Source organism: Diuraphis noxia, unplaced genomic scaffold, assembly GCF_037042655.1.
Source record: "Diuraphis noxia isolate RWA-SAM2 unplaced genomic scaffold, SU_Dnox_SAM2 contig0001, whole genome shotgun sequence".
NCBI classification, from domain to species: domain Eukaryota; kingdom Metazoa; phylum Arthropoda; class Insecta; order Hemiptera; family Aphididae; genus Diuraphis; species Diuraphis noxia.
In genome coordinates, this window is record NW_028301711.1 from 630,447 (window position 1) to 702,535 (window position 72,089).

The 72,089-nt window shown below is 27.5% G+C and overlaps 5 protein-coding genes across 5 annotated transcripts in view; 3 read left to right on the forward strand and 2 right to left on the reverse strand.

The window, feature by feature from the left end:
* LOC149059126 (zinc finger MYM-type protein 1-like) overlaps positions 1 to 449 on the reverse strand; it is a 1,026-nt gene extending 577 nt beyond the window's left edge. Inside the window, exon 1 of the mRNA XM_089222849.1 lies at positions 1 to 449. This exon is cut by the window's left edge and continues 577 nt beyond it. Within this exon, the coding sequence (XP_089078975.1) occupies positions 1 to 449 (449 nt within the window).
* A 3,470-nt stretch (positions 450 to 3,919) lies between these two features.
* LOC149059127 (uncharacterized) lies at positions 3,920 to 5,689 on the reverse strand. The gene is made up of 3 exons (XM_089222856.1): positions 4,886 to 5,689; positions 4,528 to 4,612; positions 3,920 to 3,984 (listed from the first exon to the last, which is right to left on the reverse strand). Exons 1-3 carry the CDS (start codon positions 5,687 to 5,689, stop codon positions 3,920 to 3,922), a joined length of 954 nt encoding a protein of 317 aa, XP_089078982.1.
* Positions 5,690 to 33,406: 27,717 nt separating this feature from the next.
* On the forward strand, positions 33,407 to 35,225 carry LOC149059128 (uncharacterized). The gene is made up of 2 exons (XM_089215788.1): positions 33,407 to 33,509; positions 33,748 to 35,225. The coding sequence occupies exons 1-2, from the start codon at positions 33,468 to 33,470 to the stop codon at positions 35,092 to 35,094; spliced, it is 1,389 nt and encodes a 462-aa protein (XP_089071914.1). The 5' UTR covers positions 33,407 to 33,467; the 3' UTR covers positions 35,095 to 35,225.
* A 762-nt stretch (positions 35,226 to 35,987) lies between these two features.
* Positions 35,988 to 57,558, forward strand: LOC149059129 (uncharacterized). The gene is made up of 11 exons (XM_089222876.1): positions 35,988 to 36,213; positions 47,750 to 47,877; positions 48,115 to 48,222; positions 48,610 to 48,771; positions 48,849 to 48,930; positions 51,044 to 51,053; positions 55,902 to 56,188; positions 56,324 to 56,496; positions 56,576 to 56,732; positions 56,945 to 57,090; positions 57,168 to 57,558. The coding sequence occupies exons 1-11, from the start codon at positions 36,141 to 36,143 to the stop codon at positions 57,507 to 57,509; spliced, it is 1,668 nt and encodes a 555-aa protein (XP_089079002.1). The 5' UTR covers positions 35,988 to 36,140; the 3' UTR covers positions 57,510 to 57,558.
* Positions 42,837 to 44,222, forward strand: LOC149059130 (uncharacterized). The gene is made up of 2 exons (XM_089215794.1): positions 42,837 to 44,117; positions 44,197 to 44,222. Exons 1-2 carry the CDS (start codon positions 43,202 to 43,204, stop codon positions 44,220 to 44,222), a joined length of 942 nt encoding a protein of 313 aa, XP_089071920.1. The 5' UTR covers positions 42,837 to 43,201.
* Positions 57,559 to 72,089: the final 14,531 nt, after the last annotated feature.

Genomic DNA, 72,089 nt, shown 5'->3' on the forward strand with positions numbered 1-72,089 from the left:
TTGGCTGGAGGTGTGCGTGTAGTTGAATATTCAAGCTTGGCAGGGGGCTTACAAACTCTAGGATTTTTCGGCATTGTAAGGTTAAGATGTACGGCTAATTGTTTGGTTTTATTCCAAGTATCATTGAAAACATCATCATTACGTAACGATGTAAGAGTTTTTATTAACAATTCTGATGAATGTTTGGCTCCAATAGCAGTGTATGATATATTTTGCAGAGCTTTAGCCAACTGCTCACATGGACCTAAAATTAAAGACAAAGATTCCAGAGCAAAAACAGTTTCAAACTTCCAAAGTTTCGTCTCATATCCGCGGAGAGCTGTACGTCTATCTTTACTAATTGAATTTGAATCTTTTAAAATTTCTTGTACTGTTAAAAGAACTCTTTCATAATTTTCTATAAATCTATTAACTGCTTTTACTCGGACTGTCCATCTTGTAGGTAACATATTGACTTCAGTTGAAACAATTAATATTACAGAAACTACTTTTCAAGTTCAGTTAGTAAAAATACCAAGAGGTTCAAATCGAACTAAAATAATAAATTTATCAGAAAATATATAAACGAAAAATAGTATTATTCAGATTAAAAACAATGATAATTTATGTTGTCCCAGAGCTATTGTTGTTGCATTATCTATTCAAACAAATAATATTTTAGGATATGAATTCGATTCCAATAAAATTAAACAATTGAAGATGGGTAGAAAAATTCAAAAAGATTTAGCATTAGAATTATGTAATATGTTAACAGAATATAACGAAGAAGGTTTTACATTGAATGATATTAAGAATGTGGAACTTGCACTAGATATACAAATAAATGTGATTTGTGCTGAAAATTTAAATACTTTAATTTATAAGGGCGATGATAAAGAAATTAAAATTTATTTGTATAAAAATGGTAATCATTTTGATGTTATTACATCAGCTAAAGGATTCTACGGATCGTCTTATTATTGTGAAAAGTGTGATAAACCATATAAAAATAAAGATAAACATAAATGTGTTAAAGAATACAATGTATGTAAATGATGTATATATTTTGGTACGACATTTGAACATTTAAGTAGTACGAAAAATAGAATATATTGTGAAAAATGTAATAGATATTGTTTTAATCAAGAATGTTTAGATAATCATAATTATATATGTGAATATGTTTACAAATGTATTGAATGTAATAAAATAGCATTAAGAAATAAGGAACATTTATGTGGATATAGTGAATGTAGAAATTGTAAACAAGAAGTGATGCAATATAAATGAACACCAATGTTATATGAAACCTAGAATATCAAAAGGAGGTAAATGTATTGATCGTGATGATTGTTATAAATGTTATAAAGGTAATAAAAAATATCAAGATTGTACTTACACAGAAAAATATATGTTTTTTAATTATGAATTTATGAAGCTCAACAAGAAACAGGAACTCATATCGCAAATAAAATAATTGCACATGATTTTGTTGGAAATAAAATTATGTTTGATACAAACGAAGAATTTTGTAAGCATATAATATCCTCTAAATATAAGGGTTATAGCTCATTACGCAAAAGGATACGATTCACAATTTATATTAAAATACTTGGTTGATAACACTCTAAAACCATTTACAATTTATAGTGGTACAAAACTAATGTTATTAGAAATTAAATGTTTAAATATAAAAATAAAAGATAGTAGTAATTTTATTCAAGCTCCACTTGGTAGTTTTCCCAAAACTTTTGGTCTTAAAGAGTTGAAAAAAGGTTACTTTCCACATTTATTTAATACAGTGGAAAATAAAGATTATATAGGCGTATTACCTGATAAAGAATATTACGGATACAAGACAATGAAAACAGAGAATAAACAAGAATTTGAAAAATGGTACGATAATAAAATTAAGGAAAATTACATATTTAATTTTAAAGAAGAATTAGAGTCTTACTGTAATTCTGATGTAGATATTTTACGAAGAAGTTGTTTAGAATTCAGAAAACAGTTTTTGGAAATAGCTAATATTGACCCTTTTCGATATACAACAATAGCAGGTGTTTGTATGGCTATCTATAAATCAAGATATTTATTAGAAGATACTATAGCTGTTTTTGATAAAGAAAAAAATGAAAAATATTCAAAACAATCGATAACGTACGTGGTTACAACATTTTAATAATAAAAATATTTTACATGCATTAAATGGTGGTGAAAAAAAAAATAGCAGGAGCTAAAGTAGACGGATTTGATAATAAATCAAAAACAGTTTATCAATATCATGGATGTTTTTGGCACGGTTGTACTAAATGTTATAAAGATAGAGAAACTATAAATAATATAAATCATGCAACAATGGAAGATTTGTATGAAAAAACAATTGAAAGAAGTACATCAATAAAAAAAGCAGGTTATAATCTTGTTGAACAATGAGAATGTGATTGGATAAATAGTAATACATACGAAAAAATGGAAAAAGCTGATATAGCTGAACCTATTAATCCAAGAGACGCTTTCTTTGGAGGTAGAACAAATGCTACAAAATTAAGAGTAAAAAATACAAAAACGCGTTATATTGATGTGTATAGTTTATATCCAACTGTGAATTATTATGATTATTATCCTGTTGGACATCCTGAAAAAATATTGAAACCAAAATTATATGATAAAAATTGGTTTGGATTAATTAAATGTAAAATGTTACCTCCAAAAAATCTTTACCACCCTGTACTTCCAGTAAAAATAAAAATGGAAAAAAATGAAAAATTATTATTTCCATTGTGCTATAAATGTTCTGTAGATCAAAATCAATAATGTAATCATTCTCAAAATGAAAGACAATTTATAAGAACATGGACAACAGACGAAGTTAATAAAGTATAATGAAGTATGGAGTATGGAATTTTGAAGAAAAAACAACAGATTTATTTAAAGAGTATGTTGATAATTTTATGAAAATAAAATTAGAAAGTTCAAAACATAATTATAGTTCTAATGATGAGTATATAAAAGCAATTTTCGATAAAATGGGTGTTTTATTAGATAAAGATAAGTTAGGTGATAATCCTGGCAGACGAGCTGTAGCAAAACTGTGTTTAAATAGTTTATAAGGAAAATTTGGACAAAGACAAAATATGAAAAAAACTGAGTTTGTTACAGACCCACAACAATTCTATAAGATATTATTAGACGATAGATTAGAAAATATAAATATAAAATTATTAAACGACAATATGATACAAATGTGTTATAATTACCTATAAAGATTATTACGTTGAAAATTTTCATAATACAAATATTTTAATAGCTTTATTTACAACCTCTAGTGCGAGATTAAGATTATATGAAATGTTAGATAAATTAGGTAGAGCTGTAGTTTATTTTGATACAGATTCTATTTTCTATATTGATAACGGTTATAATAAAGTTAAAACAGGAACAATGTTGGGAGAATGGACTGATGAATTAGGTGAAAATGTATATATGTTTAACAGATTGGGCATCGACAGGTCCTAAAAGTTATTATTATAAAACAAACAATAATAAATTTAAAACGGTTATAAAGGGTTTTACTTTGAATTATCAAAATTTGTTAAAACTTAAAGTGAATCAATGATAAAATTAATTGAACAAAAAAATAAAGATAATAATATAGAACTAGAATATAATCAAATAACACGTGATACACTTACTAAAACTATAGTTAATAAAAAAGTTACAAAAAAATTCTCGTTTGGTTACGATAAAAGAATAATATTACCAGATTATGATACAATACCATACGGTTACAATTAAACGAAATTGTTTATGTTTTTATGTTTTTATTTATGATTTTAAAAATCATAAATAAATGTAAATAAATAAATTTCTCAATGATAATGATAATAAAATCATTTTAGATATAAAAAAAACATTTTATAGAATTTTTAAATAACAATTAAAATTTTGTTTTTTGCATCTCTTCGTTATAGAAACTCCCTTCAACCTCTTCATTATTTAAATCTATAATTTTATAGGTTATAGGATTTGTGTTTAAAATTGCATTAACTATAAATATTTCTCTTGTCCAATTATTACTATATTTATTACCAAATGTTTTTTTTATAAGCTTTTATTCTTACTCTATCACCCACGCTAAATTTTATTTTTGATTTAGGTTTGTTTTTTGTAGAAAATAATTTGTGTAGAACAATGTCTTTGTTGATTTATTTACTTCACAAGGTTTCATACCAATAGATCTATGTATATCATCGAAATTATATTCATCTATTAAAGATTGTAAAATTTTAATCCATTTTTTAGATTTTTGAACTTCAAAATATATTCTCATTTTTCCGTTTAATGTTCTATTAAATCGCTCAATAATTGCAGATTTTTCTTCGTTTTGAGTATGATACATATGAATATTATATTTTTCCAAAGTTTGTTTAAAATGTTTATTTACAAACTCCAAGCCTTTATCAACGTGTAGTAATTTTGGCGGTTGATGTTTTTGTGATTTAGCTTGTTTTATTATTTTTTCAAATGTTTTTGAAACACTAATACCATCTTTATTTTTGAGAGGTAATGCCCATGCAAATTTTGAAAAAGTATCTATAACAGTAATTATTAGAGCAAGGACTTTCATGCACTAAAAAATCATCAAATATGCATTTAAAAATATGCACTTATGCATCAAAAAATTAAAAATATGCGGTTAAATATGCCCTTAAAAAAATTAATTTTATTATTATTCTATATAAGTTTTAACTAGATTTATATTATTATTTATTAAATTGATTTGGAATCTGTTTTGAATGATTGATGAATGATTTGATGAATGTTCTTTTTAATTATTATTCTGCACCTAATAAAACAAAAAAGCTATTTTAAAATAATTGATGAATTATTCTCAAATATTTACCTTACCTAAATTAGAATTGCACTGAATTATTAACATTTCTTTGATATTTTCAAACAGCAGAGAACGTCTTTTATCTGTCAGCAGGTTCTTATATTGCGAAAAACTTCGTTCGACGTCCACTGACGTGATCGGTGCATATTTGAAGTAAACCATTTCACTAGCATTCAAATCTCCTAATTCATCAATGTTTTCCTCAGTGCCATTTAAAATATTTGAAATTATACGAAGCGTATTGAAACCTTTGTTTTTTTCTATTACTTTTTTAAGTTTTTCCACTACTGATTTTATACTCTTCGATTGTGTATCAATTATGTTTATATCGTCTATAATTTTGTTTAAAATGTTAATTGAATCGACTAGTTTAAATCCACGTTTTTCAAGCTGGGTAATCGATTTAGATATAATTCCAAAGTTCGCTGTAATACAAACCAAGTTTGCGTCTAATTGTTGGTCATCCAAAATATTTTTTACTTTTAATATAGAAGCTGAATCGTCATCCAACTTCATAAAAACATTTCGAATGCTTTGTATATGTTTACAATAATAGTCTGTTGCATCTAACCACGTCCCCCAACGAGTAATTATTGGTTCAGGGGGGAGCATTACTTCAGGAGCTTCGTTTTTAAAAATTTGGACTCGATATGGTGCTTTTAAAAAAGTTTTTTTAACATTTGAAATTAGTTTGTCTACTTTTGGAAACATGTTACGAACCTCCTCTGCAACCCTGTGAAGACCATGAGCCAAACATGTAATGTGGACCATTTTAGAATAAAAAACTTTTATTACAGATGCCGATTTAACCATATATGGTGCTGCGTCGCTAACAAAAAGTAAAACATCGTCATGCTGAACACCGTTGGGCCATAATAAAGCCATTGATCTATCAAATAACTTTGCTATTGTCGAGTGATTAACTTTTTCCAACACCTCAGATGTCAACAACATAATTTCTCCTGGACAATCAATTTCTAGTGAACCAATTATTACATTAGCTACATACCTTCCATTGCTGTCGGTAGTCTCATCAATTGACACCCATATTTTTTTATCCTGGACAGTCACCCTTATTTTATCCATTGTCTGGTTGTAACATTCGTTTACATAATATTTTCGAAGTGTCGAATAAATTATCAGACTTTAAAATATTTAATGATAATAATAATAATAATAATAATAATAATAATAATAATAATAATAACAAATATTTTCAATTGAAAAAAAATCTGAAAAAAAAAATGCAAAAATCGGTAAAATCATTCCCAGCTTTACAGATACCCGTTATGAAAAAAGGAGGCCGGAACTCTTTTACAGATATCTGTAAAGCTATCGTGGGAGGGAGAAATTATCCAAGTGTTGTTGATCGTCAATTACAGTTTTTCAGTAGAACTAGATAGGTGGGCGCCTACACCTATCCAATTTACTGTAAACATCTTCAAAGCATGATTAAATAAGCAGGAGAATATGCGGCGCCACACATTCCCCACTAATTACGATCTTACTAAGAACACATTTAAAACAAACGCATTAACTGACCAGGCTACAACACTTGGACATGTATAAATGATATTTAAACACTATTTAAATAATTCGATAAATAAAAACCTCATAATATATTGTAGCGGGATATTTCCCGAACGGCCACTATTATTATTATTATTATTATTATTATTATTATTATTTCTGTCATTATTATTATTATTATTATTATTATTTCTGTCATTATTATTATTATTATTATTTCTGTCATTATTATTATTATTATTATTTCTGTCATTATTATTATTTTATCGGACGCCTAGCCGACAGCCGTTAGTAGTAGTCCAGCGACATTCGGCGATATTGTAGGCCGTGGCGCTCGTCGCTTTTTTTATTTGTATTTGAGCACTAATTATTATTTTTTATTTTACGCCAGGCGGTCCCGATAGTGGCGGGATACTGGCGAAGTGTGTGTATTAATTATTTATTATATATATATAAGTGTAATAATTTTTTCATAATAATATGCAATAAATGTCAACGCGTATGAATATATTTTTGTTGTTCCTGACTTAAGTGCCCTCTGACCTACAAATTCAGAAGTGGAATTCGTTTGGGTAGTATTTGAAATCAAGGTGTTTCGAAATTAGAACGTAAGTGTGTATTATTTCATTATAAGTCGAAATGAGCGAAAATTCGGCTTCAACGTCTAAAGCTGGTCACGAGGTTTTGTCGCCGAGAGGATTGCGTAATGGTTCGGTTTTGCCCAGTTCTAGTGACGTCATAACGTCAGTGAATAATCGAGCGAATGAAGGACCCCATTCTCAACGACCATCGTCAGTGTTACCACAGTCGCACCCAGTACCAGTTGACAATCAGTTATTAACCAATGCACTGTTACCGCTAATGGAACAAAACAAAGTGTTGTTGTCAAGATTGGTAAATGATAGTACACCACCGCTTGTGCAATCATGTGTACCCAATAATAATGGTTACTATGTTATGCCAGATTTTAATCAATCACTTACTGATTTTTCCGGACGTGAGTCTAACGCGGAGGCTCGAGCATGGTTGCAGTCGATTGAGAGTGTAGCAAAATTACACAATTGATAATTTTAAATTAGAAACAATTCGGTCGAAGCTCATAGGCCCATCCCATAATTGGTACGTCGGTCGCACTTTTTCGAACTGGAATAGTTTTGTTGATCAATTTACTAACACTTTTGTGGGACATGAGCAATGTACTGTTGATCGTGTAAAAATAATGTCTAGTCGTGTTCAGTTGAAAGGTGAATGTGTTATTGAGTACTTCCACCACAAAGCTCGGTTATGTCGCGAGATTTTATTGCCGTTTAGAGAAGTTAAAATGCAAATAATTGAGGGATTATATTATCACGATATGTGTAATTACCTCATGGCTCGAACTCATATGAGTGAAGATGAGTTATTGACAGATATAAAATCGTATAATAATTTGCGAAATGCAAGGTCTAGTCGATTTCGGTCGGCAGAAACTACGGAATCGTTCAATAAGAACAATGGTTTTTCGTCCAACCGTCACACAGATGTTAAGAACCGTGATACCGTCCAACGTTTACCACCTGAGATGAAGTCCAGTGTACCCAAGGATATGTCCAACGTCACATGCCACCGGTGTGGTATAAAAGGTCATATTGCTCCAGCGTGCACAGCCAAGGTACAACGAAATGAAAAACTATCCTGTTTCCGGTGCAATGGTCATGGACATCTAGCACGAGATTGTCCACAGAATAGAAGTAACCAACATCCAGCCAGTCAGACGAGTGATCATGGTGAGAATGTGTCAATATTGGAAAGACCCCCCCAAGATATTGTACCCCCGTATACATTAAGTGCCAAAATTATGTATCCTAATGGTAATTGTTCTAGTATAACTGCTCTTATAGACACAGGTAGCCCTGTTTAAACCACCTCCCTCAGGTTTAATTGGTATAAATGGTTCTATGATTAACATTATTGATGATTTTTTTGCTGACTTACACCATGTCAATCTTGATACACCAATAAATTTGAACTTTAAAGTAGTACCTGATAGCACAATTCAAACTGATTGTCTGTTAGGACGGAATTTTCTTGCACACCCTCGAGTTAACTTATCAGTAATAGATGGACAATTTATTATCACTTTTAAACAAACTGTAAACGTTCCATTTAACGAAATATTATCTTTAGATTTTGACTTGAATAATTATAGTGAACTTGACATTGACTTGAATATAAATGATAAATTAAGTAATGACGTTATTACCTGTGTAAAACGAATTTATATTAATAATTATGTTAAACATTGTGCACAGGATATTGATGATGACCTCCCTGAAATGCATATGCAGCTAAAAGCGCATAATTCTTTTTATTTCCATCCACGAAGATTATCATTTTATGAAAAAGAAAAATTACAAATAATACTTGATGACATGCTTAAAAAACACATTATACGTCCGAGTACGTCCGAATATAGTAGCCCGATTGTTCTTGTAAAGAAAAAAGTGGAGATCTGCGACTTTGTGTCGACTATCGTGAGCTCAATAAACATATTGTAAAGGATAGGTATCCATTGCCGTTAATTGACGATAATCTGGATTTACTCCGTGGGAAAAAATATTTTACTTGTTTTGATTTAAAAGACGGATTTCATCATATTTATGTAGCTAAAGATTCAATAAAATATACTTCCTTTACAACTCCATTAGGACAATTTGAATACTTAAAATTGCCATTTGGTTTAGCGACGGGTCCTGCTTGTTTTAGTAGATTTATTAAAAATATTTTTGACGAATTTATCAGAAAAAAAGAAGTAATTGTTTATTTTGACGACATTATGGTGGCCACTGAAACAATAGACGAGCATCTCGATATATTAGCTAGAATATTAACCACCATGAAAAACCAAAAATTGGAAATTCGCTTAGATAAAACTCAATTTTTAAAATCCGAAGTTATTTATTTAGGTTACCGCGTTAATGCTGACGGCATTCAGCCAAACCCAAAAAACGTTGCTATTATTGATAATTACCCTATACCGTCGAATCAAAAAGAACTCCATAGTTTTATCGGACTTGCATCTTACTTCCGGCGATTCATCCCAAACTTTGCGTTATTAACTCAACCATTATATGAGTTATTAAAAAAAAATGTTATTTATGAATTTGGGGAGGAACAACTAAAATCATTCGATATTATTAAATCAAAACTTAATGCTCAACCACTCTTATCTATTTATGACCCTAACGCTCAAACCGAATTACATTTTGACGCGAGTAGTCAAGGGTATGGTGCAATATTGCTGCAACAACAAAATGACAATAATTTCCACCCTGTTTTCTATTATAGCCATCGAACCACTGACGTAGAATCTAGATACCACAGTTACGAACTCGAAATGTTAGCGATAGTTAATGCTGTTAAACGATTCCATATTTATTTACAAGGTGTCCACTTTAAGGTTGTTACTGATTGCAACAGCGTTACATTAACTTTACGTAAAAAAGATATCAACCCGCGTATTGCAAGGTGGGCGTTATTTCTACAAAATTATTCGTATGAGATAGAACACCGTCCTGGGTCAAAAATGCAACACGTAGATGCATTAAGTCGTTGTCGACACATATTGGTATTGGAAGGATGTACTTTTAACCAGACACTCGCTATAAGCCAAGTACTGACCCCGAAATTAAAAATTTAATTAAAATACTCGAAAAATCGGAACACCCCTTATTTGAGATGCGTAATGGGTTAGTGTATAAGAAACACGGTAACAGACTTTTGTTCTATGTTCCTGCTGGTATGTATGAACAAATAATCCGAACATGTCACGATGATATGTGTCACATTGGTGTTAATCGTACAATAGAATATATAAAACAAGTTTATTGGTTTCCGAAGTTGGCTGAACATGTAAAAAAATACATAAATAATTGCTTGAAATGTATTATATTTTCTCCCAAGGAAGGGAAAGTAGAAGGATTGTTAAACATAATTGACAAATCAATAAGCCATTCCAAACTATTCACATCAACCATTACGGGCCGCTCAATAAAACAAAAAATCGTTTTAGGTATATTCTAGTCGTTGTAGACGCTTTTAGTAAATTTCTGATTTTATATCCCGTTCGTTCTGTCACCACTAAAGAGACCTGTTTAAAACTAGCACAATATTTTTCATACTACAGCAAGCCAGTTAAAATTATATCCGATCGTGGATCGTGCTTTCGATCTGACGCTTTCCGAGAATTTTGTGAGCAACACGAAATTAAACATATTATGACTGCAGTAGGATCGCCGCAGTCAAATAGCCAAGTAGAGCGATATAATCGTAGTCTCACGGTAATGCTATCTAAGTTGATGCATGAACATAGCCAAAATTGGAACGAACATCTAAATAAGATACAATTTGCAATAAATAATACTCACAATAGATCTATCAACAATACACCAAGTAAACTTCTTTTTGGTATGAATCAAGTAGGAAACACTAATGACTATATTAAAATTTATTTAGAAACATTAAACGAAAATGACAACGATAGAGAATTTGAAACAACTAGACAAAACGCATTTGATACTACACGACAAAACCAATTAAAAAATAAAGCCTATGATGCTAAACATAAACAAGCCAATACTTATTCTATAGGTGACTATGTTATGGTAAAAAACGTTGATACAACTCCAAATACATGTAAAAAACTTATACCAAAATTTAAGGGACCATATAAGATACTTAAAATATTACTCAACGATAGATATGTTGTGGCTGATATTGACGGATATCAAGTAACACAAATACCCTTAAATACCGTTATTGCTGCCCGAGACATAAAACCCTGGGTTACATTTAAGAAAAAATGACTAATAATTATTTTAATTTGTAATTGTATACTTTATTAAACATTTTAATTATTATTTTGTTATTATATAAATTTTATAGAATAAGACCATGATCGAGGTCGATCAATATTGTCAGGAAGGCCGAGTTGTAGCGGGATATTTCCCGAACGGCCACTACTATTATTATTATTATTATTTCTGTCATTATTATTATTTTATCGGACGCCTAGCCGACAGCCGTTAGTAGTAGTCCAGCGACATTCGGCGATATTGTAGGCCGTGGCGCTCGTCGCTTTTTTTATTTGTATTTGAGCACTAATTATTATTTTTTATTTTACGCCAGGCGGTCCCGATAGTGGCGGGATACTGGCGAAGTGTGTGTATTAATTATTTATTATATATATATAAGTGTAATAATTTTTTCATAATAATATGCAATAAATGTCAACGCGTATAAATATATTTTTGTTGTTCCTGACTTAAGTGCCCTCTGACCTACAATATATATGTATATATGATAAGATATTCAATACCGGATGTTAAAAAACTAATCAGTCTAGCTACACAAACGTTGATATATTATATATTATTATTATTATACGTACATATTATTATACGTAATTATTCAGCTTATACTTATACAGTTATACGTAATTATTCAACGTAGTTATATTGTTATGCTTTGATAAATGTTTTAACGTTTCGATGTTTAAAAATTTTTATTTTTATTATAATAAATAATAGAAATGGGAAATGAAAAAGTTAAAAGTTATAGTGATAGTTCTACTAATTTGATCATCGAATGTAAACATGAAAATCAACAATGTCTACGTGAAAATAGTAAATATGATAGTGATAGTGATAGTAATAGTGATTATAATGAATATAATGTATTTGACCTGGTATTATCTCAAATCGAACTACGTAAAAAATAGTGTGAAGAATATGAACAAGAAATCAAGAAACTTAAGAATATGCTTATAAATTTCCGCAATGTGACAAAAAAGATAATAGAACAATGTGAATGTGAATGTGGACGTGAAAATCAACAACGACAACGTAAAAACACTAAACGTCGACGTGAACATAATTAATTGATTTACGTAGTTATGTTGTTATGCTTAAATGTATGTTTTAATGTTTCGATGTTTAAAAATTTTTATTTTTATTTTAATAAATAATAGAAATGGAAAATTTTAAAGCATCTTTAAATAAATGCGGCAACACTCAATATGATTTTGTAAAATTAGATACATTAGAACAAGGAAAAAAATATGAGGTGACTTTTTTCGAATATTTTGATACAGAGCATGGTAAAACAATAACTATTGTATTAGATAATAAAATTAGAGTATTTTTACCAAATAGATATTTAGATAATGATGAAATGACAGATGAAAATATATCGTTATATAAAAATTCGAAAACAAAATTTAATCTTATTTATAAAGGAATGAAAAAATTAAACAAAGGAAAATCAATGCATTTGATTGATTTTGAATAAATTAGAAAAAAAATATATAAACTTTTATAAATGGTATTTATAAAAGTAAAAAAAATGGTTATATTCATTTACCACAACCAGAATTCAATGATAATAATAAATTTAAAATATCTCGAATCAATGTATTTAAAAAGTTTAAATTTGATTAATATTGAATCAGATTGTAAAATAGAAATTGATCATAGAGAAATATATATAAAAAAAGGTATATATAGCATTTCATATTTAAATAAATTAATTGAACCGGTATTTTTATCTTATAATAATAAAAAAATTCAAATTGAATCTCCTTGTTATAATAAATTAGATGAAAAATTTGAAAAAAAATTAGGATTTGAAAATACAGAATTTGATTTTTCATTAGTTGGTAATACTTTAATGTATTGTCCTACTTCTGAAGAAAAATATATAAATATAGATCAAGAATGTAAAATTAGATTAGGTAGAAATGGTGAAATACCGAAGATTGAAATTCCAATAGGAATATACACAATAAATGAAATTGAAAATTTAATGAATTGTTATGATCTTCTTAAAATAAATCTTGAATTAATTAATGGTTTTTTAAATATTACAGCCTCAATTGGTCTAAGTTTTGATGAATATTTATCAAATTGTTTAGGTTTTGATTATATGGGATATTTAATCCCTATAAATAAGGTATGGCCTGGTTCATAGAAACTAGCTCCTGATATTGAATATAAAATAACAGGATCAAACAAACCAATTTTTTATACACAATGTTTAAAAAAAAATATAAATGGTGTTATATTTAGCCAAACAAAAAAATCTGATAAAATATATAAAACTGAAATTGAAGGTAACTATTCAATTGATCAATTGAATAGTTTATTACCTTCAAATATCAAATTACTAAATGATAATAATTTTATTAAATTAACTTCAAAAAATACTTGTTTGATAGACGAAAATTTAAAATTAAGTTTAGGGATTGATAATAATTTTTTATATAAACATGTAGGAGATTCTAAAAATTAGATAATAATATAAATAAACAATTATTAGAAGTGCATTGAAACATAATTGAAAAGTCTGTTTCATCTATTGATGAAAAAGTTATCGAAGAGGAACTTTTGTTTGTTTTTTATTATGATTCAAATAATCTTTTTATAAGATGTAATCCAATAATGTACAGACAAGTAAATTTAAGAACAATTCAAAAGATAAATATATATATTCTTGATCAAAATTGTGATATTGTTAATTTTGGTGATGATTTTATTGTTTATCTTGATCTAATTGAAGAAAAACAAAATAAATATTAAAATTATTTTTCAATAGAAATATTTCTATTGAAAACACAAAAATTTATTCCAGAAAGAGGTGGAGTACTATTATTGTTGTCAGAAAGACATGAAAATAATTCTCTTAAAAGAAGTGTAAATCTATTATCTAATTTAATCAGTAAAAGATTCTTCAATTGTTCCTTTTTCAATATCAAATAAAAAAACATCATTTCTGACAAAAAGTACATAGAAAATTGTACTTTTAGGTAAATCTTCATTGAAATCCACATGTAAAATAATATTTTGTTTAGTTGCAGAAATATTTGTTGGTTGTCTAGTCATGTTTACAAGATATATTGTTCTAAATGTTTTAAAATCGTTTGGATCATTATACATCAAAGGAAGTTCTTGATGAGTTTTATGAAAAGTTTTTTTATAATCCATCAAACTATCATAAGCCTCACAATATTTTTCATTCTTAAAATCTAGATCTTGAGTTTCTTCAGGATAACGTCTTCCATTTATTTCAAACCTAAAATTTTTCACATTACAATGATCAAATTCACAAGGATCAGGTTCTTGAGTATTTAACTTGTTTGTTTGAAATACCACACCGGCAAACAAAGGACTATTAAGACTTCGATATTGAGTTGTTAAATCGAGTTTTATAGTTTTTCCTGATATATTTCTTTCTTCAATACATTGCCATGATTTAAAATTAAAAATATATTTTTTTTCTTGAGAAATTGTTTTTAAATCATTTAACAATAATACTTTATACATAGGATTGAATTCTAAAATTGGAATCCTAAGTGTAAATTCATCAATAATAATTTTTCCATCTTCTGTTCCTATAACAACTTTTTTTAACAATGCATCATCATCTGTATTTCTCGTAAAAATTATTTCCATATCACCTTGGAAAACAGGATATATTTGGTCTTTAAACCATCCTAATCCGAATTGTGATAACTTACCCATTACATTAAAACGACCTCCACCTTTATATTTACTTGAAAATCCTGAGTTTATAATTGGTCCGTTTGAATCCACAGAAAAATCTAACACGTCTTTAATTGTACTAGCAACTCCTGGATTTTCGATTTCATCCAAGACTTTACTATGTTTTTTAACTTAAATCCTAGTAAATAAAAATGCTGGAAAATTATCAATTAGTTGTATTTTTGATTCTTTAGGATAATCTTTTCCATCTTTTTGCAAATATCTACCATAAATATAAAACTTTGCATCTTTAATGTTCAGAAAATCATCCATACTATCTATTCCAAATTTGTAGTTTTATTAGGTGTATTAAGTTGTGAATTATTCACAGGTAAAAAAGTTTTATATTGAGATCTTTCAATATATTGATCGTATTTTTTAAAAATATTATACATTATTATTTATAACAGCAAATATATATATTTTTTTTTATATAAATGGATAAATTAATGGTAAAAAAATATATTGAAGATGATAGTAAAGAAAAATCTTTATTTGAAATACCCTCACGAGTTTTAGTGGTAGGATCATCTGGCTGTGGTAAAACAACTTTGTTGTATAATATGATTATAAGTTATTGGATTCCATATAAAAATCTATATATTTTTACAAAAAATATTGATCAGCCAGTTTATAAAAAATTTAAAAAAATATTTGATGGAATATCTTCTATAAACATTCATTTTTCTAATGGTGATATAATATCTGTTGATGATTGTGAACCTAATAGTGTAGTGGTTATTGATGATTTTCTTTTAGAAGATCAAAAGTTGATAATGGAATATTTTATAAGATCGAGATCAAAGAATATTAGTGTTATTTATTTAACACAAAGTTATATTTCAGTAGATATAAAAACAATAAGAAATAATTTAACTGTTATAATTGTTTTTAATCAGTCAAATTATTATATTGAAAAAATATGGTCCGATTTTATTAGCAAAATTATACCATTAGACAAATTTAAAGACATTTTTAGAACTCATTGTAAAACAGATGATAAAAAAAATAAAATAAAAACATATGGTTTCATAACAATAGACAAAATAAAAAATTTTATCTATGACAATAAAGGTAATGATATTTTAAGTATTGATGAACGATGAAAATTATTTTTTATGTAATAAATGGATATTAAACAAATTCAAAATGAATTAAAAAATAAAATTGAACAACAAAACATTTGAAGACCAAAACAATTCCAAGGTAGGAAATAACATAGAAAACGAAACAGAAAAAATGAAACATATTATTCATCTTAGACAAAATTTACAAAAAACTTTTAAAAAATCAGATTTAGAACAATCCGAAAAAAAGTTAAATTTTATAAAAAAAGATGAAGATGAAGGTGACAATACTAACGCGTCCCCTATTCAAGGACACGTTGAATATACACCAAAAGAAATCCAAAAAATAATTAATCTTAAAAAAAATTTACAAAATAACTATAGAAAAACAGTTTTAAACGATAAATATACATCAGAAGAAAAAGTAAAACATTATGGACCAATATTAAAAGCCTTATCAAATGTTGAATCACCTGTTAATGATGTTAAAGAGGTTGCTATTAAAACTGATAATGATATTCAAAAAATGATAATACCTACTCCTTATAAACCTCGTAATCCAGAATTATTACGACTAACAGAAGATCAAGATATTATGAAAACACCTAAAAGTCCTCCACTAATAACAACAAATAAATCTCCTATACCTAAAAATATAATAATATTAGGTGAAAATGCGCAAAAATATTTACCAACTTTACCAAATGAAGCTAAAGGTGTTAATCCATTTGGAATATATCATATAAGTAAAACTGATGAATTCATGATCGGAAAATACCCTATAATATTTGACTTTGATGATATAATTTTAAATGGAAAAAAACATATACTAACCCCAGGTATGTGGAGATTATTAACTCATACAGATGTTACAAAATCAGAATTTTATACAAAAGAAGATTTTGAAAATTATGAAAAAATATTAATTGAAACAGATTCAATATACCAAAATAATGATATTAACACAGGAAAACCTAAATCAAGTGGAAGTGCTAAATATAATGAAATGATTAAACCTATTTGGGAAAAAATTAAACTAACATCAACAAAAACTAAAGAAAGTAAACCAAAAACATCAAAAAAAGATAAATCACCAACACTGAAAGAATCACAAAGTTTACCCAAAGGAGAAGGTTTAATAAAATATACAAATAATCCTATTGAATTTATTTATATCGATAATATAATAAAAATAATTGACAGACTATATTTTATATTAGCAGAAGAAATAGCGGGAAATTATGGTTTTCATAATGAAAAACTTGGTATTGTTCATTTGTTTAAACGAAACATGGAAACACTGATTGATACTCCCAAAAAAGGTGTTGAATATTTACTACAATCTTTGTTAAATTTACCTAAAGAAACAACAAATAAGTTAGAATATAATATTAAACACTTAATTGACAGACTACATGTTATATCATCTGCAGAAAGATCGGGAAAAAACACTTATCATGATGAAAAACTTGAAATTCTTAATTTTTGTATTAAAAAAATAGAAAAGATAATTGATATTCCCGTCAAAGGTGTAGAATATTTATTTTTGTACCTATATTTCACATTTACCAAAGGATATTATAAAAGGTTCAGGGTTTTTTAATGATTTTTTAAATTGTTCAAAATTACCTCCGATACATTGGCCTGGATATAATTATCTAGGATTATTTACAAATTTAGATGAAAATATTCCCCCGATTAACAAGTTAGACGAATATGCAAGAGAACATGATTATTTTTATAAAGATCATAAAGATACTAAAACAAGGCATATCGCTGATAAAAATTTACAACAAAAAGCAATGGAAAGATTTTATGCTTCTGATAGTTCTTTGAATGAAAAAATTGCTGCTTTGACAACTGCAAATGTAATGAAAACAAAAAGATATTTAGGAATGAATTTAATATTTGAATAAAATGTAATATTTTTAAATAAATATTTTGTATAATAAAATGCATTTTAAATTAACTGAAAACCATAAAAAAAGTTGGCTGAAGCTCATAAAAAAAATTCTAATGCAACAATTCATATTGCTAGTGATAAAATATATAAAGGAGAAAATAAATATTATTTAGATCAAAATCAAATAGATAAATTAAAAAATGCCAAGAAAAAAAATTCTGGAGTAAGGTTGGTGATTACACCGAAGCAAATTAAAGGTGGATTTTTACCATTAATTTTACCTTTTCTAGAAGCTGCAGCAGTAGCTACTCCAGCTTTAATTGCATTGTATAATAGTTATAAAGATAATAAACATAAGAAAAAAATAGAAGAGGAAATAATTCGACACAATAAAGAAATGGAAAAAAATAAAGGTTCTGGATTGAAGACAAATAAAAAAAAAAAATCGAAAAAATGATTAATTTCGATATATCAACATTTAGAAAAAACATTAAAAATTATCCAGGTTGTTATACAACTTTTTCGAGTAAAGTTAAAAATATAAATATCGAACCGTTAAGTAATTTTGATATAATAAAATTTCGAAATAATATAAAAAAATTTAGAGGTTGTTTCATGATAAATGAATTACCTGAAAAACCTTGGTTAAATGAATGTGGGATATTTAATTTAAATAATTCTACTCAAAACGGTTCTCATTGGGTTGCATGGAAAAAAATAAATAATTATAAAATATATTTTGATTCATTTTCGAGTACTCCTCCTCCTGAAATTTTAAATTATTTAGGTGATGATAATCTGTGGTATAACAATGACAAGTTTCAAAACTATAATGATCCTCCTATATGTGGTCATTTATGTTTAGAATTTATTGACAATTATAAAAAATTTATTTAAATATAATATATTAAGATATTTTTAATAGAAATATTTCTATTAAAAAAATGACGATTATTTAGTTATATTCTAAGCAATTTGTGATCGGAATCTGTACCTCCCATGCCAAGACAACAAATTTTAATATTTCCTAAATCTTGAAAAACACAAATATCATGAAGATATTTGAATAAAAAAGTACCTGTTGTAATTATTAAATCATTAGCTATCTTACAAATTTCGAGCCAAGTTGGTGATTCTAGTATTTTAGAAGCATAAGGCTTTCCATTTCCAGAAATATTGTGTCCATTATCGACGATTATAATATTTCCTTTAATAGGAATTGCATTTAGATTATATTTCATGATTTTAATATTTTTATTATTAGTAATATAGTATTCATATTTACAAAACTTAACAAATATTTTATTATTTAATATTGATTTTTCTATTTCATTTTGCATTTCATTTTCTTGTAATTTATTAAGATGTTTTATAGATTCCATTGTTTATTATAATTTTTTTTTTTTTAAATAACATATATTTCTTTTTAAAGATTTTGCATTTGAGGATTTTATTTCATTTTTGTGATCTATTTGTGATTTAATCAATTTTACTAATCTTTTTATGTTTAATTACAGTTTACTGATCTTTTTATGAATAAAGTTATTTTACTGATCTTTTTATGTTTAATTACAGTTTACTGATCTTTTTATGTTTAATCACAGTTTACTGATCTTTTTATGTTTAATTGCAGTTTACTGATCTTTTTATGATTAATTACAGTTTACTGATCTTTTTATGTTTAATTACAGTTTACTGATCTTTTTATGTTTAATTACAGTTTACTGATCTTTTTATGATTAATTACAGTTTACTGATATTTTTATGTTTTATTTCATTTTGTGTTCTTTTTATGTTTTATTTTATTTTGTGTTCTATTTCTGATTAAGCGAGCGTTTCTGATAAAGTTTACTGTTTGTGATGATTTTCTGATTAAAATCAATCTTGTGATCTTTTACTGATATTTTTAGGAAAAGTGTGCTCAAGTGCCCCCTATACTACTCATATAGTATAAAATTATAATTGCAATTAAATATATATAAATTATAAAGATATTAGGTATTGCAATTTATAACATAAAAAAACGTAATTAATAACAAAATTGTATAAAATGATAGGTAAAATTTATAAAAATAATATGAATAGGTAGATATAATAAAATAATAAAAACAATAATTATAATTACACTTGCACACATCTAAAATTAAGCACTCTGTTAAATTATTCTCTTTGTACCAGTTGAGCTATTATTTTTATACTTTGATTATTATTTACCTATTTACCTCCTCCATTTTACGGGTTGGTATTATAAACCTGAATTTAAAATATGTCAGAGTATCCGCCACCGGTATATTAGTTTGTGAGCAAATGACAAATGGTACATTTGGTTGAGGGTATACAATAAATGGTATATTTTAAAATGCAAAACACAGCCGTTGATGGAAACTAGTCAACAACCGGCCTGTATGCCTATATAATATATTTACAAAGTATTTTATGATAATATTGTAATTAAAGTAATTTATTATAGTATTATAGGTAGATTGCAATCATTTTTCCCTAAAAACTTGCATTAAAATGTAAAATATAATATAATTATAAAATATGAAAATACATGTATGTTAAATGTTTCAAGTATCACCACACAAATATTATCGAGAAAAAAAATTGTACCTATGCAGCATTTGCAGTCTAAGTATTTACATATTTTTAAATTTCAACAATATAACAACTTATGGAGGAACTTGTATAAAATTGTCAAGCTTTTTACCTACCAACATTTTGAGCTGTTATCTTATACATCTAATAAAGTAATGCGTGGCTTACGAATTGCTAACGAATTGCGTCCCGTATAAAAAGGTATAATACTAATTGCGTCCCGGGTTTTTCTTGAGCGCGTCTGAATTGCGTCCCTATTACCTGTAATATCTTAAAAAGTGAAATTATTGGTTATTGTTAATTTATTATAGATTTAATAAAAACGACTACCTATGTTAAAACTTTGATTATTTTTATAGTGAGTTACGTTCTGTAGACAAACACAATTATTGTCGCAGTGCAGTGTAAACGGTTCACTTATTCACACGTTTCACTTTTTTTAAACAAGTTTTTAACTTTTAATATTTATGGCAAGTGAAATTAAAACTATGTTTAGCGAAAAACAAAGGGATTTATTTGTGATTGTTGTGTACAGATTTCGCATCCACAAGTACTTAAAAAATAATTTAGAACGGTGGCGGTGGTGTTATTATATTAAGCAAAAACAATATTTTTAACCTACATGTAGTAGTAACTATTACTACAGACAGTCCTAAGTCTGCATAAAAATGGGAAGGGAAATATTGTTTTATTTAATTAGGGACGCAATTGGTATGACCACCAAAAACACCCGGGACGTAATTCGGAAGGAATTTTTGCCGCGGGACGCAATTCGTATGCAGCCAAGTAATGTTACACTGGCACTCGGAATTTGTAATGCCGTTTTTCGGGGCACTAATGTGGTTACAAAATTATTTTTTGCGGTTACAAAATGTTACATAATAAATTACATAATACCAAACTGTTTTCATATCGAAATTTTAATTATTTAATGTTTGGGGTGCTGGGGTAACGTTACCCTGGCACCCGGAACTTGTAACGCCGTTTTCCGGGGCACTGATGTGGTTACAAAATGTTACATAATAAATTACATAATACCAAACAGTTTTCAAGTCGAAATTTTGACCTTGGGGTGCCAGGGTAACACACCTGTAAAAAACAAAACAATGGAAAATGATCACCCGTTCTTTGGTTGAACGCAGAATGAGACAATATAGCGAAAAAAAATATGAAGACATTTAGAAAATTTAAAAAATAATAATTACATATGCGATCTATTAAGATTCAAAAAAATCGGAGCCAAACCTAAAAATATACTTAATACCAGCAAAACAAATTCATGGTGTAATTTAACTACATCTAATTCATCTCAGTTCAGCTTCAATGAGTCATGGACCAATTAATCGTTAACTTAACCATTATAAGTTAGAAATAATATTTAGTTGACTGTATATTAATATTCGATAACCTTTTACGATTCACAACTACAAGTATATGATTTCATTTTGGTAAAATTATTTATCTTAGTTATCCATTACTCTTAACTTAGATTAAACTTTCACAAGATTTTATTACCATTTTGTAACGAAATGTAACTACGTTTCACAATAATTAATATGTAGCTTGTAACTTTTAACATTATAGTTACTACAATAATATCACAATAGTATTGACTATATTACATAGTATATACATATTATAAATATATAATAATAAAGTAATATACCTTCTTAGAAATACTACATACGAATATTTTAGATAGGTACTAATCTTCTATTGTATTGATATATATTTTTGTTATGTTTGTTTTTATTTATATTAATGAGATTATTCTGATATAAATTATTTAATCTCCACTGCTAGAAATAATTTTTTAGTACCTATTGACAAAAAGCTAGAAAAGAAATGGGTGAGCTCATACTTATTACTACATTTTTAGGATTATCTGCAGTATAAAATTAAGGAAATTATGTTAAGATTATTTGGATAACGTTCAACATTTAGTGTTAAAATCCAACTGTTATATGAATTCATATATTATGTAGATATAATTATATTTATTAGTCAGTTTCAAATACATACTATTGAATTCATTTATATTGTAATCTCTATTATTATCTGAAATTTTATTATTTTAGTATTATACTATTATATAATACATATTAAACACTAATATAATATCTGCTATATTTATAGCATTATTTTTTCAATAAACTACTAACTAGTAAAAGATACGTACAATGAAATATATTGCTTTTTTTTATAAGTTGTTACAGTGATGCGGTAGGAATTTCGTTTGAATAGGGATAGTATTATTTGGTTAAGTGGGATTCATAACATAAGGTTAGGTTTTATTAGTATACATATTCAATATTTCGTAAATACATAACAAGATAACTATTATAACATAGACATGTTTTGGTCACGAAAGAACTCGCAACAAAATAAATACTAAATGTAGTTAGTAAAATGTATATATATTCTATAATGATAAATATATTTCCAGATCTTTAGTAAAATTGAATGACCAAAATAATTTATCTTTAAAATCAATTAAACAATAGACAATGATTATTAATATCTTACAAATTTTTTTTTAAATAATGTAATATAAATAAAATCACTTATTAATCTGTTAGTTAAATAAATAATCTTACTCTGAAATCCACAATAAAATATTAGAAAATCTATAAAATTTTAAAATTTTCCAAATAACAATATGGTCGAGTAACATAAACAGTCAGTTTATTTAAGGGGCCTCGACACTAACATTTATTAAGGGACATTTTATAGGCAATTTCTATAATTGTATTGCGGATGTGTTAGTAATTGTATACTCGTAAATGGACATTAGTGTTAGTAAGTAAATTTAGATGGTTCCCCGACCACCGTACGACGTGACGGCACGACCGCGAAAACAAGATAAGATAATAAAATATTACATTGTAATAATATATTACCGATTCTAAATAATGGGAATTGTCTAGCATTATTATTTATTATACATTACCTACAGACTGTACCGTAATAATATTATAATAGCTTGATACCTAGTTTTGGTGTGAACTGGGTTGGATAATCATTATATGACTTGACAGTTGACACTCAAAACGATATTAACATTTACATATTTTTAACTAATATTATAACAGTTTAATAAATGTATTATTTTATTATATTTGTAATTGAAAATTGAAAACACCAACTATCTCTACATAACAGTTATATTGTTATATTTTTCATACAAGAAAACTTGTTCAATTGTAATTATAACATTTTTGATTGGTTTCATCTTTGAAAATAATAATTCTAACAGTATATTAAAAGCCTAATATTATACATTTTCAAGCTTTTTGATTTAAAGAATACAATTTTTATATTTAATAATATTATATATATTAGATTCTGAACGGAGTGAAGAATGTATTGATTTTACCATGATGTGTGTTTTTTTTTTTTTTGTGTCTGTCGACACGATTTGGGGCAGTAAAAATTCTTCGATTGCCTTATGTAGCAACTTTTCTGAAAGGAAAGTGACTCTAGTTGGTACTTTGGGGGGTCAAAAGTGAAAAATTTTCAATATTTTTTTAATGCGTCGGGAAAAACCCTTCAAAATTAAGGCAAAAACGGTACATTTTACGCAAAACTAGTTTTCGACAAAATTGAATTTTTTTTTTGTTATAACTCAAAAACTAATCGATTTAAATACTTGAAATTTTCACCAAATGTTAAGATTAGCGTTCTCTATACACCGTTAAATTTTCAAAGTATTTTGACTTTTATTGAACTAATGATAGACAATTGAAATTTTCAATTTTTTTAAGTATTTTTTTTTAAAATAACGATTAAATTTTTTTGGCCGGCCAGAAAATCTTGAAAATTTAATACAAGGTTTCTTATAAGTTGTTCCTTACCTGATAAAAAAAAATCCAAAATCGTAAGTCACAATTTTTTTTTTAAAGTGCTCAAAGTTCCAATTTATACGAAATATGTAAAAATTACGAAAATTTGCAAATAATTTTGTGGTTGAAAAATCGTAAAATTTTTTTCTTTTATAACTAAGTTTTGAAAATTTGGTACAAGGTTTTTCATTAGTTTTACTTCAATTATCTGTAAAAAAAACTACCGGATTCAGACAAAAAAAATTTATGAGTGTTTGAAATTTAAATTTTTACAAAAACACGTTAAACAACGGTTTAGCCTCAAACGATTTTTGCTATTTGTTTTTTTTTCCAAAAAGTATAAGTTGTAGAAACTTGAAAATTTTATCAGTTGTTTATATTGGCATTTTCTTTATATAATTTTATTTTCAAAAGATTTCACTAATTTTTAATCAATTTATAGGCATTTGAAATATTCGATTTTTTTTATAAATGTTGATAAAAAAAATTTAGCTCGGACAAAATACTTGAAAATTTAATAGAAGGGTCCACATAAGTTGTTCTAACTCCCATTCAAAAATTATAAAAATACATAGGTACAAATTTTTTTTATAAGCGTTTATAAGTGCGAATATTGACAAAATTCGTCAAAATCATGTATATTTGCTATATATGTTGTAGGTAAAAATTAATAAAAATTTTTGTGTTAGAAGCTAACAATTGAAATTTTAATACAAGGTTGTCCATAAGTTCGGCTTACCATAATTGTAAAAAATACGAGGGTAATTAAAAAAATAGCTAATATTGACATAAAATTACATGTAAAACATAATATAATATATAATATTCTAAACTGACAAATCATATCGGTTTTTGGAATTTGCTCTCTAACTCAAAAACCAAATAACGTAAACACATGAAATTTTCACCAAATGTTTATATTGACGTTTTCTATGAATGATTAAGTTTTCAAAGTATTTTGACTTATTTATAGATTAAATTGTCAAAATTTTCGATTTTTCTAAATTTTTCGTTTCAAAATAAAATATACTTATTACAATTAATAACAATGTATTATATTCTAGACTAACATATCATCTCCGTTCAGAATCGTTTTTCGTATACAATGATACCTATCATTGAATTCAAATTTAACAAATCCATTGTACCCCAACTGTACAGCAGAGCGAGGCTCATCCGGTTTTTTTTTTTTATTTAATTATGAACGGAGATGATTTGTCAGTCTAGGATATATTCTATTTAAATATTGTCATATATTCTATTTTGAATCAAATTCAAACAGTTAAGTAAAAGTTGTTTTTGGTTATCAGGAGCCTATAATCAAACTTTTGGAAAAGTTTTAAAACTTTCCGATTTAATTCCTCAAAAAATCATTACTGGACTAAATATAAAAATTTTTATTAGAATGGTGATATAGCAACTTACGTGGTTTTAGTAAATGCCTTTACATTCCCTTTATTTTTTTTTCTGTGGGATAACGGCTTTCTATGCTTAGGTTTGTACTTGCTATTCATTTTAACTTATAAAGACAAAACTTTACTAAACAGTAGAATAATGTTGGTTACGTCAGACGATTGTCTAATGACTGAAACTTCTAAATCATTGATAATAATATAAACGATAGGTTTATTGAATTATATTTTGTTATCCTGAGCGTAGCCCTCAGTTCACAGTAAATATACGAAGTACGAAGTACAACAAATTACAAAATATCTAATAATAATATCCTTATCTACATTTCGCTTGTGCCGCGTCGGGTGACGATGACGAGATGGTTGAGAATGCTACGCGGGGAAATTTTACGCACCCGCAGGCACATGTCAAAGAAATTGTTCGAAACAAATGAATAGTGAAAATTTCACACTGAATACACGATTCTACTTTTAACAGTACGCTCCCATAAATACTCCGATTTAAGTTTTGAAAAAACTTATAAATTATTAATAACATTTCCAAGGCATCGCTCGTGATACAATTTAAAAAATATTTTTAATTATTTAATTATTTTTATTTGAAAAGTTGCAATTTTTCAAAATTTGAAATCATTTAAAAAATATTATTGAAAATAAAAATTCAAAATGTATTCCGACCGATGCATCAACCAAGTACTGAAAAATCTAAATCCGTTTTCAAAACTTATGTCGAAGGACGCATTCTGGAGTATGGTTAAATTTAGAATGTGCTATTTTCTATCAAAAACGGGCTGGTGTAGAGGCCCCTTAATGAGTCATCAATCTTTATAATGAATCAATTGCATGGGCAACTAAACATTGTTTGAAGAACAATAGTTCTAACAATAGTTTATATTATGTTTACAATCCGATATTAAACTATAATTTAAGAATATAAATAACACATAGTATATCAACCTTTTGATTGTTTTAATCATATAGAATATCATATAAATTAATTAATAATTACAAAACTTACTAGAACAAACATCTAAAAATAAAATTATAATACATTTGTATTAGCCAATTTTATATTATTTATTTTCTACAAATTAATACTATTTAATAATTATTACATACTAAAAAACTATTAATTTCAACCATATCGATAATTTTATATACGTTATTCTATGTTTTAACAACTATACTATAACAATTCATTTGAATAATGTACCGGAATTAGTTTATATGAATATGATGTACAGAAGATTTTTATGTTTCCTCTAAAATCAATGAAATGTTGCAAAAATTTGCAATTCAATGCGGATAAATGTAAAAACAATAAAAAATAATCAAAATAAAATCATAACATTGTATCAAATAATAATCCTTACTTATTCCGTTCGTTATCATATTTATAACACCTGAAGTAGGTGGTATAGTAACTGAAATTGCAATAACTATAATTGTGATCGTTATTAAATTATGCATTTTGATTTAATACAAGAAAAGAATGTGAACGTTTAACAATGATTAAAATAAAATAATGTTTCTCGATGTCTTTTATAAGCGACTTTCATCTAGCCAAACCCCCCCCCCCCCCCCCCACTTAGCATAAACGAAATAATGTTCACAATAAATAATTCATTTTTTGTTTATCATAAAAAATAGTGATATTTTTCTTTATTCGTTGGTTAATACTATATTTATTTTTTAACACCTGGGTAAATAAGTTGTATTTTTCCTAGAATACAATACATTCTCACAACGACTATAACAGCGGAGTGCACTTGGGGATTTAAGACTATTGAGATACACCCTTTATCGGAAGTACACAGCTGCCTTCAATTTTATATCGTAATATATATCTTGTACTTAAGATTACATAATTTTGGAAGAAAATTATTCTCTGGATTGAATGACTGGGACATTTCGACTTCCCAATCGCTCTTCTAGTTCTATGTGGCATCCTCTCTTATGGTTAAATAATTATTTGTGTGGGTAAAAACTATCTATAACTATTGTTGGTTATCTTCTTTAGTATTTCGAATATATTTTTTCGTATTTATTCAAACGTGTTTCATAACAAGTTGAAAATTCACATAGCTATTGTTATATTTACACTTGGTATATTAATTGTACAAACTCCTAAACAATGTCTTCACTGAACCCTCTTTGCACAACACAATCCACGGCACGTCAATAGCAGACCGACGACATAGTGACACCACCTACTCAATAAAAGAATTTCATAAAATTAAATGTGCATTTGAAATTTTGAACCATCTATAATAGTGAAAGTGCGGGGGATGGTGTGTAGCAAAAATTACGAGTATTAACCCGGATAATTGCTAAAGATAGTTCTTACGCAATTACAAGTTACGTATAATAACACTTTTAAACTTTTACCATATTATTAATAGTCAACATAAGTATCACCTGCGCTAATGAAAATAAGAAGAAATAAAAAATACTAAAACGAAAATTGATGATAGTGTAATTATTCTTATACAAGTTACGGACATAACTATAATGGTTTAGTTATGGGTAAAAGATTTCTTGCCAATTGTTTGTGGCGGATTGCATATTATAACACTTGATATAAATCGAACGTGGATCAAACTACTCTCTATAATTTCTCGATATCTCCAAGAAATATTTATAATCCTCACAAAACTGGTGAAGTAGTAACTTTTGGACAAAGCCAATAAAAACTAATCTATTATGAATTACTTAAAAAGAAAAATAAAATAAAACTATTTCATTGCAAATAATAGTTTTCGATGACAAATAATCGAATAAATACCAACAATTCACCTATAATTACTACTTGAAATTATAATAACATAATATTATCGATAAATAATTTTTTGCTGGGTCAAAAAACTGGAAAACACAACACAACTTTCCACAATTATTATAATAACATCAAAAAACTAATGCAAAACATATCGGTATTATAAAATATGTTAATTTACGATGTTATACTATTTTTATTTATATTTTATTTTTGGTATCGAACCGTCAATATTCTAACATTGAAATGTTAGTATTACTAATTGGACAGCACGATTCAAAAATTGATTATTGAAATTCATACAATTTAAGAGGAAATTTGAATTTAGTCTCAAAAGAGTAATATTATCGAGACCATGTATTCAATGTATTGTATAGAAATACTAACATAAAAATATTTATGAAAATTTAAATTATTTAGTGGATATTCAACGTTTTGTTAAAAAACAATTTTTTTCTATACCTTATATTCTCCTAGGCCACGTATACAATGTCGATTGTACATCTGTATTTAATGTAACAACGTGCACAGAGTGGCCTATTTAATTTGAAATACCTATTATTTAAACAGTTGATATTGTATTACCTACTAAATTGTTTTTCAGTCGTTGAGTTTCTTCTTAAAAACATTTAAAAATATTCTAATATATAACAATTTTATATTATGAGACCTTATTGAAACTCTAATAACATATTTATCCATCTAGTTATAATGTTTTGCTTGATAAAAAACTTGAAAACTTAATACAAGGTCCTGCAGTTCTAATGATAGAAAATCAAAATATTACTATAAATTTATAATTCTCAAAAAATTTGGCAAAGTAAAGATGTTTATTAGGCATCTTTTTTTGTATTGGTATACAAACTACAAAACTTAACGTAAAAAAAATATGTCCATTTACTTATAATACCTAAAATCTAATTTTTTTTTGGTTTTAAATATTTTTGTTTGCCTGTGTTTTAACTTTTTCGTTCACCAACCTCAATATGTATGCCAAACAACGTAGCATCGGTATTCCATTGAATTCTCAGATTATTTAGAATTCAAAATAATCATTCAATAATAATTTTTTTAACACTCACAGCCCCCCCCCCCCCACCCAACCGCAAAATAATGGAAACATTTTTAATTTTTGTGGTATAGTTCTGCCAGCGAATAAAGGCAAGTGACCGTCGCTTGCAGTTAAATGTAGGTATTTAACAAAGAGGTCCCATAAAACATATATAATATTATATTCGATTGAAGTAGCGAGTGTATTAATTTTATTCAAAATCATAAAAATTACAATATCAATTTACAAGTTTCACAGTAATATTTATTCAAATATAAATTGATAAATACAGTTTCGAATAAAAATATTCTAACCTAGTTACGTATACCATGAATTTTAGATTCTGAGCCGAGCGATTTTAAAATGATGTGTTTTTTTTTATTTATTCATTTATTTTTTGTGTCTTTTTACACGACAATTATTTGTCGAAGTAAAAATGCTTTGATTTTAAACTTCAGTAGCTTTTCCGGTTAGGTAGTGAATCTAGTTAGTGTACTGGAGATTTTATTTTTACGTTTTCAAAACCATCGAGGAAAACAGAAAAGAAATTAAGATGTAATTTTGATTTTTTTAGTTTTTTTTTTTTACAGATGACAGTAAAAAACTATTAAAAATACATATCAAAAATGTTTTTAATAATTTCGAATTTTGACAAAATAGGTAAAAATCAATAACATTTGCAATTTATTTTGAGTTGGAAATTTATAAAAATGTATCTTTTTAAATCTAAGATTTGAAAATTAAATACAAGAATCTTCATGAGTTTGTATACTTTTATCAAATAATAAAATTCCTACCGAAAAGTCAAATTAAATGTTTATCAGTTTATGATGACCATCTGAATTACAACATTGGATATTCACCCAATTTCTCGTGTACCTTCCGATATTCTTATTTTAAAGTTATTCAAAAACGAATGATTGTAATAACCTGAAATTTACACCATATATTTATTTTATTAATTCCTCTAAGGCTCTAATTAATAAAATTATTTTTACTATTGAAGGCGCGATTCAAAAATTGATTATTGGAATTCATACAATTTAAGAGGAAATTTGAATTTAGTCTCAAAAGAGTAATATTATCGAGACCATGTATTCAATGTATTGTATAGAAATACTAACATAAAAATATTTATGAAAATTTAAATTATTTAGTGGATATTCAACGTTTTGTTAAAAAACAATTTTTTTCTATACCTTATATTCTCCTAGGCCACGTATACAATGTCGATTGTACATCTGTATTTAATGTAACAACGTGCACAGAGTGGCCTATTTAATTTGAAATACCTATTATTTAAACAGTTGATATTGTATTACCTACTAAATTGTTTTTCAGTCGTTGAGTTTCTTCTTAAAAACATTTAAAAATATTCTAATATATAACAATTTTATATTATGAGACCTTATTGAAACTCTAATAACATATTTATCCATCTAGTTATAATGTTTTGCTTGATAAAAAACTTGAAAACTTAATACAAGGTCCTGCAGTTCTAATGATAGAAAATCAAAATATTACTATAAATTTATAATTCTCAAAAAATTTGGCAAAGTAAAGATGTTTATTAGGCATCTTTTTTTGTATTGGTATACAAACTACAAAACTTAACGTAAAAAAAATATGTCCATTTACTTATAATACCTAAAATCTAATTTTTTTTTGGTTTTAAATATTTTTGTTTGCCTGTGTTTTAACTTTTTCGTTCACCAACCTCAATATGTATGCCAAACAACGTAGCATCGGTATTCCATTGAATTCTCAGATTATTTAGAATTCAAAATAATCATTCAATAATAATTTTTTTAACACTCACAGCCCCCCCCCCCCCACCCAACCGCAAAATAATGGAAAAATTTTTAATTTTTGTGGTATAGTTCTGCCAGCGAATAAAGGCAAGTGACCGTCGCTTGCAGTTAAATGTAGGTATTTAACAAAGAGGTCCCATAAAACATATATTATATTATATTTGATTGAAGTAGCGAGTGTATTAATTTTATTCAAAATCATAAAAATTACAATATCAATTTACAAGTTTCACAGTAATATTTATTCAAATATAAATTGATAAATACAGTTTCGAATAAAAATATTCTAACCTAGTTACGTATACCATGAATTTTAGATTCTGAGCCGAGCGATTTTAAAATGATGTGTTTTTTTTATTTATTCATTTATTTTTTGTGTCTTTTTACACGACAATTATTTGTCGAAGTAATAATGCTTTGATTTTAAACTTCAGTAGCTTTTCCGGTTAGGTAGTGAATCTAGTTAGTGTACTGGAGAGTTTATTTTTACGTTTTCAAAACCATCGAGGAAAACAGAAAAGAAATTAAGATGTAATTTTGATTTTTTTAGTTTTTTTTTTTTATAAATGACAGTAAAAAACTATTAAAAATACATATCAAAAATGTTTTTAATAATTTCGAATTTTGACAAAATAGGTAAAAATCAATAACATTTGCAATTTATTTTGAGTTGGAAATTTATAAAAATGTATCTTTTTAAATCTAAGATTTGAAAATTAAATACAAGAATCTTCATGAGTTTGTATACTTTTATCAAATAATAAAATTCCTACCGAAAAGTCAAATTAAATGTTTATCAGTTTATGATGACCATCTGAATTACAACATTGGATATTCACCCAATTTCTCGTGTACCTTCCGATATTCTTATTTTAAAGTTATTCAAAAACGAATGATTGTAATAACCTGAAATTTACACCATATATTTATTTTATTAATTCCTCTAAGGCTCTAATTAATAAAATTATTTTTACTATTGAAGGCGCGATTCAAAAATTGATTATTGGAATTCATACAATTTAAGAGGAAATTTGAATTTAGTCTCAAAAGAGTAATATTATCGAGACCATGTATTCAATGTATTGTATAGAAATACTAACATAAAAATATTTATGAAAATTTAAATTATTTAGTGGATATTCAACGTTTTGTTAAAAAACAATTTTTTTCTATACCTTATATTCTCCTAGGCCACGTATACAATGTCGATTGTACATCTGTATTTATCACGGAAAAAAATAATTTGGTTATAGTAAATAGTTGGAAATATTTAGGTTGGCCTAACAAAACACAAGATTATACCAACTAAAACTTTACGTTGAGAATACTAAAAGTAAATAGTTGGAATTTTTGGCATTTTCAATATAATTAACGGTAATTCCAACTATATTTTATAGTTCGTAGAATATTTAACCATAATAAAGGGTTCGATAGACACTTTTAAATTAGTTAGAGTCTAACAGTTCGTACTACTAAAGTATACGGTTCAATTAACAATAAAATAAAGTTATTCCTCATTTCAACCATAACTATATGGTTAAAAATATTGAAATTGATAAAAATAGTTATAAATATAAAAATTATAAAAATCCTTTGGGTAAATCCCATCTCGTGCCATCAATAGGCAAGGCTGGGTGTGGACGGGGTGAAACAATTATTATTATGTTGTGATACTGGAGAACTAATACAGAAATACCAAAAAATTATTGTTGTTGTGTTGAAGTCGTCATAGAATCTAGCTGCGTAGTCACTATACTCCGTTCCACGAGAGAGTGCGACTGGGCGGCGACCAAAACGTGTTCATTTCCGCGCATCCCCACCACATACGTGACAGGATGGCCTTCGGTCGGCATGTGTCGTTCGCCGTCGTATGATTATCGAACGACGCTGTTACAATATACAGAGTGGTTACTAATGTAATATTATTTATTATCATTACATGTTTGTTATTCCGTGCGGTTCAACGTGTACAATTTTCAAATTGTATTTTTTTTATTGTGTTACCTACCTATTCAACTATTTATAATGGCTGATATTTCACCTGTAAAACGGAATCGTCCTGGAAAGGTAAGTGTTTATATTAAATAATATTTTACAAAAAAAAATTGTTTTAATTATTTATGATGTCGGAAATCACTCATCGTAATTTCTTTTTACGATGATATTATTATTTGTTTCTTACACAAAATACATAATCTATCTATTAGATAGTATTCAAAACGGTCTATAAAACAAACATATTTAAAATAAATTGTTTTATCCTAAATATTTATTGTATTACTAATTTTTCGTATTTTTTTTTTAGTTTGTTGGTTCACGTCAAAAAGAAATCATTGTCAATTTTTACAAAAATTTAATGTTTGAACAACAATCCGGGGAAGAAAATAAAAAACTGAAGTATAAGGAGATAGTCCAAAAAATTTCAAAAATGAGTGGTCTTGGATTAAAATCGGTGGAACGTACGTTGGCAGAATATAAAACTAAAGGGACAGTTTCATCGCCGAATAAAAGAAAAATTAGAGAAACAATAATTCACAAAACGGACGATTTTGACCAAAACGCCATTAGACAAAAGGTGCACAGTTTTTGGTTTAATCGCGAAATACCTACTTTAAAGAAAATATTAGTTGCCGTAAATGAAGACATCAATTTGCCAAATTTTTCGAAGGCATTTCTACACAGAATTTTAAAACACCTTAACTTTCAATATATAAAAAAAAATCGGAATAGTGCACTTATCGAACGAAACGATATCGTGTGTTGGCGTCAGACATATTTGAACAAAATAAAGCATTTTAGACTAAGTGGTAGACCAATTTACTACCTTGACGAAACCTGGGTCAATGCTGGCGAAACGAACACAAAAACATGGGTAGACACAACAATCGCTTCGCCCCGGGACGCATTCCTTCGAGGATTAACTACTGGACAAAAAGAACCATCAGGTAAGGGCAAGCGATTAATTGTATTACACATCGGGTCGTCAGACGGCTTCGTTCCTGGAGGCCTACTATCTTTTGAATCGAAGAAAAACACGTTGGACTATCATGACGAGATGAACGGGGACACGTTTTACGATTGGTTCATAAAAATTCTACCATCACTAAAAGAAAACGCAGTAATTGTAATGGACAATGCCTCATACCATTCAGTAAAAAAAAATCCTTTTCCAACTATGTCTTGGACAAAACAAAAGATTTTAAATTGGCTAGAAAAGGAAGGTGAGGTAATTACTCAGACAATGGTTAAATCTCAACTTTTAGAAATCGCCCAAAAATATAAATCGTCACACGAGAAGTATGTGATAGATGAAGTAGCAAAAGAACATGACAAAGTAGTCTTACGGTTGCCTCCTTACCACTGTGAATTAAATCCCATAGAACTAGCGTGGTCTTGGATAAAAAACTATGTACGCATGAACAATACCACATTTAAATTGAACGATGTGCATGATTTATTAAAAAAAGCCGTGGACAACGTAACAAGTGAAATGTGGACAAATTTTGTTGGACGTGTTATAAAAGAAGAGGACAGATTTTGGAAAATCGATTTTCTGTCTGATGAAGTTTTTGACGCGGAAACTGAAACAGGAGAGCATGTATTAACAATTACTGGCGATACTACTTCAGATTCCGACGACGAAGATATTTAAATTATTTATTTATATACCTTATTTTATATTATTTTAAATTGTATGTGACGAATATTTTTTTTATTGTATGTGACGAATAATTTTTTAAATATTTTTTTATTAATTTTTTTTATTGTATGTGACAAATATTTTTTTTTAATTGTATGTGACGAATATTTTTTTTTTATTTTATGTTAGTTTTAATAATAAAAAAGTAATACTCAAAATAAATTATACTTGTTAATTGTTTCATAATAATAACTCCCATACTGATATTAGAGTTGAACATCATCCGAATAAAATTTTATTTGGATGATTATATATATATATATTATATATAATATTTTCTTCAAATATTATTCCATTAATTTTCAGTAATTTAATCTTACCTAATATATGGTTGGTATTTTGGTAATTAAAACACTTGCGTATTAAAAAACAATAGTTAACATTGTATTATAAATTAACGATTGTAAATCTTCTTTTATTTGAAATAAATAGAAAAATGCTAAAAATAAAAAAAGAACTATCTAAAGAAGAAATTGAAGAGTAAAGAATTTGAATATATTTGTATTTTGTATTAGCATTTATGTTTGAAAATCATTCAAATAATTCGAACAGTATTATTCGAATAAATAATTATTTTAATGAATTTTATTTGAACAATTTAAAAAAAATCATTCCAATAATTTTTATTTGAATAAATAAAAAAAAATCATTCAAATAATACTGTTTTCGAATTATTCGCGGTCATGTTTATGGTGTGTTACTTGAGCCGCTGTATACACAAAGCTTGACTCCACATGGTGGGAGATATTTGGCCTCGGGCAGTCGGAGCTAATTCATTTCGATGCGCGTGGCGGTCGCACTCTCTCGTGGAACGGAGTATAGTCACAATAGTCAATATACTCATATACACGGTACACTATTATATTTTATAATTTGTAGGTTGTATTATAATTTATAACTTGTAAGTACGTGTAATTGTTTTTGCTGCACTAGTCGAACTACGTTTTGATATTGTCAGTGTTTTTATAATAACCTTACAGCTCGCGCCCTGTATAGTTATGAGTGATTTATTTGTGTACAACATATTAAATGAGCTTCATATTTCTGAAACTATCATTCAAAATTTCAAAGGTAAGTTATTATATTATACTATTTTGAAATAATATAGATTAATTAATTGTACACCCTGATACCTAATTCTAATTTACCACTTATATAACAACATTTAACATATGTATTAATGTAATATATAGTAAGAAAAACCTTTTTACTTAATTTCTTACTTATTGGACTTTGGGTGAACACAATTAGTACTTGTCATTATTGTTTTACTATATTTGTAAGTACTTTTGACATTAAAACTTAGGTATATTATAGAGTATATTTAGTACATATAGGCGTGTGCAGCCCGTTGTAGCACAGTACATAGGTACTTGAAACAAATTATTTTAGGTGTTATAAAATTACTTTAATTTACTCACCACTCACCAGTCATCATCTACTGTTTAAATTTCAAGGTATAATTAAGTAGGGCTAGGGCTTATTTGCATGTTTTTTTTCCTTACATCCAAATTGATTGAATGTGAGATATGTCCACGATATGGTTTATTCTCAATTAAATAGAACCATTTTTTGTTTGGAAAATGTTATAGATTTATCATAATCTTTATTGAATCTTGTTAATTTTGTTGATATTATAAAAAAATAAGAAATCAGAATGCTTATACCACAGAATAAGACAATACTACTATCTATGTATGTGATCTAAGTTTCCATCTTAATTAGTATAGACTATGGTACAGCTCGCAGGGTGGGCCATGGCCCATTCCGTGCGCACGGCTATGATTTGGTATATACTATACACTATACTTATTGCCTACTTACACGTCTCAAGATTAGTAAACTATTTTCAAATTAAAACCTTGGGGTACCTATATAATAATTAATATGTTTAAACACTTTAGTATTTAATACATAATTTCAAATACCCATTGTACGGGCCGGGAACGACACAATAATAGGCCGTGACGCCCGGTCACCAAATACTTCGCGCGCTACTCTCACACACCGACCGACCTGTGTATGTGTGTATATGTGTGTATAGCGACTCGATAGAAGTGGACGGGATCGCCGATCAAAACTAAAGAGTGCTAGTGTGTGGTGGTGTGTGTAGGTGTGTACGTTTGTGGTGTGTATACTTAAAATTAAAATAAAAGGTAACACGGTTTTTGGTAACTAAGTTGCTGTAATATACAAATAATTTATAATCCACAATATAATATAAAAATCACAGCAACAGAAAGGTATATAAAAAGTATAATAATATGGCCCTCTTGGCCCAACAGAATAAAATGAAATCTACGGCCCTACTGGCCCAACAGGTAAAAATATAATATAACGCTGCTATGTGAGCTGATATAATTATTAAATATAAATAATAGTAATATAAGTAAAGAACTCACAATTTTGTCGGTGCTCGGCTGGCCAGCTGCTACCTAACCTAGCCTATATAAATGATTGCACACACACACAGAAACTGGAAAATAAATATAATAGTAATAATAATAATAATAATTAATAAATGTGGCGATTCGCGCCCACACAAAATAATAATACAAGTGGCGATTCGCGCCCACACAATTATAATAAAGTGGCGATTAGCGCCTTACACAATATAAAAATCTATACTATTATCATTGATTAAATATACATAGATAGCCCAAGTAACAGTAAAATTCGTTAACGCTTGATAAAGTGAAATGGGAGCCAGAAATCTAGTAGTGTGGGAGCCATGCCAATAGGTTGCGCTGATCATAATTTATTCTGTCATGAAAATGTTGTTTTACCAAGATAATTTAAAAAAAACGATATACAATTACAATATGTATGAATGGCTATCAGTTATTAATGTTATCATTAATAATATTTAAAAATTTAAATCATTGTTATTGTTGTCGCGAATATCATTATTTATAGCAATATAAATATTTGAGTTCATTCAATTGCTATTTTCAATTTATAATTTTTTTTAAATGTCACGTCCTTGTGGATTAAAATGTGCTTATGTCAACTGTGGTAAAAGTGCGCGATCTGAGTTAGGTCTAAAACTCTTTCGTTTCCCAAAATATGTAAATACATCAAGACAGTGGATATCGAACTGCGGTAAGAATATTTAAAGTAGCTATTAAGTATTTATTTATTTTATTTTATTTATCTATTAAGTATTAGCTATTTGATCTAAGGATATTTTTTGTTTTTGTTATAAAAGTTAATAAACCTATAATGATATGTTACTGTCTAGGTTACTGTATAATATCACATTTTTAAATTTTATTTTTCATGCTAATGTACTTAAACTATTGGTATAATATACAATTTTAATCAATGCTTAATCATGTTAAGTTCATAAATTCTAAACATTTTTTTTTACTTAAACTTTACATTTTGTTTTTAGGAAATATAAATTTATTACATCTGGATGTAGCAGATTTGTACAAAATGAGAATTTGTCATCATCATTTTGTGCAAAATGATTTCACAAGTTCCAGTAAACAACGCTTAAAAAAGTCCTCAGTACCCCAGATGTTCTCTGTAGTAGAAGACAACCTTTTTCATGTTACTACACCAACCAAAACATACAAAAAAACTAATTCTTATCTGTTAAGTCCATGTGCTGTTGCCTCAAAAAGAAAAGTATTATCACCAACAAATTATTCTCCAACAACAATGACACTCAGCCCTAATGAAACAATTCATTTTTTAACACCTACTACGTCTCATTATTTACCGTCTTCTGCTTCAAATGCCAATACTCCTGATGTTACACCAAAAACCAGAACTCTATTACACAAAATTATTGATTTCCCATCTACAATAGAACCTGCGATAAAACCAAAAAAATTGTTTTCCAGCTCTAATACTAATGTTTTAAATAAGTTAAAGAAATTAGTTGCTCATCAAAAAAAGCTATTAATGTCAAAAAGAGTAACAATATGCAAATTAAAAAAAAATCTATTTTCTTCAAAAACGCAAAATAAACATAATAAATCTGTACACTTTATGAATTTATTAAAATTTCCTTCTCAAGATTCAAAAACATTTGTTGGAATGAAAATATCACGTAATAATATGTCAACAAAACCATGGTCACAAAAAGAACAACAATTCGCACTAAGTCTGTTTTATAAATCACCGTCGGCATACAAATTTTTAAGAAATTCAAAGAAAATTACATTACCTAGCATAACAACTATCAAACGCTGGATAGGAAGTTCTAATTTCTGTCCTGGATTTAATACAGCTTTATTCAAACAGTTAAAAATTAAAGCAGATTCCATGACAGAACAAGAAAAACATTGTACTCTTGTATTTGATGAATTAAAAATTAAAAATTTTTTAGAATATTCTAAATACTTAGATTTAGTCGAAGGTTATGAAGATCTGGGACCGAAAGGCAGAACAAATAATTTGGCTGGACAGGCGATGGTGTTTGTAATTAGAGGGCTATACTCGTCATGGAAAATGCCTATATCATATTTTTTACCTGCTACATCAGTTAAACATCTGGTTTTGAGCGAATTACTTGTAGAAGCAGTCACACGATTATTTAAATGTGGATTTATAGTTAAAGCTTTAGTTTGTGACCAGGGTGCCAGTAATGTGGCTGCTTATAAAGATTTGAAAATTACTAAAGAGGAGCCATACTTTTTAGTTGAAAATAGAAAAATGTTCGCTTTATTTGATGTTCCACATCTCTTTAAAAATTTAAGAAATCATTTAATCAAAAAAGATTTTATATTTGAAGACAAACAAGTGTCATTTAAAGATATTAAAAAAACGTATGAGCTTGATAAAAATAGCTCTACAAGTCGGGCGCTACTTCATATTACTGACGCTCACATTAGCCCTGGTCCGTTCCAATTAATGTCATGCAAGTTAGCCTTGCAATTATTTAGTAACAGAGTTGTCACTGCAATGAAAACTTGTATCATGACTGGTCAGTTGGATTCTCAAACAGCACCTCAAACCGTTCAAATGATTAAAAATCTAAATGATCTACTGGACTGCTTGAATAGTAGTTCACTATATAATTCGAATCCATCAAAATGTGCCTTATCAGATAAATGCCCACAGCAATTAGAATTATTAGAAAAGGCCAAAGGTTGGTTTAATACATTAAAGACAGTATCACCAAATCAAAAAAACACTAGGCCAGTTTGTTTTGACGGTATGGAGTGGACTATCAATGCAATGATACTGTTGTATGAAGAACAAAAAATAAACGGTTACCATTATTTACTAACAAGACGAATTAACTCAGATGTCATTGAGAACATGTTTTCTGTTTTTCGTCAAAGGGGTGGATATAACAGGTAGTTAAAGTACAATGCTTATATTTGGATGTGTAAAATATTAAAGTACCTAAGTACAAATTTATTTAATCTATGATACTTATTAAAAATGTGTATGATTTGCCTTAGGAACCCTGCTGCAAGAACATTCAGAACTACATTTCGAATGAATGTCAAGTCTAGTTTGATGGAACCGTCCAGCTTATCTAATTGTGAACCTGATGATGATATTCATTTGTTTAATACAGATACTAATGACTTATCAGGTAATCAAGTTAAGGGTGAAGAATCAAGTTCGTCTTGTTGTTCAACGTTGTCTTTATCAAGTATTGATCAAGAGCCGACAGAAGAACTTCATGGTCAAATAACTCTTGAACACTGTTCTAATAGTTATTTTGCAGGATATTTAAGCAAAAAATGTTTTGATAAGTTTAAATGTGTCAATTGTGCTAATATTACCATGCAACCTGATGATAATAGTTTTTAAAAAGAAGAATTTTTAATTTTTGTAGGAATTATGATTCTTCAACTAATGAATTATTTTTAAAAAGACCTACTAGTTGTTTTACAGAATTTGTTTCTATGGCACAACAAATTATAAAAAAAACTGTTGAGAAAATGCCAGAAAAAAAAAAGATCAGAAAATTTCTTTGTGATAAAATTAAAAATGAAAATAATATGTGTAGGTTTATTGAGCCTTGTCAAGATCATTACACATACATAATTGAACATCTTATCAATTGTAAACTATTAAGGGATTTCAACTGGAAATCCAAAAACTTTAAAACAAAAAGAGCTGAAAAAGCTAAAAGTAAATTAAATATATTAAGGAATAATTAATTATATATATCAGTATTGTGAATATTATGTATGTTATTAATTTATGTATACTAATATTAAAGTATTAAAACTAATTTTATCATGTTATATTTATTGTGTAATCAGACACTATTTTTGAGACAATACTTAGACCAATTGATGTTTTACCCTCAATTATATTATTCTGTATTGTTTTTGTAATGGGTAATTTTTCTCTAAGATTACTCAAAAACATTAAAAAAAAAAAGCTGGTAATTGGACGTCGCTCTGCTATAGGTTACAGTAGGTTAGAAGTGGGTTAGTAAGCTAACTGCATTAATGGATGGTATTAAATTTGAATTCAATGATATAATATCATTGTATAAGAAAAACGATTTTGATCAGAGCTGAAAAAGTTGAACATTTTATACATTTTTAACAACTAAACAATTTGTGAATATTCAGTTTAATTAATGTTGTCAAAATTTGAACTTTAAACGATTATAAAAAAAACATGCCTATGTATTTTTAATACTTTTCAACTGCTATTGTATTAACTTATGAGGAACCTTGTATAACATTTTCAAACTTTTTGACCCAACGAATAAAATTTTATTGACATTTATAGAATAAAAAACTAAACAAATTGAAAATTGAAAATGTGCATAAATAACTTAAAAAGATTCGAAATATTTTAAAAATGTTATCATATATAGTAAACTATAAAATAAACATTTGATGATAATTTCAAGTACGGTGATGAAATGATACACCAAAAAAACACACATCATTGTAAAATCAAAACGTCATTCATCGCCCCGCTCTAAATCCAAAATGTTTCTACGTAAATGCGTGTTATCTATTTTTCGCATGGGCTAGAGAAAGAAAACAAACAGTGCGCTTTGCAAATATCATCTTATGCGCAATGATTTAATTGTCTTGAGTTGCAATGTTACGAAAAAAAAGTGAAAAATAAATTGTAAGAAATATCAAACAAGAAAAATAATGTAATAGGTAAATAAAATAATATAAAAACGTTTTGAGATTATAATATCTTCATTGATTAAATATTTTTTACTCGAACTGGGAATTCTACGAATCAACAGTGGACTTTGGACTGTCGATTGTACGATAATAATTAAATTGTTAAATCGTGACACTACACGCTCTCTATTGACACATTGCGCTATTAATTTACTAGTTTCTATTATGCCCATTGACTTGGGCTATCTATGTATATTTAATCAATGCTATTATATAAAATTGTAAGGGTTTTTCTTAGACCGCGCTAACCGAGAAAACTACTGAACCGATTTGGTTGAAATTTTTTTTGGCTGAAACCCGACACTCCGCTGAAGGTTATTGTAACACTTTTGTCAATAAAAAAAAAGTTTAAAGTTCATACAAAATCAAAAACAGAATCAAAGTAGTGGCGCCCTCTTTCGGCAAAAAAATATACTAAATATTTTTAGTTGTTACGGTTCTATAGGTTGCAGATCCAAAGAGGATGAGTTGTTCTTATATAAAATGGAAACATATGGGAAACTTATTGTATGACATATAGTTACTATTGGTTACTGATAGGACAAGGTTATTATGAAAGAATATTTTATGAAAATCCACCCGAAATGTAGGAAATCTGTATGTCAAAAATACAACAGTGGCGCCATCTGTCTAGAAAAAAACAAACTAAATTATAAAAAATTTAGTTTATTGTTGCAGATTAAAATAATAATAAGTAGTGTATTATATAGTGGTTGCTATTGGTTTATCGGGCATGTTTGTATATTATAATATTACTAGCCGACCCGGCCACGCGTTGCTGTGGCTAAAGTTTTTGTAATATTACATTATAGTAAACAATCTAAGAGAACATCAGTCACTGGCATCAGCACACTGGCATAATTTGTACTTAGTTTTTTTACCTTTTTTTCTTACCCAAATTTTGAGTAAGTGGCCAATTCATTATCATGCCGAGAGCGCAAAGAGCACGCATTAGCAGAAGAACTGCCAATGCATCTCGAATGTATAACAGAAGGCAACAAAATAACACACCAGAACGTTCTCAAACACGTGCTCAGGAGCAACGTAACGCTTTGAGTATGAAATCAGCGTTTAATTATCAATCCGAGATTGATTATTTAAATATTAAAGCGCTTCAAATTGGACGAATGACTATATTATGTCCTAAGTGCCATGCAAAAAAATGGAAAGATGAAACCCATGGACTTTGCTGCGCTGACGGTAAAGTTGTTTTACACCAATTTGAGGATCTTCCAGACCTAATTAAAAGTTTAATTGATAATTCTCACCCTCTATCAAAACATTTCTTTGATAATTCTAGACGGTATAACACTCTGTTTCAAATGACATCGTTTGGAGCAAACGAAATAAGTGAAGGGAACTTCATGCCCTCTTTTAAAATTCAGGGTCAAGTGCATCATTTAATAGGTAGTTTATTACCCGAAATTGGAAATAATGCTAAATTTTTACAAATATATTTTATGTCAGAGTCGGATCAAATATCTATTCGAACAAATATGATTCCAAATATGAAAAGAGGTCTCATTGAATCATTGCAAACAGTTTTGCGTGAAAATAATCACCTCATACAGAGCTTTAGATCTAATCTGGAGTCGAGGTCTTTTGATGAGTTGCAAAACTTTAAGTTAATTATTCATGCTGACAGAGTTCCTCAAGATGAACACAGAGGTCAATATAATGCACTTACCATCGATGAAGTAGCTGTATTATTAGTTAATGAAGATAAAGGTCCCAGAGATATAGTTCTGCACGGTCGGAGTGGACAATTGAGTCGAGTTTCCGAATTGAATAGATCTTATGATGCACTGCAATATCCATTGATGTATACTAGAGGCGAAGACGGTTATCACATTAATATATTACAGGAAAATAACCAAAATCGAACCAAAACTGTATCCTGCATGCAATTTTATTCTTATAGGTTTATGGTTAGAGAAACAAGTCTAAATCATCTACATTATTACAAAACATTATTCAGCCAATTCGCCGTAGATATGATCGCAAAATTGATTTCTGAAAGACTACACTTTATTCGTAACCATCAAAAACAACTACGTGTGGATGATTATGTTCATCTCCGAGATGCTGTTAACAATGATGCAAATATTAATGCTAATAACGTTGGGCAACAAGTAATTCTTCCTTCCTCTTTTACTGGCTCCCCACGTTACATGCATGAAAAAAATCAGGATGCCATGACTTATGTTCGTAAATTTGGCCGTCCAGATTTATTTATTACTTTTACATGCAACCCGGAATGGCCGGAAATAAAAAATGAATTATTTCAAGATCAAAAGTCGTTTGATAGACACGATATAATCTCTAGAGTTTTTCATCTCAAACTAAAAAAGTTTATGCATGTATTAAAAAATAAATATATTTTCGGAGATGTAAATTGTTATGTTTACAGTGTTGAATGGCAAAAACGAGGTTTGCCACACTGCCACATTCTTTTGTGGTTACAAACGAAAATTCAGCCAGATGAAATTGATAAAATTATTTCTGCCAAGATACCAAACAAAGACAGAGATCCTATACTTTATGAAATAGTTTGCAAGAATATGATTCATGGCCCATGCGGCGAGTTAAATATTAGATCGCCATGTATGAATATTGGAAAATGTAGTAAGAAATACCCTCACAAATTGGTCAAGGATACTCAAACTGGAGATGATGGTTATCCGACTTACCGACGGAGATCACCAGATGATGGAGGTTATACTGCAATATTAAAAGTTCGTGGTAAAACAGAAATTGTGGTTGACAACCGTTGGGTTGTACCGTATTGTCCAGTGCTATCTAGGTGCTTTAATGCGCATATTAACGTAGAATACTGTCATACGGTTAAAGCGATAAAATACATATGTAAATATATTAATAAAGGATCAGATAGAGCTACTTTTTCTGTTAATCGTGAAAACGATGAGATTACAAATTTTTTGAATGGTCGATACATATGTACTTCTGAAGCGTTTTGGAGAATTTTCAATTTTGAAATCCATGATAGAGATCCGACAGTTCAGCACTTGGCTGTTCATCTAGAAAATGGACAGCGTGTTTTCTTTAATGATAATAATCTTCATCAAGTTATTGAAAATCCAAGAAAAACGACACTAACTGCATTTTTTGAACTGTGTTCACATGATGATTTTGCGAAAACACTGTTCTATCATGAAGTTCCTTCTTATTACACCTGGGATTTTTAGATGCTCCGGGTGGTACAGAAAAAACATTCCTAATTAATTTGTTGTTGGCTCAAATTAGATCCTCAGGTAAAGTTGCATTAGCAGTAGCTTCATCTGGTATAGCAGCAACTCTCCTTAGTGGCGGCAGAACTGCTCACTCGACTTTCAAGTTACCGTTAAATGTATTATTTGATACAGAATACGTTTGTCCGATTCGTAAAAATGGCCCTCATGGAAAAATTCTTCAAAAAACCTCATTCGTTGTGTGGGATGTGTGTACAATGAGTCACAGATCACATATCGAAGCAATTGATCGAACATTAAAAGATCTTAGGTGTAATAATAAGTTTATGGGTGGCATAACATTCGTTTTCGCTGGTGATTTCCGTCAAACCTTACCAGTAATCCCTAAAGGTACTCGAGCTGATGTCGTTAATGCTTGCTTAAAATCTTCCCATATATGGAACTATGTTGAAAAACTTTATTTGCGAACAAACATGAGAGTTTATTTATGCGGAGGGGACGATATTTTTCCAGCACAGTTGTTGAAAATTGGAAATGGAACTTTAGAAAATGAAAATGGTTACATTTCTGTCAATCACACGATTGGACGGGTGGTCAATAACGTGTTAGAGTTGATTTCTACAGTTTATCCAGACATTTTTAATCTGTCCAATAAATCAGATCAGTGGTTATGTGAAAGAGCTATAATCTCTCCAAGAAATGTAACAGCAGAAGAAATTAATGATATCATCCTTCTAAAATTCGATGGACACTCACGTGAATATCTATCTATTGATACAGTTACATCAACAGATGATGCTATTCATTATCCACAAGAATTTCTCAATTCTCTTTCTCCTTCGGGATTTCCTCCTCATAAACTAAAATTAAAAATTGGTGCTCCAATTACATTATTACGTAATCTTCAACCACCGAACTTATGTAACGGTACAAGATTACAAATAAAATCGTTGCGAAATAATATTATAGAAGCCGTAATTCATACAGGGCCAGCGAAAGGAGAAATTGCATTTATTCCAAGAATTCCCATGATTCCCTCTGACTTGCCGTTTTCTTTCAAACGGCTTCAATTCCCGGTTAAAGTTTCTTTTGCCATTACCATAAACAAAGCACATTCAAACATTCAAGTACGTTGGCGTAGATCTTCGTACAGAGTGCTTTTCACATGGGCAATTATACGTGGCATTTTCTCGAACTGGAGACCCGAATCATCTTATGATTTTAATTTCAACAGGAAATATAACAAAAAACATCATATACTCAGAAGTCTTATAAAATTCATATTTTAATTCTTTTTTTTTCTTTAATAAATCTTTATCAACCATAAATTATTTCTTTTTTATCAGTATTTATTTTTATCATTTATAACGCTAGAAACCGTTTTTTATATTTACTAGCCGATCACAATAAACAATAATATTTGAATAAAAAATTCTACATATCATGGTCCGAAGGCAAAATAAACAACCAATCACGGGCGAAGCTGTGACGGGTCGGCTAGTATATTATAAAAAAGTGGCGATTAGCGCCTTGCACAAAATATAAAAGGATGGCGATTAGCGCCTTGCACAAAATAAAAATATATAAAAAATAAATGTGGCGAATCGCGCCGACACGAAAAATATAATATTTTTACGGCGATTTGCGCGCGTAGCATAGAAAAACTGTTGTGTTTATCGTTTACACACTGGAACTGGACCCTCGGCTTGGGCGGCTGTGTTAATTAAGTCGGCACAGGCGACCGATAACGCGTTTACTTAATCTACATATTATTATATAATAATTCACAACGACGACATAATTAATACAAAAATAGGGAATATAAAAATAACTACTAGGTATGTGCTCTGTGTGTGTGTGTCCAGCTATTTCTCAAATACATATAGCTGCGCCGCAACACCCATATAATATTTACTTAAGAAGACTACACCCATATGCTTTGTCTCCATCAATTGAAATAACATTGAAAATTATACGTTTTGAATAATCCATTGAACTTAACCATACATATAAAAGAGATAAATGGATTATAGGTACAGCATGTACAATTTGCTATGTTATGTGTCTGTAAGATAGAGAAAATACATGCATCCTTTTAAATGTAGGAATCATTTTTAAATTAAGGAATCAAAAAGTACCTAGGTACCTACATTATGTCCTAATCTGTAATATGTATTATGATACTCATTGTACATTATAGTTTTATTAGGTATAAATATTTTCCTAGATATTAATTTGAATTAATTTTTATTGAAATTTTATTAGATAATGAAATTGATGAAAGCGCTTTCAGAGATTTGACTGAGTCTATGGTTCGTGAAATTGTTTTACCAGTAGGACCTCGATCAAAAATTTTTAAAAAAATTCAAGAATTAAAAATGTCTTCAAACTTGGTAAGTTTATATTCTATACTGTTATGATATTTATTATAATTTGTAGGTATTATATAACTAAACTTGTGTAATCAAATATGATAGTTGGGTTAGTATTTTTACTATTTTTACAAGATTCAAAAATGATATCTTGGCCTGAGTTTTAGTTGTCATTTGGATAACATAATATAATATTTAAAATAGATCATTAAATTATATTACCTACCTACAGTTAATTAATATTATTTTATTTTACAGACTGATTCGTATGTTAATAGAAATAAAGTTGATTTGTTTTCTGATAAATATTTGTTTGATACACCATGCATTTTACCCATCAATTTAGATCATACAAATCCTGATCAAGTAATACCATTATTACAATTATTCATCTATGCTTATGATTTTCAATTAATTTCACTGTTAATTATATATTATAATATATAATAATTACCGTTTGGAATAGGCATAACCTACCCTATTAGTGCTTTTTTAACGTGAACCACGTAATATTATGATTATAATATTAGGTGAATACTTAATCAAATGTATTTTATAAATCCATATATTTACAAACAAATGTATTTAATATAGGTAATCATTATATTAATAATTTTATAAATTGTTTATTATAATAGGTACTTAGATTTACACAATTTAATATAGTTTGAAATTTAATCATATGCTATAACTTTCAGAAGGTGCCTTAAATTTCTATTTAAAAAATTATAATTTAACTAGCGTTGTTTTTAGCCCTCAACAGGTAACACCTTAATGAACCTTGATTCTATGTCAACAGTTGACATTAGTACTCCAAGCACTAGTTATAATAATAATAATGTCCAATCTTTGCCTACTGAAAATGTGATGTTTTCCATTGATGATTCAACCTTAGTTCAAAGTCTCAGTGATACTGTATGCAATTTTGTCTTAATAACTTATAGCTAAGTATTCTTACTTTACATTGAATTATTCATTTTTTTCTGAAACAGGTTAAGTTAAAAGATATGTTGTTGAATTATCACGATGGTCAAATGATTTTAGACAGTTATGAAAATCAAAATGCGTTGAATGGCATATCGACTGGTATAAGGCAAAAGGGGCCAAGCGACATTTTTACAACTTTTCAGGAGAGCAAAAACAAAATTTTCATGTGTTCTCAACTTTGGCGTTGGGGCTTCGGTGTTTAATTAAGCTCCAGGAATGAGGTTAATGTAAATTTGTATTTCATTTTATGTTACCTTGATGGCTTGATATTAGTTATACTGAAATGTCTCGTTAATTTTTATACACAATGGATTTTGTTAAAATTTACCATTTTTTGGCGCTTAGCTCTTATTTTTTTGTTTTTTCATATATGATAAAGGGGCGCATGTAAACTCCACCGATTGCGACCTTTTTAGACCTTTTTTCATGTAAACTCCACCGGTACGTTTTTTTTACCTGAAAAAAAAATGTAAACTCCACTGGTATGTTTTTTTTTTTAAATTGTAATACAAATCCAATCTGATTAACTAAGATTACATAATTTATGTGGGTGCAGTTTTATTATAATACCTATATTTATTGTATTTAAATACAATGATTTAAAAAAAACATCATATAAAAATCAAATAGAAAAAAATAGAAAAATCTATAATTATTAATAATAATTAAGAATAATTTATAAAAAAAATCATATAAAAATCAAATAGCAATAATAGAAAATTGAAAAATATACAATTATTAATTAACAATAATTTAAAAAAAAAATCATATAAAAATCAAATAGAAATAAATAGAAAAATCTATAATTATTAACAATACGTATTAACATTACAGATTTATTATTTGTATATATTATATTTAGATACTTATATCTTTTTTTACACAATATTAAAATAAATGATATAATAATAATTAATAGTGATCACTAGTTCGTAGTTAAAATAATGTTAATTAAAATAAATGAATAAAAAAATAATTACTTAAAGAAAATTTAGGTTTTAAAAAAATTTGTTTGGTTTTAAAATTTGGTTTGATAATGTTTAGATGCAGCTTTGACGAATTGCATAATGGTAATATTGTTTGCCTTAAATGACGAAATGATGGTGTTTAAATATTTTTGGCGTGTCTTTGATTGTGAATTTCTAAGGTTATTAGGTTCATTAATACTGTTTAATTTAATGTAAGTGAATGATTGAATATCTAGTAGAGCTTTTGTAAAGTGATGTATATTTGGATGTGTGTTAGCAAAGGACTGAGCTAAATGTGAGTGAAACGACTCGCATGCATTCGTAGTTAAATTCAATTCAGCACTACATTGAGCCCAAATATTTGGTGGAAATAATGCTTCTTCTGTAATGTAGGTGTCCAAAATATAATCTGCAAATTGTGTTAATTTGGAGCTTTCGGGCTTTATAGACATTAATTCTATTGCAAAAAAATTAGAAACATCTTCAGAGTCTAAAAATACTAATCCAAAGCAAATTCTAAGCCAATCACCTACTTCGGTTTTTTTTTTATAATCTTCAGTTAAACCAAATCTTTGGATTGCTCTCCACCAACTTTGTGTAACATGAAACCTACAACCCATCAATTTCGCATTTGGCCAAATTAAATCGCATGCGTTTTGTAATGCTTTTTCAAAATCAATAATGATTTGTTTTGGTTCAAAAACAAATCCATAAGATGAACATATTTCGTTAATAATTTTAAAGCATTCAGAATAAGTGGACACGTGTTTATCTTTTAATACACAAAAACACAAAGGAACGTAATGGCCATTTAGGTATCCATGTATAGTAAACAACTGCAAAAAATGCTTTACGCAATATGTAAATGTTCCATCCATGTAAACAATTTCTGTTTTACACATAGCCTCAAAGTTTATTTTACTACAGAATATAATAATACCATTTTCTTTACTATTGTATTGAAGAAAATTTTCATTTCTACTCGTCATACATTGGGTTTCATTTAAAAAAATATGGACGTCAAATGAATTTTTAGGTATTTTTGGTATTGTCTTTCTCCTAGCATTGTATAAATTTCTTTTTGCATAGTTTACATCTCTAACCTGTATTGTACTGTTATTTCTATCCAATGAATTTTCGTCTAATGCGTGTTTGATAATTTTCCTTGGTGCTTCACAATTATTTTCTACAGCCTTTCGTTTTGCTCCAGTACTAAGCACTTGTCGTTGAAGGCTATTTTCGGTTGACACATCATGAGTATGTTCTGTTCGTTGAAATGTAATTAAACGATTTTTTCCAGAATTAATTGTTTTTAAAACCACGGAACACTTTTTATTTTGACACCGCCACTTTTCTTCACCGGACTCTAAAATTGTTTGTTTGTAATATTTAAAATTATTCAAACAAAGCAACATATTTCCACGTTCACTGGTTAATTCACTTAATGTGTTCATTTTGAAATCAACGGACGCACTAAAATGTGTCTCCGAAAATATTTTATCGAATGCATTCGTTTCGCGATATCGCGATATGATTTTATCGGCGGTCGTTAAGATGAAGTTTAAGATAAGTCAGTCGAAAGTTGATGTGTATACACTATAAATATAGTTTTAATCTGATGATTTTACCATCATCGGTGGAGTTTACGTGTTTTCAGGTCAAAAATACGTATCGGTGGAGTTTACATTTTTTTTTCAGGTAAAAATAATGTATCGGTGGAATTTACATGTTATAAATCCAACCCAAAAATCGACTACCTGTAAATCGGTGGAGTTTACAATCGCCCATGATAAAGGGCGCTTGTACCCTTATTTAAATATTATGCTAAAAAGTAAAAATATTTTTATTTTGAATAAATACCTACTTTTGTTTCAAATCGGCGATGTATTTTTTTCTCATAATGTTATAAATGTTATTATTAGGTATAAAAAAAATGTAATTGAAGATGACGTCTTTAATGGGAAAAATATTTAAAATTTTGAATAACAAATAATAAATTTTAAAATAAATGTATACTAGTACCTTAAACAAATAAAATAAATACTTATAAAATAAAATTGCAGCTTCACTTTGCTTTAAAAAAAAATCATACTTATAAAATAAAATTGCAGCTTCACTATGCTTTAAAAAAAAATCATACTTATAAAATAATATTGCAGCTTCACTTTGCTCTAAAAAAAAATCATACTTATAAAAACTGGTACATAATAATATTGTATAGTTCAACTTATTATTTCTGACCTAATTATTTTCTTAAACTGTCGGTAATTGGAGAGCTTCTTCTTGATTTGGTTCTCCTTGATTGGAAGTGGCTTCTTCTTGATTTGGTTCTCCTTGATTGGGAGTGGCTTCTTCATTTTCACTTTGTTCGTCTTCTTCATCTGTTTCAACCAAATGATCTGGGAGATTGCTATCAGTACTGTGCATTCTAAAATATTCTTCATGGAACTCATAAGGTATTATACCATCGTTGCACAACTTAAATAAATCATTTCTTTTTTGTAATGATATCATTAGAGGTCTTTTATAGCATTGTGTCAGTACTGACTTTTTTTTTTTAGATTTTTTTTTAAGTGAGAGCAATGTCGACTCTTCTGTAGAACTATATGAAAAATAAGTATGAACTTCAACCGATCCATTATCTAATTTTTTATAGACAAGATATCGAAATTTAGAGGTTTGAATAATACTTCCATTTGTTGATTTTAAATTTGATGAATAAGTTGAATCAGCCAACTCCTTCCAGTTTAAAAATTCTGAATACTGTAAATTTATCACTTCAATTTGTCCAGGATTTGTTCGAGCATTTCGAATTAAAGTTCCCCATTCACTTGGTGCCCACACAGATTTATTTTTTGTGTAATGCTCAATGGTTGCGTGTATTGAATCGACGGGCATGTATGTATGCCCGGGTAACAAAAAACACAATTTAATTTCTTTTATAAACTTTAATTTTTTTTCAAGAGTATATTGGATCATTGCCATCATTGCTCTATTTTTATTTTGGCCACTACATGAATCACAATATAAAGCAATTGAACTATAAGTATTTCTCTTATCCAAATCACACAAATACTTGAAAATACATGTAACTATTTCATTTGCTCCTCGCTGACCAGTTGATTCACCCCAAAGGTACGCATACGAATTTTGGGTTCCCGATTCATACACAGTGCAATTAAATACACTGAATTTGCGACTATAATAAAGGTTCATGTTTTGTCCTTGAGGAGTATTAAGTACCATCTGTAAATCAAAACTTATGCATAAGAAGTTACCGTGGGCCTTTGATAAGTTTTGGTCAAAAAGAAACATTTCTTTACACTCATTTTTTTCAATTTCATGAAGTGCTTGTAACTGTTTTTCATTTTCATTTAACTCTCTCATCAATTCCGTATTTTCAAATTTCGAACACATTCGGCATTTATCTTTTTTCGGAACATGAAACCCAATATTATACTTTGTATTAAAAATATTTCGAAATTTATGTAGACTTACAAAATTTAAATCATTTTGAGTGCAATACGATTTGTAAACCAAATACAGTCTTTTTATATTTTCAAATTCACAAGGCAAGTACTTTTTGGTAGTTGATGCTCTACAGTAATGTGATTTCATGGCTGGTAATTTTTGTATGAAAGTGTCCAAATCTGATAAAATCTTATCTGAAGTTTTATTTTTTGGCCGCCCTTTACCTCTCCCATCTTTTTTTGCCGTTCCAACCGGTGAAGAATTTTCAATTGTATACTGCAAACGTTTTATACTAATGTCTAATGTACTTAAAATAAACTGACGACATACTTGTATTGAATCTGATCCCTTCGGTAAAAAGTATTCTCTAGTTAAGTTTCTTCGGCTTTCATGTTGAACCCTTTGTCTTTTAACGGCAACTTCTCTAACACATTTTAACAAAAAATCTTTTTGTCTCGAATCAATTAACGCCCAATATTCATTGAAAACATTTTGTCTCTCGTTTTCTGTAAATTTAGCTGCGCATTTATTTTGACACTTCTTATTGATACAAGGATTCGGTTTTAGTTTGTTATTTTTCCCATTATTTTTATTATATTTTTTCATCATTCGAATGTTCGTTTTCTTGGGAGGTCTTAACCCATCTTTTCCAACTTGAGTTGTTTCATCGACTATGTTTTCAATTGGTGCATCAACATTTGTAGTTTGATTTAAATATTGTGGTTCTTCTTCCATTTCTGTATCATGTTGAAAATCGTGAGCTTCAAATAAGTTTCTTGAACAACTAGGAAATTTACTACCCAAAAAAGTTGAATCAGAATTATAGTCCTCTACTATTTTTGAAACAGGTGGTAGCCACTCTTTTGTGTCACGGCTACAACATGTGGATGATGTTAATGATGTTAGAATTTCTAAAACTTCTGGTGTAACAATATTTTCCCTATTTTCTATACTATGCTTTTGCTTCATTATTTGTTGGAACACTTTATTATTAATTTCAGTAATAATATTATGACTATCATAATTGTCATCTGAAACAACTTTAGAGTGAACACCTGGATCTATCTGGATATTATTATCTTTAATATTATTTGCAGCTGCAGCTGCTAAGACCATCTTATTACTCCTGGAGCTACTTGCCATTTTAACCTATTAAAAGCCAAATAGGTATTTATTTAAGGTATTTTTTTGAGAAAATAAAACATAAAAATGTATATTATGATAAATGTATTAGGGTAAAATAATGATAAATCCAAATTTTAAGAGATAATTACAAAAGTAATAACATTTTAATTTTAAATTTGGATTACAGTAACATAGTAATTATTTACAAATATTTTTAATTTTTCAGTATAATTTGCTTTTTATTATGATAAAAGAAAAGCCCAAAATAATAATAATATGACTGATGATAAAATGTTGTAAAATATTGAATTAAAATACCTTTCTTTTTTTTTTTAATCATAACAATAATATTATGTAGGTACAGTTTCAGCAAATACAATTACAAAAGAGCATTGATAGATTCTAAAGGGATTTGGCCACTGAAAATATTATATCAATAAGTTGTTTTAACTTTTAACATTTAATACAAATTAATTTAATGTAATACATTTATAAAAATCCCTTTTTTCTGTATTTGTTTAAAGCTATGTAAAAGAATTACAAAATTATTTATGAAAATCATTATACTTAGGTAATAATTATTAATTATTTGATAATAAATCTAAATATTTAAACAAATATTTACAAGCATTTTAATATAAGTACTTTTCAATAAATTATTTAAAACACTTCTTCAAATAGGTACATAACAGTATCTATTAGAGTAAATACATTTATAACACTGGCTAGTACCCTATAATAATAATAATATTGTTATTATAATTTTATACTGGAAATAATATTGTTATAATAAGTGCATAAAATAAGTTTCTAGTTGTGTTTTATAATAAAGTTTGTTTGGAAGCATTAAATATTTGTATTGAATGCCATAATATAGTTACAGTGTGTACTTTAATTAATAACTACCGACTACAGTGTACAGCCATTGATATGTGTCACAAACGTCACAACGTGTACCTAACAATCTATGTAAAATGTGCTGGTATAAAAACATTAAACTTCAATAATACTAATGATTAATATAAAATATTATGTTTACCTTCTGTTGTTGTTTCATTCTTTAGTGTAGAACCATAAAAAACCACGACAAATGAATAAATTAAACTTTAAAGTGAGTAAATCAAAAATACTACACAATACACTGCGATTGATTTTGATAAATCTCATAATATTAATATCAATATTATAAAAGGTGATAAGCGATAATAGAGGGGTCCAAGCACCACGTGTTTGTCGCTTGGTGATAACAATTTTCATTAGTGTCACTTATACCCTAAAAAAGGCGCTTGGCCCCTACACTTTTATCAATAAATGTCGCTTAACCAAAAAATACCGAAAAATAAAAATCAATTATCTCATTACTAAATTGTCATAGGAACACTAGCGCTCGTGCGTTCGATTGCTTTAACTGTCGGTTGTCCCGTAGTATACACCATGTCGCTTAGCCCCAAAATGTCGCTTAGCCCCTTTTGCCTTATACCAGTCGATATTGAGAAATAAATTAAGTCATTTGATAATAAGTCATTCACTTAAACAAAGTGTAGAAAAAAAAATATCTCGAGAAAAATTTGGATTATTATCTCAAGCTATCTCAATATTATTTCCAAATGAAAATAAAGAAACTTATTATACACCTTATAAAAAAGAGTCAAAGAGGATAACTCCTGCTCGCGGCAAATTGTGGGACAAATATTGTAATATGCGGAAGGAATTTAGGAACAATACAAATAAATCTAAGCCTTTGGTTAATGATAAAGATGAGTTAGTCTTGAACAATGAAGGTATACTTAATATGGTTTAATTTTAAAATAGTTACATATTATACATATTATTTTACTAATTATCAAAATATAAAAGTTATTCTATTAATGACCTATAGAGAATTTTGTCAATATATATATATGTTTTTTTTTTAGAATTAAGTGAAGACATATTGTGGCTTAAAAATAATATCGACCCCTGGTATATTGTATCCGAAAAATGGAAAAATACATTTCAACTACGATACAATGCATTAGTTGAAAAAGAAGAGATCAATCTGTATCTTATTGAGTATCCGGCACTCAAAAGTCCACTGGGGTTTACTCTGGTTAGTTTAATATTTATCTGATATTTTATTTTTAACATTTGATCTATTCGTTATTTATTAATGTAACATAAAATTGTAGATTGAATTGGATTTCGAAGAATTGTATCCTGGGAATAATCTTTTATTATTTACAAAATTTGAGGTGCTCAAATGCAAAATTGTTAAGTACGTTGAAAAATACAATGTCCAAAGAGTTGACAATTTAGTTATTGAAATTCAGAATCCTCCATCTTCAGGCAAGTTTTTCAAAATAATATAATATTTAATCAATACTTTATTTTTAATAAAATATTTTTTTTTTTTTGTCATATTTGTTTTTATTTGTACAATCTGTATAAAAATATAATTACAATAAGCAAAATGGAGGGGTAATACAATTATAGGGCATTGGTCATGGTTGGCTTGAAGAAGTAATAAAATATATTTATAATTTATTCATATCTCACAGGTGATGTGATAATTGCAGTTCTGAAAGTGTTTATTCAATTGTTTAAACCAATTAATGTATCTAAACGCACAAGTACTGGGACTTCAAAGGATTATTTTCGGCCATCCAAACTAGAAATCCAACAATCATTTATATACTATATTAATGTAAGAATTAATTGTTACATAAATAGCAATTTTGTTTGATACTTAAATAAATTCATTAATGGTTTTGTTTTATATAGAGTGTATCTAAACTAAAAGAACTAGATGATGAAAAATCCAAAAAAGCTCTAAGAACAGGAACTAAATTACAGCCATACATTGTCTTTGTTGAAACAGATGGGCAAGTGACATCATTCTATGTAATTATTAATAAATATTTTTATAAAGTGGAAAGTGCATTAAAGGCAATTGATGTTTGCTTCAAATCTTTTTTTGCTTTTCACTTAAATTATACACCAGAATGTGAGCAAGTGTGGTGTTTTATTCAAATGTATATGTATAATATTAAAACCAAGTATGACAAGAGTTTTCAAGCGGTTAACAACATGATACATGATTTTAACAATATAGTTGATTATTAATTTCATATTGTATTACAAATTATTATAATTTATAGTTTTATTCATTATCATTTAATACAAAAGACTTTGTAAGCTATCTTATACTCAATTAATACTAAACTAACTGTTAAACATATCTACTAGTACAAAGTCTTGTTGTTTTATATGTTCAGATACCTTAAATTTTCCCTTAGATTTACTAAGACATATCAAATTATTTCATTGTTTTGATAGAATAGCTGAATATAAGTGTTTAGAACCTGACTGCCACAGGACTTATAACTCATTTGATTCTTTTAGCAAACATACAAAAGGTCACATTAATGTTAGTTTTCAACAATTAGAAAATATACTACCAGAACCTACACTACCAAATAATATATCCATTAATATAATAAAAGGTACAAATAATGATAAAGTAGACATATCTGAAATCGTAATTCCTAATCTTGATGTAACTGTTGATGCATTTCAAAAAATAGTTACTATGAATGCCGTTTCTGTAATATCTAAATGGTACAACGAAGCAGTTGTACCAAGAAACAAAGTTCAAGGCCTTATTAACGACATAAATATATTTAATTAAAATTGTATGGAAGTATTGAAAAATAAAGTTTTAAAGACTTTGGAGAGAAATAAATGTGATTTGATTTCAATTTCTGAAATATCAGATATGTTTAATGTTATTAACAAACCTTTTATCAATATAGAATCTGAGTATAAACAATTTAAATTTTTAGAAGAGTTGGGCGCTTTTATTAAACCTGTAGAAATTGCTGTTGGTAGTAGAAACAAAGATATTGTAAAATATGGTAATGTTGTGATTGACTCTGTGAATGTAAACGTTTGTTTTATTCCATTAAGATCAGTTTTTATAAGGTTTTTTGAACAATCTGATGTTTTAACAACTATATTGAAGTATTTTAATGATATGAAGTCTATGAAAGGAGAAATTATTTGTAGTTTTATACAGAGTGAGTTCTGGAAAGATAAGTGTTTAAATAATCCTGGTAAAATAATAATTCCTTTTTTTTTGTACTTCGATGAGTATGAAACTGCTAATCCCCTTGGATCTCATGCTGGTAAAAAAAAAATAGGAGCGGTTTATATTTCATTTGGTTCATGCTTCCCTCCAGAATTTAGTTCGTCCTTAAGTTATATCTTTCTTGCTCTACTATTTAATGCTAATGATAGAAAAGATTTTGGAAATAAAAATATTTTTAAAGAGTTAATTGCTGAAATTAACCATTTACAAAATAATGGCATAAACATTAATATCAATAATCAAAATTACACTTTATATTTCTCTTTAGCATTAATTCTTTGCGATAATTTGGGTTTACATTCAATGTTGGGATTTAGTGAAAGTTTTATGGCAAACTTTCCATGTCGATTTTGTAAGTCTTCTAAATTTGATTGTAATTACTCAATAATTTGTGACAGTACTAAATCACGCAATGAAGAGAATTACTTACAAGATTTGACTACAAATAATTTATCACTGACAGGCATCAACGAAGAATGTGTATGGAACCAAGTTAACGGGTTCCATACAGTTCATAACTATTCTGTAGATTTGATGCACGATATTTTAGAAGGTTTTTGTTCATATGATATATGTGGCATACTATATGAATTTATTATTAATTTCAAGTATTTTTCTTTAGATCAATTAAATAATCGTATAAAATATTTTAACTATGGTTCTCTTGATGTTCAAAATAAACCACAAATAATTACTATTGATGTCATAAAAAAAAAGAAAAAAATTAAAATGTCTGCTAGTGAAATGTTGTGTTTTAGTCGACATTTGGGTGTTATGATTGGTGATCTGATTCCAAAAGATTCTGAATATTGGCAATTATACATACTGTTGCGAAAGATTATTGAAATAGTTACATTAAAATCAATCCAACCTTCATATGCATTACTTTTAAAAACATTAATCTCAGAACATCACCAGTTGTATTTAAAACTCTTTAACACCAACTTAAAACCAAAACACCACCATTTGTTACATTACCCAGATATTATGAAAAAAGTTGGCCCATTGTCCCATTTATGGTCTATGAGATATGAATCAAAACACAGAGAGTCTAAATTAACTGCCCATTCCATTACTAGCAGGAAAAATATTTGTCTCACATTAGCTTTAAAACATCAATTAAAATTTGCTTACCGCTTGCTATCAAAATCAAGTATTTTATCCTCATCAATAAAAGTAGTAAGTGGGGCACTTGAGCACACTTTTCCTAAAAATATCAGTAAAAGATCACAAGATTGATTTTCATCAGAAAATCATCAGAAAATGTAAACTTTATCAGAAACGCTCGCTTTATCAGAAATAGAACACAAAATGAAATAAATCATAAAAATATCAGTAAAATAACTTTTTTCATAAAAAGATCAGTAAACTGTAATTAATCATAAAAAGATCAGTAAAATAACTTTTTTCATAAAAAGATCAGTAAACTGTAATAAATCATAAAAAGATCAGTAAACTGTAATTAAACATAAAAAGATCAGTAAAATAACTTTTTTCATAAAAAGATCAGTAAACTGTAATTAATCATAAAAAGATCAGTAAACTGTAATTAAACATAAAAAGATCAGTAAATTGATTAAATCAGTAAAAGATCACAAAGAAAACAATGTGTAAAAAGATCAGACAATTGAAATGCAATAATTATTAAAATATTTTTCATAGAACTTATGATATTAATAATTGAAAATTGAAATGCAATAATTATTAAAATATTTTTCATAGAACTTATGATATTAATAATTGAAAATTTAAATGCAATATTTCCCCAAAAATATTTTTCACAAAAAATATGAAATTAATAATTAAAAATTGAATTGCAATAATTATTAAAATATTTTTTTTTTTTACAAAACTTATGATATTAATAATTAAAATTGAAATACAATAATAATTAAAATATTTTTCATAGAACTTATGATATAAATAATTGAAAATTGAATTGCAATATTCCCCAAAAAAATTTAGTAATAACATCAGAAATATCATAACTAATATTCCTTCAATAAAATATCATAAATTAAATAATTGATATAAGTTCAGAATAACATCAGAAATGAAATAACGAAATGAAATCGAAAAAAATAAATTGAAATACAAATGCAAAATAAAACTATCATTCTCACCTGAATAAGTTGAGCGTCAAAAATAGAAATGAAATACAAATGCAAAATAAATCTAACATATTCCCTACCCCAGTCTCGACTACCATATACAATATTATTTTCGTACAATTTTGCTTTAGGATTTAAGAGTTATACAATTTTTTAAATATTTCTGTTGAGCTGTTGAACTAATGCCATAGATTTCTGATAGGTAATAAAAAAGTCGAGCCATACTTTCAACTATCTAGTTTCGACTACCTTAAACAATATTATTATACACAATTATGCTTAAGGATTTTAAAAGTTATACAATTTTTAAAACATTACTTACACACAATTTTGCTTAAGGGTTTTAAAAGTTATACAATTTCTAAAACATTACTTATACACAATTTTGCTTAAGGATTTTAAAAGTTATACAATTTTAAAACATTACTTATACACAATTTTAGTTATACAGTTTTTAAATGTTCCATAGAGATGTCGATTCCTGTTGAGTTGTTGAACTAATGCCATAGATTTTATAGGTTGAGTTGTTGAGCTGTTGGAAATTGTTTGAGTTGTAGAAAAAAATGCTATAAATGTTGCCAGTTGACCTTAACATCTCCAAAATCAGGATTGTTGGAAAACTTGAACATTGCTTGTAAAATATATTAGTGATAAATAATATTATTCATTAACATGTTCCTTAAAATATATTACATTATTAGGTGTTATATTCCAAATTGCTAGATACTAAATAAAGAAATTGATTTGTTTTTTATTTATTTTATATATCAATGAATCTGTAATGAGTTCAATAATTAATAATTTACAAAACGAAATAGATGTTCCTTTGAGAAGTAGTTTGGTTGAAGGTTTTCTAAGTGATTTTAATGCTATATTTTCATATGATAATAATGATATAGAAGTAATAGGAACTGTAGATAAGCCTTGGTTTAAAGCTAAAGATTTATTGAATATTTTAGGTTATAGTGACAATAAAAATACATTAAAAGATTTTATAAGAAATAATATTCCTGATAAATATAAGAAAGAAAGAAAGGGGTGGATGTATTATGTATTTATGTATTGGACCCACCCACCCCTCATCTCATACTAAAAAAAACAAATAAAGATAAAGAAATATTTATTTCAGAAGCGGGTTTATATAGGCTTGTATTGCGATCAAACAAACCGAATGCAGAACCATTCCAAGACTTTGTACAGGACGTATTGATACCAAATATTAGAAAACAAATAATCCAAAATATTAAATCCGAAAATAATTCATTACGTAACGATATGCAAATTGTTATCAAAAAACTAGAGTCTATGGAAAAAAGTCATGAAGAAACAAATATTAGATTGGATGACATAAACAACAAACTGGTCAAAACCTTACCTGATCGAAATGTTGATCCAAATGATAAAGAACTAAAACACTACTATATTTTATTTAAAAATAAAAATTCTTCAAACGAATACATGTTTGTAAGAGGACAGGAAAAATATACAAAAACTAGAAAGAATTTATATAAGACAGAATTTGATATAATTATAGATTCAAAGAAGAATCCTAATCCCATAGATTTAGTTAATAGACTTAAGGATTTTTTTAAAAGAAATTGTTCTGATATTATAACTTTTCGATCAAATAAAATAATATTATTGGATTATTCGGAGAAAGCATTTTTAGAATTAATAAATGAATTAGATAACGAAAAGTATAATGTTTAAATTAATATTCTATATTTTATTTTATTTTATTAAATATAACTATTTGAGTTTATAGAATTTATAAAATTAAAAAAATTAAAAGATGGAATGTTTAAAAATAAAAAATATAGAATTTTTAAAATGTTTGGAAAAAATTAACAGATTAAGAGACATAGATTTATATAGATTTATAGAGAAATTAATATACGGTGAACTAAGTCAAAATGAAATGGAAATGTATAAAGATTCTATTAAGGAATCAGGTGTTGATGAGTTTTTAAAATATATAAAACAACAAATCCAACCTAAATGTATACATTCATCGTTGAAAGATAAAAAAAGAAATAATATTACATCCTTAATGTTGGAAAATTATATAATATCCCATCAAAAAAGTAAACAGTTTTTAGACGATTTGAATTTAAAAATTAATTTAAAAATTATTCCGGGTAAAAACATCATTGTTAAGAACGGAGAAATTGTGAATATTATTTTAAATGATTAAAATGAATATAAACAATCAAGAGAATATGCAATTTTGGATTATAATTTAAAAATAAAAAAATAAAAAATAAATTGAGTTTGTAATTGGAAAATATTATAGAAAATGAAATAGATATGGATTTCAAAAATAAAGATATTCTTAAAGTATATAAAGATTATCATCCCTGGGATCGAACTATACTATACGATTTTTCAAAAAAGTTATTTTATTTTCAAAATCCCGTACAATATTCAAATTCAACCTACAAGCCTTTGGAAGATTATATTTATAATAAAATTACAGATTTACCAGATTTCAAAAAAGAATATTATATGACGAAAATAAAAAATATTAATGCTCATCTAGCTGTTTTAGATAGACAAATTGAAGACGATTCCATAAGACATTGTGGTGAAGTTTTTGATGCTATGGAGCTTGAAATATCTCTTATAATTTAAATATTATAATTTTAAAATTTTATAATTCTAATAATGTCGCATTATTAAAACTTGATTTAAATTTGGTAATTTAGTATTTGATTAGCATTCCTTAAGATATAGGTACTATCGCAAAATTTAAAAAATAAAATATTTTAAGACAAATAATCTTGAGTATGTTTAGCCCAAATAATATAAAATATTCATAATAAATCTATAGAGTTGTATTGCAGATGTTATCTGTTCATGGATGCCGGATTCTGCTCAAGTTTGGAATAGCTGAAAAATAAACTTTTTACACAATTAGTAAAATGTATGTATTATAATATTTAAGAATTCAAGACGAATTGAAATGTCCATGTGCCGCTCAATGTCATTATATAATTATTATTCTGAATTAATTTATATATTCGTTGAAAATATTTTCAAAAACACTTAATTAAAAACGAGAGTCTAAAATTTGTAAAATTTAGCGAGTTAAATCAGAAAAAAATACCACACATCTTCCCTCGAATTTATTAAAACTAAATATGGTGAAAAATTAACTGTTATTGTAGATAATGAATTTAAGCTAGCCCTACCCGATAGACTCTCTAAATTATCAAAAAAAGATGTTCAAAATCTTAATTTGGATAACAATTATAGGATATTGACAAATGGTCATATTCCGCATTTGATTACATTTGAAAAATTATTGTGATTTAATTTAATAATGTTGACTTAATTTTAACGATCATAAAATTATTTTTAGAACAATCCAATAATTTATTTTAAAGAATCTAATATCTGCAATTGAACATGTGTATAGTAATATATGTGTAATAATTAATTAATTTCAAGAGATGGGAAACTTGAAAACATAATCTTATAAAATAACTAATGCATTTAATACATAATATTTTTGAATGCCCACATTCCGCAAGTAAAATATTCTTAATAACGTTTACTTCTTAACATATACAGATACTCGTTTATAGAGCAGATATATTGAGTAACACTCCAGCACGCCTTTATCTTTTCCGTTTTATAGGAAAGTGGCAATAATTCGAAATCGTTATTAGTTGTATTATATACCAGCACGTCTTTAATTTTTTCGTTTATAGAATAAAGACAATAATTCGGGTTAATTACATTAACGAAATGCAAACATTCGAAAATTGAGTTTGTATTTAAAAAATTTGATAATACATAGATTATCATCCATGGGATCGTGTTATAGAATACGATTGTTCAAAAAATCATTTTATATTATTTTCAAGACCCAATATACTAATACAAATATATATGTTTTTGACAAATATATTTATATATTTTTGCGTAGATTATATGTTATATTACGAATAATATACATTATAGTAATAATATTTAAAATAAATTTATGTAGAAATAATATGTAGGTCAAACAAACAAACATTTTATTATTATAATTATCTATGTGGTATTTTTACTTATATGAGGATATCCGTAGATATCGTGTGACATAGTAGGAAGTCTATCGAATATTCTAGAACAAATTCATTATTTAATAAATATGATCGACGAGCATAATTAATTCACACTCGCCGGCTGAACTGAAAAGTTGTTGGTCGCATAGCTGGCACTCTCCCTGAAATTTGTCATGCAATAGCGAATTGACGCTAAATCATGACAGACGTAGGGGGGTTCGAGTGTTACATCAAACGACCAACGGACTTGCTGTAACCACGGATGGAAATCCATCGCAGGATTATAGTAAGTATGTAAATATATTTTTATCGAAATATTTTAATAACCAAAATAATTATAATTTTATTAAAACAACTTTGTCGAAAACAGTTTGTAATCCTTGGATTACAAAAGGAATTATTGCTTCTATAAAAATACGTAATAAATTAATTAGAAAAAAACAATCCTTAGGATTGTTTTACAAATCAAAAATTAGGCACTATATCAAAATTTTACGTGAAAATTATTTTATAAAACAAATTAATATTATTCACAAAAAAAATCCTAAAATACAATGGGAGTTACTCTGTAATTATTTAAAAATTAATAAAAAGAAAACTGTTATCGACATTGATTGTAATATATTAAATAATCATTATGTAAATATAGGTCCTAATCTTGCTTCTAAAATACCTTCTGTGGAAGCCAAATTTAAAACTAAATGCAATTATTCTGTTAATTCTATATTTTTCGAATCAATTACTCCAGATGAAATAATACTCAAAATTAATTCTCTCAAAAATAATATAGCTCCAGGTTCCGATAAAATTAGTGTAGAATTATTAAAATCCAAACAAAAATCTATATCTGTTCCTTTATCGTGTATGTTTAATTTATTTGTAGAAAAAAATTGTTTTCCGAGTGAATTTAAACACGCTGATATTATATCTATATATAAAAATGTTGGAAGCAAGTTAGATCCTAATAATTATCGACCAATATCCTTAATATCTAATATTGCTAAAATCTTTGAAAAGTGTATTTATACAAGAATAACAAATTTCTTAAATAAAAATAATTTACTATCTAGCTCACAATTTGGTTTTCGAGAAAAAAAGAGCACAGAAGACGCAATATCTAAATTAATTTCACATATTAAAACTGACAAAAAATATAAGCTTGTTGTTTTCTTGGATCTAAAAAAAGCTTTCGATACGGTTGATCATAACATATTGTTATTAAAACTGGAAAATATAGGTATAAGAGGAGTTGTATACAATTTGCTTAAGTCTTATTTGGAAAATCGAACATGTTGCACAAAATTAGGTAAAACAAAATCTGATAAAAAATTAATTACTTGTGGAGTTCCGCAAGGAACTTGTCTTGGGCCTTTATTATTTATTATTTATATTAACAGTTTAACAAATATTAAATTAAACGGAAACTTAGTGCTTTTCGCGGACGATACTGCCTTAGTGGTAGATGCAGATAATCCGAAAGATCTATATCGAAAAGCAAATAACGATCTTCTTAAAATTAAAAACTGGTTAATGGAAAATAAATTATCTCTAAATATCTCCAAAACGCAATTTATAGATTTTTCGGAAAAAATAGACAAAAACAACAATTTAACAATTCATAATTACCATTGTAAAAATACTTTTAATATTCCAAATATTTGTAATTGTAGGAATCTCGAAATTGTTGAGGAATATAAATATTTAGGTGTTATAATTGATCGTGAACTTACCTGGAAATTTCAATTAGAAAAAATAATTTCCAAAATTAATAAATCATTACCAGTTTTTAATGTTGCAATAGAATCAAGTTTTAAAAAATCTGTATACTCTGCCTTAGTACAATCTCATTTACAATATTCTATAACTATTTGGGGAGATTCCTATAATTTAAAACAACTCCAAAATTTACAAAACTCTATTACTTCCAAATTTAACATAGTTGATGTTGCGTCCATGCAACAGCTTTTAGATCACCGATTAAAAAAAGAATTTTATGATTTTGATTATTTAATATTACAATATTTTGAAATATTTACATGTTACTAGAATATTTGTTCATGTGTCGCTTATGTATTATGAACATTTATTGACCTACTTTGATTTTAATTTAAAATTTTATCAATATTTTTTTACATTTATATTATTTGCACATCACATGGTCATACACACTCATTAAATATTTAACGTTATCGTTCCGGAAATGTCTCCAACAATATTCTTGTGGCCAACAACATTATCGTGTGTTTCGCTTCCGTTAATATAATGACATCGTATGTATCATTGCATATTATTTAACATCGAATGTTTATCGTTGTGTATGTGTGTGTGTGTGTGTATGTGTATTGTATACTATACAGCTCTCGAACAATACCTTTAGATTATTAATAATAATAACAACGACTAACATCTAAAGAACAAACGAACGAACAAACGAACGAACGAACGAACGTCTAACGTTGTTACGTTGTTACGTTGTTACGTTGTTACGTTGTTACGTTGTTACGTTGTTACGTTGTTACGTGGTAAATTTTTTGTTAAATTTAGGAATGGAAATTATGCTTGTAAATTTTTCGTTCGGATCTTATTACAACACACAACTCAAATTTGTCCGTTGGTCGTTTGATGTAACACTCGAACCCCCCTACGTCTGTCATGATTTAGCGTCAATTCGCTATTGCATGACAAATTTCAGGGAGAGTGCCAGCTATGCGACCAACAACTTTTCAGTTCAGCCGGCGAGTGTGAATTAATTATGCTCGTCGATCATATTTATTAAATAATGAATTTGTTCTAGAATATTCGATAGACTTCCTACTATGTCACACGATATCTACGGATATCCTCATATAAGTAAAAATACCACATAGATAATTATAATAATAAAATGTTTGTTTGTTTGACCTACATATTATTTCTACATAAATTTATTTTAAATATTATTACTATAATGTATATTATTCGTAATATAACATATAATCTACGCAAAAATATATAAATATATTTGTCAAAAACATATATATTTGTATTAGTATATTGGGTCTTGAAAATAATATAAAATGATTTTTTGAACAATCGTATTCTATAACACGATCCCATGGATGATAATCTATGTATTATCAAATTTTTTAAATACAAACTCAATTTTCGAATGTTTGCATTTCGTTAATGTAATTAACCCGAATTATTGTCTTTATTCTATAAACGAAAAAATTAAAGACGTGCTGGTATATAATACAACTAATAACGATTTCGAATTATTGCCACTTTCCTATAAAACGGAAAAGATAAAGGCGTGCTGGAGTGTTACTCAATATATCTGCTCTATAAACGAGTATCTGTATATGTTAAGAAGTAAACGTTATTAAGAATATTTTACTTGCGGAATGTGGGCATTCAAAAATATTATGTATTAAATGCATTAGTTATTTTATAAGATTATGTTTTCAAGTTTCCCATCTCTTGAAATTAATTAATTATTACACATATATTACTATACACATGTTCAATTGCAGATATTAGATTCTTTAAAATAAATTATTGGATTGTTCTAAAAATAATTTTATGATCGTTAAAATTAAGTCAACATTATTAAATTAAATCACAATAATTTTTCAAATGTAATCAAATGCGGAATATGACCATTTGTCAATATCCTATAATTGTTATCCAAATTAAGATTTTGAACATCTTTTTTTGATAATTTAGAGAGTCTATCGGGTAGGGCTAGCTTAAATTCATTATCTACAATAACAGTTAATTTTTCACCATATTTAGTTTTAATAAATTCGAGGGAAGATGTGTGGTATTTTTTTCTGATTTAACTCGCTAAATTTTACAAATTTTAGACTCTCGTTTTTAATTAAGTGTTTTTGAAAATATTTTCAACGAATAGTGCCCCACTTACTACTAATAAATATAGGGAAAGAAATAAGTTTGTCTGAAATTGTCATAGAAAATATTCAACTTGACATAAGTGGTCCAACTATTGATTTTAATTCTGTGATATTTGTGTCTTGGGTGGAGGTGAAGGGTACTCGATATTCTACTAAGCAGTCTAAACATAATATGATAATAATAGTTGATGTAGAAGATTTTCCAATATTTATTACAGTAAAATATATTTTTTTAAAACCCCAGAATGACATACCATTTTTAATTGGTCAACGTTTCAAAACCTTACAGTTTGACGAACATTTTCAGGCTTATGAGGTTAAAAGCCAGTGGCGTAATTACATGGTTGCATAGGTGTGCATTGCACCGGGGCCCGGGGCCTAGAAGGTCCAAAAGGGGGCCCTAGAATTTTAATATTTTGTTTAAAATATATTAAAATTGTAAATGTTGTTAATAATTTTAAACTATTTTATAATAAATTATATACTACGATAAAACCATAAAATTTTATATTACGAAGAGTATAAAAATGAAATTAAAACTCTATGTTATCATTCAAAAAAGTAAAAAACATAAAAAATTATAAGGATAAAAAATATTTAAAAATATAATTTTTTAATAAAAAGGTTTGTTTTTTTAACAACTTGAAACCATGTAAAAAAATATTTCGAAAAAGTCAATACTTTTCGAGATAGAATCACTTAAAAGAATCACCCTGTAGATAAATAAACTCTTTCATTACCCTACATTATTTTTTTTTCTATCTATACTTTAAGTAAACGGGCCATTTTGCTTCCAGGCCACCGGGAATTTTCCCGGTATCCCGGTGGGCCACTCCGCCCCTGCTACGGTACATTGTTTGTAAACTTTGTACTATTACTTTTAAGACGTGAGTTGTGTTAATTAATAATAATAATATTTTAAAAATTATTGTTTTACAATTAATTATTAAAAATATTGTAAGTATAATTATTTAATACAATTATAATTTATAGGTAGTTTATTTTAGTCATAATATTTACGTATTTATTGCAATAACCGTTTTTGAAATTACCTACATTTATTTCATATTATAATTTATATATACATTGTGCGTACAAAATTATAAATATTTATTATAGGTATTATATTTTAGACTAAAAATGTTGAGAAGTACTAGTGGGGCAGCTAAAAAACGAAAACAAAAAGAAATTGCGGAATCAAACGCTAAACTTCCTAAAATTACAAATTTTTTAGTTGCACAAAATATAAATAACTCGTGTAAAAATTCTGAAAATACTACAAATGAAACTACAATTACTTGTGTGAAAGAAGTAGAAATAGATATACCCTTAACATCTGATTCTCAATCGTATATTTTAGAAAATACTGATTTGGGTAATTTTAAAGATACAATATTAACTGATGATTTGAAAAAAAAAAAAATATTTTCTCAATCATGTAGACCTATGGGTCCTTTTCCTCGAGATCCACTACAAAATAACAGCAAATTTTCTAAAAATTATTATCAAAGACAAATCAAACATGGCTGTATTGAACGTTTTTGGCTTTGTTACTCGTTAAAATTAGACGCTGTTTATTGTGAACTTTGTTGGCTTTTTTCGAACTCAAAACAAGATCAGTGGCGTAATCAAGGTATTCGTGATTGGCAACATTTGACACAAAAAATTACAATGCATGAAAATTCAAACTCACATTTAACATCTTGCTTTGTATACGAGCAATGGAAACAAAATAAAACTATCGATAAAAATACAGAAGCACAACATAGATATGAATCAAACTTTTGGGCCCAAGTTTTAGAAAGACTTTTTAATATAACTCTTGCTTTATCCAAAAATGCATTAGCATTTCGAGGACATCGTGAGTCTTTAATTGAAACATACAATGGAAATTTTTTGACACAAGTAAAATTAGTTGCAAAATACGATGATATACTAAAACAGATAATAAACATGCCTAAAGGAAGTATAAAATATTTGAGTTCACAAATACAAAATGAAATTATACACTGTTTGGCAACTAAACTTAAAACAACACTTATTTCAAAAATCAAAATGGCACCATTCTATTCTATTATTATTGACACAACTCAAGACACATTTCGAAAAAAGATCAACTTAGTGAAGTTTATAGGTATTTCTTGGATTTTCAGAAGTGACTGATCACACAGCTGCTGGTCTGTCATCAAAAATTTTGCAATTAATAAAAAATAATAATATGGATTTATCTCATTGTCGTGGACAAGGATATGATGGGGCCAGCGTTATGAGTGGTAAACATGGTGGTGTCCAAACACTTATCAGACAAAAGCAACCAAATGCGCTATATGTGCATTGCGCAGCACATAATCTTAACTTGGCTATTAATGACATCGTTAAATGTTCAACTGAAGTTGAATTATTTTTTTCGAATCTAGAAGATATTTATTCATTTTTTGGAAATAGTATAAACAGATGGGACTTACTATCAACATTTACAGGAGAATCTAAAATTACACTTAAAAGATTTAATCCTACGCGTTGGGCTGGTAGATACATGTCACTATTAGCTGTTAAACTTAGATATCTGGACATAATGAAAGCATTAACCAAAATAAATTTAACTAGCAATAAAAAAGAAGAACGTGATGAAGCAAATCGTATAAGAAAAAGTATGAGTACGTTTGAATTTATTTTTATTTGTGTAATCTTAAATGAAATATTATCACAACTTCACTTGACATCAAAATTATTACAATCAAAAAATATCGATCTTTTAAAAGCAGCAAATGCATTACAAAATTCTAAACAAAAATTGGAAAAATTTAGAAATGATTACGAAAAAGCCAAAACTGATGCTGTAAATATAGCTAATAAATGGAATGTAAAAGCTGAATTTTCTAATAAAAGAAGAAAAATATCAAAAAAACATTTTGACGAATTAGTTGAAGATTTTAGATTTCAAAATAACGAACATTAGTTTAAAATTAATGTATATAACAACGTTTTTGATATGGTTTGCAATCAACTTCATAATCGGTTCGAAGGACTGAATGAAATATGTAATTTGTTTAACTTTTTGAGTCCTAATATATTAATACATCTCCCCGTTAATGAAATAATGGATTATTCAAATAAACTTCAAAATAAATTTAATACAGATTTAACCACAGAGTTTCCATTACAATTAGTTATGTTAGTTTCAATGGATATTGTAAAAAAAGAACTATAAAATTAAATTCAATAAAAGAATTTATTGAGTTTTTAATGAATCAACCATTAATATATTCAAGTGTTCCAGATGTAGTTACAAGTTTACTATTATTTTTAACGATACCCGTAACCTCGGCAAATGCAGAGAGGTCATTTTCGAAAATGAAAATAATAAAAAATTATTTGAGATCTACACAACAACAAGAACGCTTCAGTGAATTAGCAATTTTAGCCATTGAAGCTAAAGAAGCTGAACAAATGGATATACAGGAACTTATAAGACAATTTGCTGATTTAAAGGCGAG

Bases quoted from the DNA above. Each gene is read 5' to 3' on its own strand.
- LOC149059127 (XM_089222856.1), bottom strand. From the start codon at position 5,689: ATGGTTAAATCGGCATCTGTAATAAAAGTTTTTTATTCTAAAATGGTC. The intron at 4,613-4,885 runs GTAAATATTTGA...ATGATTTTTTAG, and splicing joins GCAATTCTAATTTAGGTAAG to TGCATGAAAGTCCTTGCTCT. The intron at 3,985-4,527 runs GTATTAGTGTTT...ATAAAATTATAG, and splicing joins ACCTCTCAAAAATAAAGATG to ATTTAAATAATGAAGAGGTT.
- LOC149059128 (XM_089215788.1), top strand. From the start codon at position 33,468: ATGGCTGATATTTCACCTGTAAAACGGAATCGTCCTGGAAAG. The intron at 33,510-33,747 runs GTAAGTGTTTAT...TTTTTTTTTTAG, and splicing joins AACGGAATCGTCCTGGAAAG to TTTGTTGGTTCACGTCAAAA.
- LOC149059129 (XM_089222876.1), top strand. From the start codon at position 36,141: ATGAGTGATTTATTTGTGTACAACATATTAAATGAGCTTCATATTTCT. The intron at 48,223-48,609 runs GTAATACCATTA...CGTTGTTTTTAG, and splicing joins ATCATACAAATCCTGATCAA to CCCTCAACAGGTAACACCTT. The intron at 56,733-56,944 runs GCAAGTTTTTCA...CATATCTCACAG, and splicing joins TCAGAATCCTCCATCTTCAG to GTGATGTGATAATTGCAGTT.
- LOC149059130 (XM_089215794.1), top strand. From the start codon at position 43,202: ATGCCGAGAGCGCAAAGAGCACGCATTAGCAGAAGAACTGCCAATGCA. The intron at 44,118-44,196 runs GTTATCACATTA...TTATTCTTATAG, and splicing joins GTATACTAGAGGCGAAGACG to GTTTATGGTTAGAGAAACAA.